General features: G+C 35.7%; 2 protein-coding genes and 2 long non-coding RNA genes across 6 annotated transcripts; 2 read left to right on the plus strand and 2 right to left on the minus strand.

Annotated features, from left to right (window-relative positions):
* Positions 1 to 17,167: 17,167 nt before the first annotated feature.
* Positions 17,168 to 17,800, minus strand: LOC141714265 (uncharacterized). The gene has a single exon (XM_074517796.1). The coding sequence runs from the start codon at positions 17,798 to 17,800 to the stop codon at positions 17,168 to 17,170; it is 633 nt and encodes a 210-aa protein (XP_074373897.1).
* Positions 17,801 to 27,199: 9,399 nt separating this feature from the next.
* On the plus strand, positions 27,200 to 29,342 carry LOC141712347 (uncharacterized). Of its 2 annotated transcripts, none has more exons than XR_012571582.1 (2): positions 27,200 to 27,607; positions 28,132 to 29,342. It is a non-coding gene; the product is annotated as an uncharacterized LOC141712347 (long non-coding RNA). The 2 variants fall into 2 exon arrangements; XR_012571583.1 differs by having other exon boundaries at positions 27,200 to 27,594.
* Positions 29,343 to 30,336: 994 nt separating this feature from the next.
* Positions 30,337 to 31,637, minus strand: LOC141710738 (uncharacterized). 2 transcript variants are annotated; one of them, XR_012571041.1, is made up of 2 exons: positions 30,784 to 31,637; positions 30,337 to 30,578 (listed from the first exon to the last, which is right to left on the minus strand). It is a non-coding gene; the product is annotated as an uncharacterized LOC141710738 (long non-coding RNA). The 2 variants fall into 2 exon arrangements; XR_012571042.1 differs by having other exon boundaries at positions 30,758 to 31,637.
* A 511-nt stretch (positions 31,638 to 32,148) lies between these two features.
* Positions 32,149 to 32,802, plus strand: LOC141714266 (protein FAR1-RELATED SEQUENCE 5-like). Its single transcript, XM_074517797.1, has one exon. It carries the CDS (start codon positions 32,149 to 32,151, stop codon positions 32,800 to 32,802), a length of 654 nt encoding a protein of 217 aa, XP_074373898.1.
* Positions 32,803 to 72,089: the final 39,287 nt, after the last annotated feature.

A 72,089-nucleotide genomic window follows, 5' to 3' on the forward strand; every position in this document is an offset into this window, starting at 1 on the left:
CCAAGTATTTCATTCTTCACGGAACTCCTTCTTTATGCATACCTCTTCTTATGTTTATCTCAATCTTCTTTCCTTTAATCAGCTACTTTCCTTATCTGATCGTCCTTCAGCACTTAAGTTCTGATATCTAACTTCTGATGATTATCTCCTGATAATATAAGTACTGATATCCTTAAGTCCTGACTTCCAGTATAAGTACTGATCAACAGTTAAGTACTGATTCGTCCTGTTAAGTAAGATCTGAAATCTAAACATAAATTATATTAGCCATGACATTATCAAATATATCTAACAATCTCCCCCAACTTGTAAATTAGCATAATATACAAGTTTAACAGATATTTGATGATGTCAAAAACATTAACTACAAATGCATGAGAATTAGACTAGATAACTACAACTTACAGTCCTTAAAGCTTTACCAATATTCAACTTCTGATAACAACTTCAGTCTGTACAAATATCAGAATTTAAGCAGTTGTAGATCTTCAACTTGGCTTCATCATCTGATCTCTCTGATGTCAGGAGTTGTTCTGAGATAGTTCTTCAACAAACATTTCTCAGCATATCTAAGTTCATCAATCATTCTCCTTTTGGCATCTTTAAGCTCTGCAGTATCTTCACCAGTTTGAAAGATTGTAGCTCTGAGATCATTGATCTTTGCTTTTCTCAACTCCTGATCTAGTCTTATGACATAGGCTTTGTCAGACTCCAGATTGAATTCAAGTCCCTTAATACCAAGATATGTTCTGATATGTGCAGTATTAGGCTTCATATCAACAATATCACCATTGTGATCTCTGTACTTTGGAACATATGTGCTGTCAGACTTAACAGAATAAAGCCTTTTCTGTCTCTGAATCTGTTCTTTTAAGTAGTTTGCAACAGTTCCTGTTATTCTGTCATCCACTTGAAGTAAGAAAAGTACATGCTCCAATTCTTCAAAATACTTCAATGGAATAGCATTTTGTCTTATATGATAAACCCTACCATCTGTCATGAAATACAACATGATGTATTCTTTCAAGTAGGTATGGTAAACCATCTGTACAGATTCCAGTTTATTCAATCTCTCAGGAGTTGCTCCAATACCTGGTTCACTCAAGGAAGTTGGATCATTGGTAGTGTTTTGTATTCTTCTTTCATCAGCACTTCCCAATCCAGTCTTATCTCTAGCTTCCTTTCCAGTAACTACTCTTACTTCAAAACCACTTGCAGTAGTCTTCAAAGGTCGACTCTATTTTGCTTTAGTGAATCCCGGTAGGTGTGTTTTTGGTCTATCTTCTGATATCAAGTTAACTTGAGCTATGTCAGAGGTTACTTGCTTCTTCTGAATATCAGAACTTACAATTTCTTGACTCTGAACAACTTGAGCCATGTCAGAGGTTGTATTAAGAACTTTTCTTGAAGTCAGAGCAAGATCATCCTTTTCATCAGTCTTCATCCTCAGGAGGCACATAAACCTTGATAGGTTCACCAACTTTTTCTTTACCCTTGAATCTTGGATCTATCTGCGGTTGCGATCTAGCCAATGTTGCTTCAGTAAGTGTCCTTTCTTTGATCACAATGCCTTTGAGTTTTGGAAGAGGCTTTTTACCAGAAGCTTCAGATTTAGATGTAACTTTCTCTGATTTAAGCCTGGCTTCTTCTTTCATTAAACTCTCCAAGTCCATTCCTGGATTTTCCTGAAGAAATAAATGTCTTGACATTTCCTCATCAAGATCTAAAAGTTCATCAGAACTTATCCTTTTACCAGTAGCAGAACTTATTCTCTTCCCAGTATCAGAACTTGTCCTGTGACTAGCTTGTCTTGATGTGAATCCTCTACCTTGACTATGACCTCTACCCATTCCAGAGTTTCCTTGATCATCTTTTTCATTATCCTTTCCTTTCAGTGTCTTGTCAGTCTTGCATTTGGACTTAATTACTTTCTCCCCCTTTTTGGCATCAGCAGGTAGTAGAAGAGAGATAAGCAATTCCACTGAGGAATGGATTTCAGTTAGGTGTGATTGCTGAGAAGCTTGATTTTTCAGAATTTCATCAATCTGAGCTTGTTGATGATCTTGAGTCTTCTCAATATAAGCAATCCTGTCAATGGTAGGTTGGAAGAACTTTTTCTTATCAATTTTCCAAACTTGTTCCTTTTTGATAAAGTTCTCCTGGATCTTGTGTAGCTCTGCATGAGTAGTTGAATGAAGACCTTGTAGATGTTTAGTACTCAATGCAGTGACTCTAAGCTGGGTTTTAAAATCATCAGAATTTAACATTTCATCAGCTTTAGTCAAGTGCTCAGCAAGATGCTTTTCAGTTGGAACACATGAAACTGAGTTCTATTCCTTAGTCCACTCCTGACCTGCAGGAGTTCCACTCCAAGGTACTGGTGCTTCTCCGGTAACAAACTTCTTAACCAGTTAAGACTTTAGAATAGTCTGTTGAGGAGCATGTCCTGAAGGACCTGCTGTATCAGCATCTGCAGTTGGAGCAGCATCACCAGTATCTCCAGCATTTGCAGCATCAGAACTTAAAGAATCAGTATTTTTTGATAAGACAACAGTGTGAGTAGCAATAGAGGCTACAGCATCCTCTAATTGCTGATCTTGTTCTAATTTCTGATCAACAGCCAAATCCTGATGCTGACCTAAAGTCTGATCATCATCATGATTCAGAGAAGATGGTGTTGATAACTCTGGAGTTTGAACAGCATCAGGAACATGTGTTGTAGAAGGATTAGTTGCTGATGGAGCTTCTAAGAAAAGTATTTCAGGCACAACCAGGTTCTAAATTTCAATTTCAGCACTTAGGCCTAGATCAACAGGAGAGACAGACTTTTGAACAGGAGACACAGATGATGTGTTGGCCTTTTCAGTAGCAGCTTCCTTAGATGGAGTTGATGGAGAAGAAGTGACTGGAGCAAATTCCTTGTCTTGTGAGATCAGAGATTCCTGATCCCCTTCCTTAGCTGCTTCCTCTTCATCATCTGAAACTAGCCTTTTTGCCCTCTGTTTCTGGTATCTCTTTGTTGATTTGGATTCCTTGGGAGTTTCAGGGACTATCATTCTTCTAAGCCTTTTGAGAAGCCTAGATCCCCCAATTTCAGAATCCTTCTGAGAAGTCTTTTTCTCAGCTTCACCTACAACAGGTTCTGAAGAAGGAACCTGTTCCTCAGTATCAGATTCATCTCTCAAGGAAATCCTCCTTCTCTTTTGAGGTGTTTGAGGAACAGTCTTTGTCCTCTTTGGCTTGGAGGATGAAGGATTCACAGTAGGTGCTGAGGCTGAGGGTTGATCAGTCTGTGAAGTGGAGAGATAGGATTTGAGATATGTCCTGAGGGTAGGTTGAGTAGAATGAGTGGGAGGTGCTGAGGATGATGGTTTTTGGGTGTTTATTGTTGGTTGGACATCAGAGTAAATAGATCTATAAGTACCAGGATCAACATTTACTAGGATCTGTTTTACAGACTGAGGAATCTGTAATGGTCTAACCACTGATTTCTTAGTGTCAGCATTTACCAGGTCATTAAAGTATCGTTTTGCAACTTTAAAAGGAGGGGTTGAGGAACTGACTAATTGAGGTTCATCAGTACAAAAAGTATAAATAAGTTGACAGAATCTAGCAAAATAGACAACATTCCTATCCTCTGTCATCCTATCCCCAATTGAACCAATTATACCAGTTGCAAAATCAAAATGAGTTTGATTGATAATAGCATACCCGATGTGCTGACTCAGAATTGGGATAGCATCAAAATTCGAACATTTGTTCCCAAAATCTTTGGTGATGCAGTCGAAGAAGAAGTTCCATTCTCTTCTGATATGAGCCCGTTTCAACTGCCCAAGTTTTGCCAAACTCCTTTCATACCCCAAATTTGCCATTAACTCCTGAAGAGCTGATTCTTCTGGAATTGAAAAGGTACAATCTTCTGGGAGATGTAGAGCTTTGCGTATTGTACCAGGAGTGACTTCATAAGATGAATCACCCACTTCGAAAACAATACTGGGAGTGCCATGTTTACCACCATCATCAAAGTGCCCAGTCCGCCAAAACGTCAGAACTTGTTGGCTCGAAAAGACTGAAGGCTGGGTCAGTGCATACCCAATCTCACTGTGTGCAAGAATATCTTGCACAAAATGCAATTCAGATGGAACTTCAGCATGATCAAGAATTACAGCATAGTTGTTTGGAACAAATTTAGCTCCATCAATGATTAAATCCTTAGGTGCCATGTGAAAAATTGAGATTTAAAAGTGCTTGTTAGGTGTTTGATAAAATATCTGTATGAAAAACCAACGTGAGAGAAAGAGAGAGTAAAAGCAAGTAGAGAGAAAAAGTATGAAGGAAATAAAAGATTAAAGAAATCCTTTCTCTGTCGTACTTATACTCTGAAAAATAAATGTTACCGTTGGACACCTGTCAGACATGCAGTAATAACGGATAGTTACTGGGCGCGAGAAAACAGTAATCATTACTTGCCCACTTGCCTGTTTTCAAGGAAAAACCGTTCCATTTACCCAGATATTCCATTAATCAAGGTGAAACCGTTTTAATTCAAAATTGAAACCGTTCCCACTGATTTAATTATTTTTCACTACATCATTAATATTTTGAAAAGAAATCAAGTGAAAATGACCAAGATAAATCATATGAGTAAGTACTGATAAAGGAAAGTCAGAACTTAAATTAAAATAGAATTTATATGGTCATCAGAATATCAATCAGGATTTATCAATGCATTACAAAATAACTTAGAGACAAAATCTTGAAATAAAGACAGATTTCATTAATATATCAAGAGAATACATTCATGAAATAGAAATTACATCATTACTTATACAAGATTTCCCTAATCTACTAAACCTAACATCAACAGCTTTAGTCCTAGCTAAGAAGCCTGACAAAGCTGATGATGAAGAAAAACAGGAAGAAGACAAGATTAAATCATTTCTTCTTCTTCCTACTCTCGACAAACAGAATGGCAAGTCGGATGATTCGCTCTTGCTGGCGGAGAGCTTCCAGCCTTTCCTCCTCCAATCGCTCTAGATGGCGATGGTAGTCCATATAGAAGAACAGGAGTTGGGTCAGTACCTCCTGTGGGACAGAGTCCCATATCTCCTCAGGAATGGCCGTGACGTGTCATTCCTGCTGCCAGTCGGCACAGCTTAGCTCCATATTGAAGTTTTGGTAGTTCAAAAACATGTTGTATCTGACCATTATGTTTTTGAAAGAAAAAGTATGAAGGTAAGTTTGTGAGAAAGAGTGTGATGGGAAGGATGATGTGAAGTGGCTGCTTATATAGGCAAGAGAATGCCAGGAGACGTAAAAGTATTTAATGCTGACAGGTAGAATTAAATCTACCTCGTTTCCCCAGACTTGGAAAAAGAATAACATTCATTGGAAAGAGAAAACATGGTTGAATGCACACAAGACACAAGTAAAAGTTGACTGTTTAAGTACGAGTACCATGAATCCTAACCATAGTGACTATTAATCTTCCACTTCACATGTTCTAGTTTGTACCGAGACTGTTATTAAATTTTATTCACAGATAAGTCAAGTAAAGAATTTAGACTGTAATATCAGAACTTAGACTTATTTCAGAACTTAACAGTCATCAGAACATAATTTCTTAACTCGAAAAAGGAATGCATATCTAAGTAAATCCTCATACAAGTGCTGAGTTATACTCTTCATAACTTAATCGTCAGAATATGCAATCAGAACTTGGCCTCAGAGTTAGTGCAAAATGACACAATGACTGTTTATCTAAAACAACATAGACCACCACAGTAATTTTCATCATTCAGATGGAGTGATTAGTGTGTGCATCAAGCTAAATAGCAGACAAAGAGTAAAGTCTGATTCACTTCAGTATATCTTAGAAATAAGGCATAACTAAAATTTTGCTAAAGAGCTGTCATTATCCCGAAACCTACTGATGAATGAGTTCATGCTTGAGTCCACCTCAACTGTTGTGTGCTAATTTTATGCATCTTTTTAAATTCTATTTTACAGTGGCTCCTCAGTGTAAGTGAGTCACGACTGCTTATCAGAATTTATGCTATTATCAGAGTATTTCTCCAGTAATCATAGAGTGTGAAAAGTCACCAAGAAAATATTTTGCTTTTCTAATGCATATTTACTTAATACCAGCAATGCACTTGGGTCTTCCCTTCCACATTTTTACTCTAGATCTCAAAGGAGTACCTGATTTTATTCTTTGAACCTTTTGATTTTTCTTTTTATAAGTGAGGTTTATCAGCACTTAGTACATTCAGCAGTTTTACTAGTATCAGAACTTAACAGATGAGTAGCATTATTCTAATTTGTGACTTAGTAATAAGATAAACAAAGTAAACTCAACTAAGCTCAATTATCAGAATTTGCTAGTGTCATAAGATTTCCACAGAAATAATTACTTCTTACATGGGATCATTTGTTTATTGAAGACTAGTAAGTCAGTATCTAGCACAGTTATCCTCATAGGATTGAATGGTTACTTAGACAGACATATCACTTATCAGAGTTTAGAAACATATATCAGACAACAGTCAGTACTTAAAAACATTTGTCAATTAATCACAGAATACACAAAGAGATTAAATTCTGTAAATACTAATCATAAAGTCTGATAATACAGAACAAGACTAAGCAGATTTAGAGAAAGAACCTGAAATCATTCCAAGTTCATTTACCAATCTTGTAAAAGTGGCTTCACACAGTGGTTTTGTGAAGATATCTGCTAGTTGTTGATCTGTTGGAACAAAGTGTAATTCCACTGTACCTTCATCCACATGTTCCCTTATGAAGTGGTACCTGATGCTGATGTGCTTTGTCATAGAGTGTTGAACTGGATTACCTGTCATAGCAATAACACTTTGATTATCACAGTAAATAGGGGTTTTGAAATATGTTAACCCATAATCCAGTAATTGATTCTTCATCCAAAGAATCTGTGCACAACAGCTTCCTGCAGCAATATACTCTGCTTCAGCAGTTGATGTGGAAATTGACTTTTGTTTCTTGCTGAACCAAGAAACCAATCTGCCTCCAAGGAATTGGCAGCTTCCACTTGTGCTTTTCCTGTCAATTTTGCAACCTGCAAAATCTGCATCTGAGTAACCTATTAGTTTAAAATCTGATTCTCTAGGATACCACAATCCCAGATCAGCTGTTCCTTTAAGATACTTAAAGATTCTTTTCACAGCTGTTAAGTGAGGTTCTCTTGGATCTGCTTGAAATCTTGCACAAAGACAGGTAGCATACATGATATCAGGCCTACTAGCAGTTAGATAGAGTAGAGAGCCAATCATACCTCTGTAGTCAGTAATATCTAATGATTTACCAATATCCTTATCCAGTTTTATTGCAGTGGCCATGGGAGTGGATGTACTTGAACAATCTTGCATTCCAAATTTCTTCAGCAAGTTTCTGGTGTACTTGGTTTGACAAATAAAAGTGCCTTCTTCATTCTGCTTGACTTGAAGGCCCAGAAAATAGCTAAGTTCCCCCATCATACTCATCTGATATCTTGACTGCATTAGTTTGGCAAACTTCTTGCAAAGTTTATCATTTGTAGACCTAAAAATGATATCATCAACATAAATCTGGACCAGAAGTAAGTCATTTCCATGGTTGAGGTAGAACAGTGTTTTATCTATTATTCCTTTGTTGAATCCACTTTCCAGAAAAAACTGAGCTAAAGTCTCATACCATGCTCTAGGAGCTTGCTTAAGTCCATAAAGTGCTGTATCAAGCCTGTAGACATAATCTGGATGTTTGAAATCTACAAAGCCTGGAGGTTGTTCAACATATACCTTCTTCTCCAATTCTCCATTGAGAAAAGCACTTTTCACATCCATTTGAAAGACAGTAAACTTTTTGTGAGCAGCATAAGCCAAAAATATCCTTATGGCTTCTAACCTAGCAACTGGTGCAAATGTTTCATCATAATCAATTCCCTCATGTTGAGAATATCCTTTTGCAACCAGCCTTGCCTTATTCCTTGTAATTATGCCATCAATGTCAGTTTTGTTTCAGAATACCCACTTTGTACCAACAACAGATCTATTCTTTGGTCTTGGCACTAGGGTCCAGACTTTATTTCTTTCAAATTCATTTAACTCTTCCTGCATTGCTTGCACCCAATCAGCATCTTAAAGAGCTTCTTCCACTTTCTTTGGCTCAGTCTGAGAGAGAAAAGAATTGTAGAGACATTCATTTGAAGTACCTGTTCTAGTTCTGACACCTGCATCAGGATTTCTAATTATCAAATCAGGTGTATGTGATTTTGTCCACTTCCTTGCAGAGGGAAGGTTTTCTCTAGAACTGGATGCTCCCCCATGATCCATGCTGTCTTCATTTTCATTTTCTGATGCTCCCCCTGAAACTATGCTCTCTGAGTTGGATTCTTCAGTATTTAGATTTTCAGCACTATCAGAACTTGGCTTATCAGAACTTGACGAATCAGAACTTGAAGAGCCAGATGTATGTTCTGATGTTTCTTGAGAAGTGGTAGGATCTTGAATATGCTCCTCCTGCATAGGTACTTCTTCCTTTGACGTAGTCACCACAGTTTCAATAACATCAGAGTTTAATCCATCAGAATTTACAGTATCAGGACTTAGACTGGCAGGATTTTCAGTATCAGAACTTGAGTCTTCATTTTCAAATCTCAGCTGATCATGGTCAATGAAATTTTCAAGACCAGTAATCTTCTTTTCATCAAAAGAGACATTGATAGATTCCATGACCACTTTTGTTCTCAAATTATAGACTCTGAAGGCTTTTGTGGAAAGTGGATATCCAACAAAGATTCCTTCATCAGCTTTTAAATCAAACTTGGATAGCTGTTCAGGATGAGTCTTGAGAACAAAACACTTGCATCCAAATACATGAAAGTATTTCAGATCTGGCTTCTTTTTCTTCACCATCTCATATGGTGTTTTTCCATGCTTGTTAATGAGTGTTACATTTTGAGTAAAACAAACAGTCTGCACAGCTTCAGCCCAGAAATAGGTTGGAAGCTTTGCTTCTTCAAGCATTGTACGTGCAGCTTCAATGAGAGTTCTATTCTTCCTTTCAACAACTCCATTTTGCTGTGGAGTTCCAAGAGCAGAAAATTCCTGCTTTATTCCATTGTTTTTGCAGAACTCTTCCATTATCAAATTCTTGAACTCAGTGCCATTATCACTCCTTAAAATTTTCACAGAATCTTTGACCATTTTATCCAAATGTTTGACATGATCAATCAAGATAGATGCAGTTTCACTTTTTCTGTGCAAGAAATACACCCATGTATATCTGGTGAACTCATCCACTATGACCAACACATACTTCTTCTTTGCAATAGACATGACATTTACTGGACCAAATAGATCAACATGTAGTAGATGATAAGGCTCAAGAATTGATGATTCAGTCTTGCTCTTGAATGAAGATTTTCTTTGTTTGGCCTTCTGACATGAATCACAAAGGCCATCAGGAGCAAATACTGACTTTGGCAGTCCTCTCACAAGATTTTTCTTGACCAGTTCATTTATATTGTTGAAATTTAAATGAGAGAGTTTCTTGTGCCAATTCCAGTTTTCTTCAATTGATGCTCTACTCATCAGACAGATTGCAGAACCATCAGTACTTGTTGAAAGCTTAGCTTCATAAATGTTACCACGCCTGCATCCTTTCAGAACAACTTTGCCTTTAGATTTACTCACAATTTCACAGTGTTCTTCAAAGAAATTAACATGATAACCTCTGTCACAGATTTGACTTATACTCAGTAGATTGTGTTTAAGTCCTGAGACCAGAGCTACTTCTTTAATTATGACATTTCCAAGATTGATATTGCCATATCCCAATGTTTTTCCAATGTTGCCATCTCCATAAGAAACACTTGGGCCAGCTTTCTCCATAAAGTCTGATAGCAGGGCCTTATTTCCAGTCATATGTCCTGAACATCCACTGTCCAGAACTAGAATATTTTTCCTGTTGCCCTGCAATCACAAAGACCACTAATTATTAGTTTTAAGGATCCAGACTTGCTTGGATCCTTTGGCCTTATTAAGTTTGTTAACATTTGCAGCGGATTTAGCATCAGAGTTTATGTTAACATTTTTCTTATCAGAACTTATACTTTCAGACTTTGAATCAGAATTTACACTAGAAGGAACAATGGAAACTTTCTTCAAAGAAGGTTTTATTTGATAATAATCATAGTACAAACTATGATATTCCTTACAAGTATAAATGGAATGCCATAAACTACCACAATGAAAACAAGGATTCTGTGGTTTGTATCTAACAGACTGACTCTTAACTCCTGATTTAGAAGGTAAGGAGTTAATATTTTTATTCTTCCTGCAAAAAGAAGCCAGATGGTTAGAACTTCCACAGTTATGACATGTTTTCCTAGGAGCATTAGGAACAGGTTTATAATCATTGCTTTTATTCACACCTTCCTTTCCATTCCTATTTTTCCTAGGTGATTTTACCTTGTTTGCATTCTTAACATCTTTCAGCTTATGCTTAAACTGCTTCTTTGTCATTAAGCCTATGTTCACTTCAGCTGTCTTTTCCTGTTTTAGTTTGTCAGAAGTTAATTCCTCTTTAACTTCTGATTTCTCATTTTCAGACTTTACAGTTACAAACTTAACAGGTTTTAACTTTGGCTTTTGCTTAACAACAGGCTTAATTTCTTCAGTTCCTTTATCATTCTTATCTTCTCCATAACCTAAGCCCTCTTTCCAGTTTCCACTACTTAGCAAATTTTGAGTTGTTTTGCCAGAGTTAGTCCAAGTCCTGATAATCTCTCTTTCCTTTTCTAACTCAATTTTTAGAGATTCATTCATTTTTAACACTTCATCCCTAACATAAAAAGCATCATCTCTATCCTTTTGAGTTTGATGGAACATGACTAACTCTTTTTCTAAGAAATCATTTCTTTTCTTAAAAGCAAGATTTTCAGAAGTTAATCTTTCACATGTTAAAGTTTGATCTCTATAACTAACAAACATGGTTTTAAGATATCTTCTCAACTCATTAATATCATCAGTATGAAAAGCATAAGTAGTCTGAGGTACCTTTATTTCAGCAGCTTCAGAACTGCTCTCAGCACTTTCTTTATCAGCATTTGCCATCAATGCATAGTTCTCCTCACTTTCAGAGTCTGAGGTGTCTGTCCAGCTTTTCTGCTAGCCTTGCCTTTGTCACCCTTTGCCTTCTTGCAATCAGGAGATATGTGGCCTTTCTCACCACAGTTATAGCATTTAACATTGGTATAATCTCCTCTGTCAGACTTTCCTTCTCTGCCTTCAGATCTTCTGAAATTCTTCTTATCAGAACTTATGCCTTTCCTGGAAAACTTCTTTCCCTTCCTGAACTTCCTGTATGCAATCTTTGTGATACATTTCACCATAAGAGCACACAACTTCATCATCTCCTCATCAGCATCAGTCTCAGGCAAGCTTTCAGAATCTGAGTCATCATTACTTTCAGAACTTGATGACTTAGTTTCAGACTTTATGAAAAGAGCTTTACCCTTGTCTTTCCTTGAGGAAGCTGCTTTGGGGGATTCTTCTTCATCCTTAAGAGCAACTGTCCTTGACTTTCCTCCTTTCCTCTTACTTCTTTGTTCCATCTCAAGTTCATGAGTCTTGAGCATTCCATAGATTTCATCAAGAGTTGTTTCATCAAGATTGTAGTTGTCTCTTATTGTCGTTGCTTTCAAATCCCAGCATTCAGGAAGAGCTAACAGGAATTTAAGGTTTGAATCTTCAAGATCATACTCTTTATCAACCAATGACAAATCATTCAAAAGTTTGATAAATCTATCATATAAATCATTCAATGACTCATTAGTCTTTGAGTCAAAATGTTCATACTCTTGAGTGAGTATTGTCTTCATGTTCTTCTTAATTGTGTCCGTTCCCTGACACCTTGTTTCCAGAGCATCCCATATCTCCTTAGCAGTCTTGCAGTTGATTACCCTGTTTGACATTATATTATCAATGGCACTATGCAGTAAGTGTCGTACCTTAGCATCCTTAGCAATTGATGCTATATCTTCAGCAGTATAATCACTCTTCTCCTTTGGTACGGTCTTTGTTGCTTCACCTGCAACTGCAACAGCGAGCTTGGTTGGTTTGTGAGGCCCTTCCTTGATTCTATCAAGGTATTCTGGATCTGTTGCTTCCAGGAACATGGTCATCCTTACCTTCCATATGGGATATTCAGATGGTCTCAGTATGGGAACTCTGATAGTCTCATACCGACTTTGAATTTGTGTCTTTGGAGGTTCTTCAGTTTTGGTAGGCTTAGTTGGAGTTTCTGTGTCAGACATGATTGTGTTTGGATCTTTAACTGTATGTGTGTTAACATATTAGCTCTGATACCACTTGTTAGGTCACACACACTGTAGAGGGGGTGAATACAGTGTATAATATAATTAAATCGAACTTTAATATATTAAGTAACAGAAAACAAACTTTATTGAAACAAAAAACTCTGTTACAGTGTGGAACTGTTATCTCTCAGTGATGAACAAATATCACGAGAGCTGCTAGGGTTACAATAAATAATCTTCTCGAATATGATAACACTTATAGTGTAAACCCTATGTCTGTGTTTATATACTACACAGTTACAAGATAATCGCTAATTGATATGGAATATAATTCTGCTTCCTAAAATATATCAATCAGATATCTTTTCTTCCAAGTATTCCATTCTTCACGGAACTCCTTCTTCATGCATATCTCTTCTTATGTTTATCTCGATCTTCTTTCCTTTAATCAGCTACTTTCCTTATCTGATCGTCCTTCAGCACTTAAGTTCTGATATCTAACTTCTGATGATTATCTCCTGATAATATAAGTACTGATATCCTTAAGTCCTGACTTCCAGTATAAGTACTGATCAATTCGTCCTGTTAAGTAAGATCTGAAATCTAAACATAAATTATATTAGCCATGACATTATCAAATATATCTAACAGAGGCTGCGCCGTAGGGGTTTTGGAGGCGGCCTTCAAGTGTGGCTTGAGGGTGCCACCGTTGAAGCTGATCAAGCACCTTTTCTTCCAGACGGGCATCGCCCTCGGAAAGATGGACCCGAACGGGTTCATCCATATTAACTGTTTCCAGAACAGGTGTCTTCACGCTAGGATCGCACCCAGCACTCGCCTATTCTGGTGCCATTATGATTTTCGGAAGAATCCGAAGAGTCCTGGTTTTTACACCATCGCCCGTCGGGCAGGGCGACCTGATTGGACGGCGACCAATTCGAATAATAAATCCACTCACACTCATTGGTGTTATGTGAGTGGTCCAAGATTGGCGGCTATGTCGGTTTGGCGAGATGTGAATCCCGCGCTGCTTCTCATGCCGAGCTTGACCTTGGAGGAGAAGGAAAATTACACGGCATTGGTGGACGTCAATGTGAAGAAGCTGGGTCCTGGAGAGTTTCGGGACAAGGACTGGCTCTTCAGCTTGTGGGGGTGGGGTAACAAAACTTCTTCCTTTATTTTTTCTTTAGTTTTGTCCCAGCACTGGTATATTTGCTTTTTCTTGTTATTCATTCGATTATATATGCTTGGACTGACTTGTTTCCCCTTCATATTTCAGTGTCTTCAAGGGAGGCTTTGATCGAGAGGAAAAAGGCCAGGGCGGCCGAGAAGAAGGCGGCGGAGGAGGCGGCGAAGAAGGTCGCCGATCAGAGGGCTACGCCAGATCCTTCGGAGGGCACAGGCGAGAGGGCTCAGACCGAGAAAGCTCCGTCGCCCCGCCAATCTCATGCGGCTTCTGAGGCCGAGGAGGGGGACGATCTGGAGTACATAGGAGAGGAAAACCCTTCCAAGAGGACCCGGAGCAAGGAGGGGATTGTGCGCTCTTATCTTCCAGGGTGGGGCGTGCTCACGTCCGACCACACTGTGTATCCAGCCCGGCAATCCACGAAGGAGGTGGCTTCGGACCTATGCCATGGCCTCCAGCTTCCGGTCGATCTTCCGACCTTTGTTTCGGCCTCTGCTACCGAGGCCTGTACGGAGCTTCTGTCCTTCCTGTCCCTGGTACGTTTTTTAATCTTTCTGTTTTTTTGTCCATCTTTTTCCTTTCGGCACCTTTTAGTAATATTTTTGTCGTCCTTTTGCAGGCTGCCCCTTGGACCACAGCCATGGAGGATAAGGTTAAGGATATGGAGACTCGGATGGCCGAGGTGAAGGAGTTGGAGAGGAGGGCCACGGCGGCCGAGGAGGAACTCGTAAGGGTGAAAGCCCAGAACGAGGTCGAGGCCACTGCGCTGAAGGAGGACAGATCTCGGCCGAATACTGAACTGGAGAGGGCGAACCGGAGGATCTCCCACCGGAACGTCCAGCTGAAGAGGTCCCGAAAGGAGCTTCGGAAGAAGCAGAAACCGCTGGACCTGACGGAGGAGCGCTGCTTCCAGTTCGGCGCTGACTATGTCTTGGAGAAGGCCCATGGTCTGAACTGGGATTATAAGCAGTTGCTGGACGGCAGCCTGGAGGATCCTATCGGCCGACCAGCAGTCGAATCCCTCCTGTCTCCTCCGGCGAAGACGAAGAGCTCTCGGATGAAGACCCTCAAGCCTAAACCTTCAGCACTGAGGTGCTTGACATGACTGAAGATGATCTTGTTGCGAAGTTTGTCATTGGTGTTTCCATGGTCGTACCCAACTCTTGCAGCGGCATTCTTCGTTCGTCTTCTTGTATTTCTATTTTTTATAATCGGTACTCTTTGTTATTGGTATTTGTAATTGGTACTCTTGCCTTCGGGCTTTTGTAATTTAACTAACCTTCGGGGTTTTATATTTTAATGCATCTTTTGTTTTTCATCAGCATTGTCCAACTGTATTTAATTGGTATATCTTTGGCTTCATCCGCCTTAATAATTAAATCGAATCGTCTCTTCGGCGTTATTGATGCCTTAACGAAAATGAATTGTATCTTTGGCTTCGTTCGCCTTAACAATCTTTAACAAAATGAATTGTATCTTTGGCTTCTTTCACCCTAATAATTTTAATAATTTGAATAAAATGAATCGTATCTTCGGCTTATTCATTCGCCTTAACGAACTTATCGAATTGTATCTTTGGCTTTGTCTGCCTTAACAAATTCAACAATTTTAATATGAAAAATGAATCGTATCTTCGGCTTATTCATTCGCCTTAACGATCTTAATGAATTGTATCTTCGGCTTTCTGCCTCAACAATTTTAACAATTTTAATATGAAAAATGAATCGTATCTTTGGCTTATTCATTCGCCTTAACGATCGTAATGAATTGCTGCCTTACTACCCCCTACGGCCCCAAGGGTTAAAGGTCGAAGGTGAGTTCAGGCAGTTAATCCTTTAACTGAATTCAGGCGAAGGAACAGGGGTGCTGATCTTTCAGCGATTGCCCCTAGATCAGCAGGTCATGGTTCGTTCGTCCAAGTGGAGGTCTTCTTCAGGATCGCCCCTAAACCTGGTTTTGGGTTTAGTTTTTACCTGATTGAGGCCGAAGGACCATGTTCTTCTTTTGATCGCCCCGAGACAGGGGTTCCTTAGGCCTTTTTAATAATGATTAAGGGAAGACGAATGATAGGGCGTTATTCCAGGATTGCCCCTTAAGGCTCTTAATTCGCGTTTACCAATTTCAAATTGTCATAATAGTGTAGTGATGTTCGAGTTTTGGGCGATTGCCCCTCATGTCGTTCAATTAACAAATTAGACAAGGGCGTCGGCTGAGGGGTTTATCTTCTTCGGGATCGCCCTCAGATAATACTCGGGCGGTCGCAACACGTATAAATAAAGAAATTTGACACGAAATGCATCTTTATTTAGTCAAATTGTTTACATTCTTCACATATAATTCAAATACAAACTTTTAAGAAATTTCTTACTGATAAAATTTTTGAAGGCGACTGGCGTGCCAAGTGTTTTTGATTGCTTCGCCTGACAATGTTTCGAGCTTATAGGTTCCAGGACGAACGACCTCGATCACCTTATAGGGCCCTTCCCAGTTAGGCTGGAGCTTTCCTTGTTTGGCCGGCATGGATGCGGCCAACTCTCTTAGGACTAGGTCTCCTACTCCGAAGGACCTTTTCTTCACATTGGAGTCGTAGTGTTGTGCCGCTTGTAGTAAATACCTCATGTTCCTTTGATGTGCGGCTTCTCTCTCTTCCTCCAGTAAGTCTACATTCGCCTTCAACCCGAAGCTATTAGTTTCCACATTATAGGTCTCAGTTCGGTACGATTCCAAGCTCACTTCAACAGGAACTAGGGCCTCGGTTCCATAGGCCATTCTAAAAGGAGTTTCTCCCGTTGATGTCCCGGGGGTGGTTCGGTAGGCCCATAATATCCAAGGGAGTTCTTCCGCCCATCTTCCTTTTGCCTCGCCCAACCTCTTTTTTATTCCTCGGAATATCACTTTGCTTGCTGCCTCGATTGCCCCATTTCCTTGCGGGTGGGCGACTGATCTAAATTTCTGTTCGATTCTGAAATGGTGCAGAAACTTTCGGAATTTGTTTCCAATAAACTGAGTTCCATTATTTGAGATGCATGTTTTTGGAATGCCAAATCGGGGAATGACCTGTTCTAAGAAGAACTTTTTTGCGGCTTCTTCGGTTATGGTTGAAAGAGGACGGGCTTCGACCCATTTGGTCATGTATTCGATGGCGATTATGCAGTATTTCGCTTGCTTCGTGCTTAGTACAGAGGTCATTTCTTCTGGGGGCTGTTTTGGGACGGTGGCGAACAGCTGGCACTATACACACCTTTTTGCATAGTCACTGGCGTCGGCCCTCGGAGTGGGCTAGAAGAATCCCTGTCGGAGAATTTTAAAGGCGAGCGACCGACCAGCCAGGTGCTCGCCGCAAATTCCTTCGTACACTGCCTCCAAAGCCTGTTACCGTTCTTCGTTGTTCAAACAGCGCAGAAGGGGTTGACTGACTGATCGGCGATACATCCGCCCATTAATTATTGTGTAGTTCGATGCTCTGTATTTAATTTTCAGCGTATCCTTTCGGTCGGGTGGTAGAATGCCTTTTTCCAAAAAGTTCCTGAGGGGGGTCATCCAGTCGCTCCCCTGGTGAATTTCTAGACATTCTTTCTTCTCGATCGAAGGCGTCTTGGCTTCAGTGAGGTAAATAAAACCAGTTAAGTTCTGTGTCTCGGCCGAAACTAGCCTGAAAGGGCATCTGCCCTAGAATTGTTCTCTCTGCCAATTTGACTTAGTTCAAAGGTTTCAAATGATAAAGAAACATCACGTACCTTGGCAGCATAGGCTTTCGTTCGGGGATCCCTTTGTTCATACTCCCCCGTGAAGTATTTCACGACCAACATGGAGTCGCTGAAGGCCCTTAGATGTTTCGCCTCAAGGCTTCGGGCCAGCTTCATGCCTGCGAGGAGGGCCTCATATTCGGCCTCATTATTTGTCAAAGGGAAGTCAAACCTTATGGATTGGCATATCTCAAATCCTTCGGGGCTGGAGAGGATCAAGTCGGCCCCACACTTTTTTCCGGCTACCGACCCATCTACAAAAAGCTTCCACTTTCCTGGGATCCGGATTAGTTGTTCATCAGTTGAAAGATCCTTCGGGCCCGAGAATGTGCATTCAACCATGAAGTCGGCCAAAGCCTGGGCCTTAATTGGCGTTCGGGGAACGTACTCGAGATCTAATTCCCCGAGTTCGAAGGACCATGCTACGACTCTTCCAGAGGCTTCGGGCCTAGTCAAAATCTTCTTCAGAGGCTGGCTGGTGACAACTTGGACCGTCCGGCCTTGGAAATAATGTCGCAATTTTCGGGAGGCCATAACCAACCCATATGTGAATTTCTTGGCGTTGGGGTACCTTGTCTCCCATCCTTGAGGACATGGGACACGTAGAAGACGGGATGTTGATTACCTTCATAGTTTTTCACAAGGCCCCTAGAGTTCTGTCGGACATAGCTAGATAAAGATGAAGAGTTTCCTTCGGATCGGGCCTCATCAAGAGTGGTGCCTTCGTCAAATATTCTTTTACTTCTTCGAACGCCTTTTGGCATTCGGCCCCCCACTCAAAATTCTTTGACCCTTTGAGCACGGCGAAGAAGGGAAGTGCTTTCTCGGCTAACCGGGAAATAAAACGCTGAAGGGCGGCGAGCCGGCCTGTCAATTTCTGTATATCTCTGATGCATTTGGGAGGTTCCATATTGATTACTGCTTCGATCTTCTCTGGGTTCGCCTCTATTCCCCGGGCGCTGACCATGTACCCAAGAAACTTTCCACTAGAGACTCCGAAGGTACATTTGTTCGGATTGATCCTCATGTTATTCTTTCGGAGCGTTTTGAAGCATTCCTTTAAGTCTTCGGCATGATCTCGGAATAGTGATTTTACTATCATATCATCCACGTATGCTTCCATGTTTCTTTCGATCTGCTCTTTAAAGACCTTGTTCACCATTCGCTGGAATGTGGCTCCAGCGTTCTTCAGTCCGAAGGGCATTTTAATATAAGCATAAGTCCCCTTCGGAGTTATGAACGCTGTCTTAGGCACATCCCTATCATTCTAGCAATCTGATGATAACCAGAAAAAGCGTCCAAAAAACTAAGTACCTCATATCCTGCCGTTGCGTCTATCAGTTGGTCGATGTTAGGCAAGGGGTAGTGATCATTCGGACATGCCTTATTGAGATCCGTGTAATCCATGCACAACCTCCATTTCCCATTCGACTTCTTCACAACCACCACATTGGCTAGCCAGTCGGGATACTCGATCTCCTCGATAACTGGCTTCTAACAATTTTTCCACTTCGGCTTCTATTACCTTCTGTCGTTCGACTGCAAATGTCCGCTTCTTTTATTTTACCGGCTTGGCCTCGGGCTGCACATTCAAGCAGTGCGTTGCCGTCTTGGGATCCAATCCGGGCATATCTTCCGGCCCCCAGGAGAACACATCATGGTATTGACGAATAACAGCTATTACTTTTGCCTTTAGATCCGCCCCCATGTTTTTTCCAATCCGAACCATCTTTCCCGAATGGCCCGCGTACAATTCCACTTCTTCGATCTCTGTTGCGGGTTCGGCAATTGGGCTCGAGAGATCGGCCCCAAATTTTTCTAGCTCGATGTTCTATGTTTCCCGGCTTCCGCTGGGTTCGGATTCTGCCCGCTTCCTCTTCCCGGTTCCATCTGGCCCTTCATATTCCTGATCCTTCTCAAGGTCTTCGAGCATTATGATTCGGGCGGTTTTCTGATCGCGCCTCATTTCTCCTACCCCTTTTTCAGTTGGGAACTTGAGTTTGAGGTGGGGTATAGACTCCACTGCTTCAAAGGTTGACAAGTAGGGCCTGCCAAATATTGCATTGTACGGGCTTTCAATCCGAACCACGTAGAACTTCACCAGCTTCTCGACGGTATACGACAACTTGCCTAGGAGGACCGGAAGAGTAAATGTTCCTTCGAACTGAATAGGATATCCTCCGATGGCGTAAAGGGGGGCCTCGTTACATGGCTCTAGTTGCTCTCCCGCCAAGTTCATCTTGCAGTAGGTTTTGTGGAACAGTATATTGGCCGAGCTGCCCGTATCCACCATCACTTTTCATATCTTGTTCTGCCCGATGATGGGATTGATGATTAGAGGGTCCTCGTGCGGGCGAATGACATCCTCGTAATCTTCAGTGCTGAAGGTCATGGGCATGTGGGGCTTTGCCTGTCCGAATTGATACATATTGTACACATATCGGCATAGCTCTTCTTCGCTGTCTTGCTATCCTTATCCAGGATGCTTCCCCCGGATATAGTTTTTACTTCGCCCTTTAGCCTGTCCCTTCGCTCTGGCTCATCGGCCTCTACTTCCTCCTCTTGGTTCTCCTTCGGCCCCAACCTATCTCTCAGATCTCGGACGAACTGATTAAGCTCGCCATTTTTGATCATGCGCTCAATGAGCTTTTTGAGGTGATAACATTCATCAGTGTTATGCCCCTTATCCCTGTGATAGTCGCAATACTTATCGGGGGTTTTCTTGTGGTTTGGGAGCTTCATCTTGGCGGGGCGAACAAACTCTGGCTTGCCCTTTATCTCATGGAGAATCTTGGAGATCGGCGCATTCAAAGGAGTGAACACGGCCGAATCTCTATCTCGACATCGTTCGGCCCCACGATCTGTTTTTTTCCTTCCTTCTTTCCTTCTATCCCTCCGGTCAGATCCTGATCTTGAGCTCTCATATATGTCGTCCCTTCTTGATTCTTTATATCCTCCAATACTTTCCATCTTTCGGCGAATATTCTCGCCTCTTACATATATCATTTAGGGATTTTGGGGGAAAATCGTAAAGAGATGAGCGAAGCTTTTTACCTTTATAGGGGTCTAGCCCCGCCGTTAGGAAGCCCATTGCTTTGATTTTATCCAGATTAGTGATCATCCCCGCTTCTTCCTTGAACCGAGCGAGATAATCTCCCAGCTCTTCATTCGCCCTCTGCCGACAGTGGACCAAGGCTTCGGTATCCTTCGCCTTTCGGCATAGGTGCGAGTAGTACTTTAAGAATTTCCTCTTTAACTGCTCGTAAGACCCGATGGACCGAGGTTTCAGGGATTTGTACCACATCGAAGCAGAGCCTTTGAGATAAGTCTTGAACATTTTGCACAACATGATATCGTTGTGGCCCATCCCAACCATCAGGAGTTCATACTTTTCACAGTGGTCCTCGGGGTCTCCCTTCGCGTTGAACTCATTCATCTTGGGGAATTGTCTCTCTTCGCCCGGAGGGGGTCGGTATAGCTCAATCTCTTGTGTTACAACAGGTTCTCGACCGGGCCTCCTATCATCGAACATGGCCTTCTCTAAGCGATTGAGCCTGAGGCGGGATCCATCGGGCTCCTCATCTGAATCAGAAGAGTAAGGTTGCTTAGCCCTCTTCCTTCGGGGATGCGAATCAGAGTCAGACTCATCTTCTTTGTCATACGCCCTACGTTCCCTTCTATCTTTATTCGCTCTGCCGGTCTCGTCGGCCCGCATCGCTTCCCTCAAGGTTCGTTCTTGCAGTTCAATTTCCTCCCTTTGCAGTTGCAGGGCCTTCAACCGGACCACATCAGCTTCTCTTTTCTTGGCTCGCGCTTCCGCTTCCATGTCAACTTGATCAACTTTAGCCTTACCCTTCTCCGCGGCCTTTTCTGCCCGGATCTTTAGGAGTAAGGCCTGTTCTTCAGGGGTTAGCGTAATAACCCCGTCCTCGTCGATTAGGGAGGACGGTTGTCTTTTGTCGGTGAAACCAGGCGGCGATGAATGTTCATGAATTGTTTCTGTCATAGTCTCGTTCTCAACTTGTAACTCTCGTATTTCCCACAGACTGCGCCAAATGTTACGCCCAGATCCTTTCGGTCGCTTGAACAGGCTTCAGCTGGATTGAAGGTGGCTTCGGCCGTACCTGAAAGTGAAGAGAATGCGAGGGTTTGTACCCCCGATTCACCTCCGGTGTGAGAATCAGAATCTGGCTATAAGAATAGGGTAATAATACAAGAAAAGCAGAGTGTTTACGAGATAATGTGTCTGTTTTGTCTTACTTCACAAGGGTTTTTATACACAATTCTGCCTTGAATGCCCAGCCGTTACAAATCATTAAGGAGGGAGTGAAAAGGGGGCGGTATGTCCCTTGTTCTGTCCAACGGTCTGCGAGTAGTGGGCCTTGGCCTGGGCTTTCGTGGGCCTTCGCTTCGCGGGCCTGGAGGTCCTTCGGCCCAGTAGCTTAACCGCATGTTGGGCCTTCGTTCAATGGGTCCTACTGGGCCTATAACCAACAGATAGAGAAGAAAACTCAGGAGGCTTGTTGGAGTGCAAATAAAAAAATGGATGTTAAATAACTAAGAGACTATATAATAATATATTTTACGAGGAGAATGATAAGCAACTCTTGCTCTAATTACATTATCTGTCACATACATTCACATATAAGAATTATATAAAAATCATTGCTATGACATTATTTATACTTATAGAAAATTTCAGTCAAACATCCGAAAACCTATATATTTTATTATTTCAAAATAATATAATGTATTGATAATTATTTGAAAAAGAAGACTAATTCCACTAAAAACAATAACGTACCCATTCAAGAAATTTTAATTAATTACTCCCCCTCTCACTCATTTCTTTATTACCTTTTTCATTATTTACACATATTTTAAGATATATATAAATATAATTTTGTAATTATTTTTAAAATTATTTTTAAAAAAAAAATTTAAAACTATATTTTTATTAAAAAAAAATACTTTTCAGAAGACGAGAATACTTGTCAAACTCGGTCCACAAGTAAACAATCAAAGGCACACATGAGTATTATTTTAGACGATGAGCTTGGGCAAGAAACATGCAGGATTGCAGAGGCTTCAATTTCATCACAATTGTTTGGATTTATAGAGACACAAGATAATAAGAACACTGAGACGCGTCTCCGGATAGAATACTAGAAGATGGACCCACCAGACGGCTTTCGTCTCTTTTATTGCCACATCATGTTGACTATATTCCACGTTTTATATATTCGTAAATGCACCGCATGTAATCCCAACCAGTTACAAGTGGGATGGACAAGTGATGTTTGAGGCGGGGTCACTTGAATTCTACTTCCGCCCGACATCCATTTTTAAATAGTTTTCATAAACTAAATTTTTTTAGACTAGTTATTGTTAGGAAATACGTCTATAAAACTATAAACTTTTTTTCACCTATTTTTAAGAATTTTGACTATTCACTTATAAATATTATTTTTGATTTTTTTTTTACAAATAAAAATATTAATGTCATATTTTTATTCAAAAAAAATAATTTAAAAATAATATTTATAAATACACGGTCAAACTTTCTAAAATTACTTGAAAAAATGTCAATAGAGTGAACTGAGAGAGTACAAGGTAAAGTCGGGGGGAAATTTGAGGGTGGGGACTTTAGTGAAAAAAACTCACTCAAAAAAAGAAGAAAAAAAGCTAAACTGGGGACAATATTATTTGATTTGAACAGGACAGTAATAATAAAAAGATGTTATTCATTTCTCAAAATTTTAATTCAATTTTATATTTTCCTCTACTAATATTAATATGTATCGTCATTTTATACTTGGTTTGGTTTTCAATATTTCACATATCTTCATTTCTCCTAGACTTCATTCTTACCGATAATATTAAGAAATTACCGGGACGGAAAGTACTAATTTGTATGCAATAGACTATGCTAATGATTATCAACAACAGCTCATCGCATGAAAATCAGATGTCAATAAACAATACGGGTTGCGACTTGCATCAAGAGATACGAAGAGCAACTCCCGTCAACGGAGATAGCAAGTAGAATGCTGTGCTAAATCTTATTCTATATTTTTTATATTATAAAATAAAAATTAAAATTCATAATACAGATACTAAGAGGATCCATTCAATTAAGATTTCAAAGAAATTTTTTTCATTCACGAAAACGAGAATATTTAACTCGGGTTTTACAAAATATATCAGAATCTTAGAGTATTCAATTAAGATTTTAAATCATACTATAAAATCTAGTGATATTTGATCAGGATTTTAAATTATATCTAAAAATTCTATGATATTTGATTGAAATTGTTTAAAATTCATTAAAATCTGACGATATTCAAATACAAATTTCTGACATTAGTTATCATGGGACACATTTATGAGATAGTTAACCATTTGACCATTAAGGGGTCATTTGGCAAATCTGAATCATTTATATCTGAATTATTAATATTTCTGAATGATCTGAATTAATCAAAAATCTGAATATCAATTGATTAAGATCATTTGGTATATATTTATTTTTATGATTTCTGAATGATTAAATTTTGTGATTAAATGAGTCTGAAAAAATTACAAGATTTTAAAATTTATATAATATTGAATGTTAAAAGTGCTAAGTATTTAAAATGCTAGATGCACTAAATATTTTAAAAAATAATGTGTTTTAATTAAAAATGTAATTCAGACAAACACATGTATAAATTAAAAAAAGTACTAATACACTTTAGTAAAAGTAATTGGTTAGTTATTAATAAATATAATATTTTATTAAATAAAATTGCTCGTGATTTTTTTATAAAAAAAAGTGTTTTAGTTGGGTTAAATAAAAAGGGCAATGTGTTTAACTTGAAAAAATTTATTGATTTATATATTTATTAAGTTAGGATAATTAAGTAAAAATAAAATTTAAATAATAGTAGTTAAGTAAATTAAGCAGGTATCGTACTATCGATCCACTCTCAAAATTTTAAGGTTTCATTGATTATAATATAATATAGTGTAGCTAGATGTTAAATTTGGATACATGGGAATATTATTAAAAAATTATTAACTTAATAAAATAACTTGTTTATCATAATATTTGTTTTAATGTTAGTGCAAAATGATATAATTATGAATGTCATAATAATTATAGTTAATAAAATAATATTAAAAATGAAAGAGAAAATAGGTTTTTGCAAAAAATAAGGAAAAAAATAATATAAAAGCTTGATAAAAAGTGTGGACAGTATCATATGAATCATTCGGATAAAGTTATCTACATGAATGATTAGGTGATTTATGAATCGCTCATGTGTTAAATGTTTTCAGACAAATGACCTGAATGAAAGATGCGGTCAGATCAGTGTTCATTCAGTAACATTCAGGGCCAAACAAATGGGGCCTAAGTATCGAAAAAACACCTGACTGAACAAGTATAGGAGGGGGCGGGGGGCGAGGGCGATCTGATTAAATATTTAATACAAAGAAATGATGAAAATAACATTCCATCTTTTAGAATATGAGAGACTCCGGCTAAAAAATACTCCTTCTGCCCCTCCCAATTGTTATCGTTTATGGGAGAGTGTTCGACACACATTTTAAAATGAAGAAAAAAATATAGTTCTTTAACTTTTTTTTAAAATTTTATTTTTCTGAATAAAAGTTTAAACATTTTATTTTTATTCAGAAAAATAATTTTTTTAAAAAAGTTATAGAACTATATTTTTTATTAATCTTAAAATGTGTGCTGGACACTCTTTCAGAAGCGATAACAATCGGGAGAGACACTCTTACAAGTCACAGATTTAGTGTTATAGAGAAGTCATTCGAGAACTCCAAATGACTTATCGAGAAGTCGGAAAAGCTACTAGAGAACTCAGTGAGATATCGACAAGTCAAGAAGACATGAAGGTTGGAGATATCGACAAGTCATTTCTTCACTATAGAACTCAGAGTTATCGACAAGTCTACATTCATTAGAGAACTCTGAGTTATCAATAAGTCTAAGTCTACTAGAGAACTCAGATATATGGATAAGTCAAAATTCACTACAGAACTCTAAGTTGTCGATAAGACAAAGTGAAGACCTGATGCTGAGAGATCTCGACAAGCTAAAGTTTCATTCGAGAACTCAGAGACCTATATAAGTCAAATTCACTAGACCATTAGAGATCTCGATAAGTTATTATACTTATCGAGATGTCAAGATCTCTATCTGCCTAATTGGAGATCTCGAGTAAAACTCTCAAAGTACAAAATCACAGACCAGTTCAATATTCAAGATTAACAATCAACAAACAATCCAAACAGCTGGATTGACAAGTCTACAAAAAGTAGCTTGAAGAATGTGCAAGATCAATGGTGAAGATTAACTGACAGAGGGAGATTAAAATTATCACAGGATGCTAAACATATGCTAAGCCAGAAATGGAAGATCTATTTTTCTATAAATAGAAATGAAAAGTGACAGTTTAGAAAAACTAATAGCATGTCTTATTGTACACTGTGTAAACCAGCAGTTAACTGAATTATGAATTTAACACTGGTCCTTAAGTCAGAGGTAACAATTTAGATTAAATTTTTTGTAACACTCTCAAGGGGAAGCTAAGCTCTTTATCAACAAAGAGCCTAAAATTTTTGTAGCAAAACAGTCTTAATTTTAATATAAAATTAATTGAGTTTTGAAGATCTGTGTTCTTTATTTTCTGCAAGTTTCATTTCTGCATGAACACGTTTCACTACACGATATAATTTATTTTAATCAACCATAAACATTCAAGAAAAGCCCAAAACCAGTAAAACACATTCACCCCCTCCTCTGTGTCTTATTCATTTCCTAACAGAGAGCCATCAAAGATTATTATGGACCGTTTACAACCTAAAACTGTATACAACTTGTTGGATCAGACAATTTACCTCTTCTACAAATGATGTAGACTGAATGGTATTTATCTCATATTTTCCTTTTAAAATACAAAAACATGATGGTGTTGAGATTTTAAATTAATTGAATTATTTTTTTTGACCAATATAGTTGAGATCATCGGATTTTTCTCCAGTGGTTGATATGGTACTAAATAATAATTTCTCATTTTCCAAAAATAGTTCTCAACGATCTAATTATATAGATGTCAAAGTCTACATATTTGGATATTTCAAATATTTCATAAAGAATAAACATTATTTGATTTGTGATTTTAACAGTTAAATAGTGATATGATTGGGACTTTAAAATAGCGTTTCTTCGCCGATTGTCATTTCAGTTTTATTAAAACATCTTGATAATCCAACTGTATAGATGTTAAAATTTATATATTTTGATTATTTCAAAAAAATTAGTATTCAATTTTTTTTTTAAAAAAATTGATCGACGATCTAACCAAACGGATATTAAAATTTACACTTTTTAGTGGTATTTTGAAATTTTAATAAACAATATAGTTTGAGATTATAATAGTCAACTATTGAGTTGACTAATACGTCTCTGAAGACTTAATTATAATTTAACCCTTAAAGTATAATTGATGTACAATTTAATTTGTTAAGGTAGAAGGGTTTAAACTCGGTTAAAAGATAGGAGTTTAAATCCTTTATTTGTAAGCATTTTATATTTTAATTTGATTGGTATAAAATTTAGAAATGATTCTAAAATAAATCATAACTTTCTTGTTGATTAACCGCATACATAATTAACTAACTTGTTGGTGGGGTAGACTCAGGTATCTCATTTATATTAAGTAGCAATCAATGTAAGCCGAGTCACTTTATTTAATGGTTGTGAAGTCAAGCCGATATGACCGGCCTAAACTGAGAAAACCGCTTCTTATATATATAGGTATGTGTCTCGCACAGACTTTTATGCTAGTTAATATAAAAGGAAGGATATTTAAATTTTATAAATTCAATACAAATACATATGGTGAACATTTTAAAATGAAAATAAAACATTTGAAAATAAATAATAATATCTAAAAATATAAAGGAGTAGCACGTTAAACGAAGTGAAATTTAATGGCTCTCAATTTCTCCCCAAACCAAAAATTATATTTTTTTCAGTTCCCCCCTTTCCCCCAAACTCATCCGCACATCTTCTACCTCTTCTCCTCTTTTCTATTGTTAGAAGCTCTCCTCTGCATTTATAAATTTTCTTCAAAATATATTACGAGCTCTCATTTGCATCATCTATTACAAGCTATGCTCTTCTTCAACTGTTAATTAAATCCATATCTTCTTCTCTCTAATTAGATACTCTAGACTCGCTTTAAATTTTTTTAATTTTACTGTAAAAATGCAGTGCTTCAAATTTTGGGGCTTTTTGTTTAGGGCTCTCTGTTCAGGTAAATCACACAGGTATTTGGAATTCGATTAGTAATTTTAAGGATTTTGTATTTGATTGAGTCTGGATTTTCCTTCGAATGAGTTGAGTTTTGTCCAAGCTGGTTTTTCTATTTATAAGAGGTGCTTACAAGTTTTAGTTGCTATTAGGTTTTTGTAAATAGTTATCAAAATGGTTATCCAAGTATATGCATTTCTCTTATTATTCAGGTTTGAAATCTGAGACGGGTTTACAATTTGAGACGTATTGTCTAGTTTTAGCATCTTAATAAGTAGATAATTCTTGTGTATATCCTAAATTTTCGTGTGAGGGTGAGCGTGGGTGTGGTGTGAAAATTACTATTGTCCGAGTTTGAATGGAAACATGAGGTAATTTTAAAGTAACTTTGATGTGTTTTCTTGTGTGGATTATTTAAGAAGCCTACTATGTTTTCCAATAGTTGTTTTGATTTACAGTTACATTCAGTATATGTTTGTGGCCTTTCTATTATTTGATCTAATTTTAAGCGGGTTTATGTATACTTCTACTTCCTCTGCAGATTGTCCGCCTAAATGACAAAAGTTGTAACAAGCAAGAACTCCCAATCTTTACCAAGAGAAATCATCACCAGAGGTAGTATCTTATGAAAGCAAAACACTGACAACCTCTTCATGGAAGTGAGCCAGGTGATACCATGTGCATTTATTTATATTTCTATATTATCTTAATTTCAAATTTAAATTAAGAAATCCAATATCAATATCACTTTGGTTAAATATATTTAATATATCCCTTTATATTGATCATCATGTTTTCGGAACCATTTGAGCATCATTCTACTTCTTTGTGTTCTCGTATCAGTTGAATCTTGTTTACTTATTTTTTTTGAGGGGGGATGGACGTGAGATTTTCATATAATTGGTAAGTTATAATCTTGAGATTAATCTTTATAAGAGTTGTGTCATATAGGTGTTCAACCATGTAATTGGTAATTTACTTTATAAAATAAGTTCTGTGAAGATATGAGTCATATACATATGATCATGTGTTTGTGCAATTGATGTCATGAAAATTGACATGTGTCTTAATTTTGAAGAAATCAAACTGTGATTTCTGGCATTGTTTTGCGAACTTGGTAATCTGTATTAAATTTTCATTTTACCTTAAATTCAGTCCATCTTTTAGCTGATACATATGGCGTTGGAACTAGATTATATTATCTTCTATTTATTATATTGTCTTCTATGTATTTCATTTGATTTGGTTTTATTGTATGTGTTAAGAGTTCCTGGGAGCAAATTACAACTAAAATGTAGGCTTTCCACCTAGCAATGGACGACCTTCCGTGAGCAGAAGCTTCGCATCAATGCTCCATAAAGGTTTTATGAATCATGGATGAGAAACTTGAGGCAATTGGATAAAACTGAAAGCTATTTTACCGAGTCCAACGAGTAATTCGTGAAAGCCACCCCTAACTTGGATTCAGATAACGAGAATGTTAACGAGTAATTAGTTCAGTATGTTTGGTGTTTTTAGTATGTTCAGGTTGCACTTGACTATATTTTATTGTAGGACACTAATATAATGCTACAAGGACACTAACCTATGGTCATATAATGACCAGTTCAAGCCTCAGTACTAATTGAAGGCTGTTTTTGGATATTTTATCTGGTCATACTACTTGATAATTTAGCTCTTACCCTATTTTGGATTGGATTGGTTTGTAAGGAAATGTTGTTTATATGAAAAAAATGACTCTGTTACGTTTTATTGTATTTGCATTTGAATAGATATTGAAAATCTGTCAATCTCAAAAAATGAAAATATTGCACAATATTTGAGCAGGTAATACCATCCTTTTAATCTGAAAGAAACTTTTAAAACTAACCATAATTCCGTTGGGACACCAGTTCTTTGTTAGTAAATTTAACAACCGAATAGTCTGTTAGTATTAAAAATTGAAAGTTCCGATAGTTTTCTGTTACTAAATTTAGCAATAAATTTTTCGTTAGGAATTTGTTGTGCATGTGGTGTGTTATAAATTTGATACTATTCTGTTGTTAACTTGGTAACATAACATTCAATTCGGTTAGCAATCAATTTGGTTAGCAAGGTACTTCCCAACGACATTTCCTCTAATCGTTGGGTTCGGTTGACATTCGGTTGGGAACCCATTTTGCCGACGGATTTACTTAACTTGCCAACGAAATATGCTGTTAGCAATAACAGAATTTCTTGTAGTGAAAACCTGTTAGCAAAAAATATAGACAATATCTGTAGCCAACACTATTGGAGTTTCGTTGTCTATAGTTTAACCAATCATTATAACCAACCCCATTGGAGATTATTCTCTTAAAATGTGAGAGTCCTTAAGGTGAGATTGTGACAAAATTTGGGTATTAGTCCCAAAACACAGAAGCGGTGGTCAGGTTAAAGCTTTTTACACATATCATTAATGAAAGTCTCTTATTGTGTTAAGTTGGAGAGATGAGAAAGAAATCTGTTAAGGCGTCTCACAACTGACACCTGTAGGGGCTATAAATTAGCTTACAAGTGTGAAGGAGGTACACACCCTGCGAGCCAATTTATGTAGTTGAGATAATCCCAATAGCAACTAACAGAAGTTTCATCTCATATTCCGCTGCAAAATGGCCAATATGCTGCTATCTTACTTGTAAACCCAGACACCCAATTAGTTTTACTTTAAACCCTGTGGGATGTTTCTGACGTAAATGATTTGTAAAACAATGAGAAAGAAGAGAGGTAAAGGAAAGACATGAGTGATATACTAGTATAGTACACAACTACACACTCTAAAATCAGGTGATGACTTGATGATCAAAACAATTTTAAACAAGAGACTCAATTTAAGTGTTAGAGAGACAGATAGATGACAATTACTTACCCTTTGGAATACATAATGCATAAATTAAAGTACCAGTGAGGCTGCATGAATAGCGCAAAAGTTGTACGTTCAAGATCAGTAGCATCTGCCCCCTTTGGTGCCTGAAAATGAATACTAAAGGATTACCTCTGTTACAAATTATAAGAATTACAGGTGGCCATAAGGAGGAAAGATGCTTTGGCCAAATCAATTGACCAACAAAGTAGGTCAAATAGGTCAATCAATAATAATATCTGGAAAATAAATATGAGTAAGAGACTATGAGAAAAAGAATATCTACATTAACTATAGCCCCAGGATGTCTACCTGCCAGCCACTAAATGCTAGTGTTCATACTTGATAATAGACTTGTACTATACAAAGTGACAAGCATCTAAAGTAACATCACAATTGCATCTCTACAAGGCATATTATCAAGAGGTGCCAACGGAAATATGTATATACGTAATTTGAATATCATAATATGTCACAAAGCAAGATGAAAACAAAAGGCTCGAGAACTAAAATCTTTCCCCCAAAATACAGAAAAGAGGTTAGTGTCCTTTGTATAGTTCTGTAGAATTCAGTTCTTGAAAACATTGACGGGATACAAATTTGGAATTAGTATTCATACTGCTACTGCAATGAATTAAGGTACAGAAACAAGCTTGTATGGTTGACTATAAAGAAACTATAGTGCAGCTCAAACTTGATCAATTTAAAAAGGGTGCTGATATCAGCACCCCCTTAGTTGATTGTTGAACACCTTGTAATTGTGTTTTGTCTAAAATGACCTTCACTTTTAATTCTTTTACCCATTATAGCATTGCAAAATAATACTAAGTAACAATATCTTATTTTTCTAGCATTTGTTGTTAGAATTAATAGCGGAAACAAATGGAGAGCATTCCCGTAAAAAACCCAAACCCTGCAATTGTAAGAACACCATAATCTGAAAACATGGAAAGAGAACTACTAGAGCTTAATGAAGTGATCGATTTAATTAAATCAAATAGCGTTGAGCATAATACATAAATATTTCATCCCAACAACTCTACCCAATCTATTTCAAGGTAGTTCACGTTCCTTATTCATCATTATCTTATTATTGTTTCTTGGATAGGATACATGATTACTAAAACGGATGATATGAAGCACATTTTTGAAATCTAAGGATATGTTTAACCTTATACCTTAACTGTTTGACAAAAGTCCAAAAGAGAATTTTAGTATTTCTTTTGATTAACCTGTCATTTTGTCATTTATTCTTAAATACCAGTGATCTAACTGACTTCTTAACCTTTTTTTTTGTATTTGAAAATATATTTAACATGTTGCGAATTTGTGACAGGTCAAGAAGATAACAGACAACATTTTAGTTTCAATAGGTTGTTGCCTGTAACATCAGCTCAATATTCAGACCGCGATAAACTTTTATCCAGCATCCGTGAAGTAGCTTCAACACTTGAATTCGCAACCATAATGAAAAAATTAAAAAAATATCGTTATGTTAGAATTGGTTGTGATCGAGGAGGGGACTATCGCATCAATAAATTGCCAATAAAGAAACGAGATACTACAGTTAGAAGAACAACATGAACTCGATTGATTCAATGCCCATTTGAAATTTGGGGAAGAAAGAAAAGCAACGGATTCTGGGAGGTTGAAATCAAAAACCCGACTTCTAATGACATGTCAGGGCATCCATCTCATCGTCGATTTTCAAGGGAAGAGTTTGCTCGCATTCGCGAGATGACGATGTCTCCTCGACAAATACTAACTTCTCTTCGACAAAGCAACATAAATCTCCAGGCTATTTCAAGAAGCATATACAATGTGATGACTAAAATTCGAAAAGAGAGCTTGCAAGGACGTTCGATGATTCAAGCATTATTTGAAGAACTAGGACAAGGTGAGTTTCTTTATGATGTAAAACATGACCATGAGGGTCACCTGACTCATTTGTTTATTGCACACCCTTCGTCGATCATGCTTACAAAAAATTATTCTTCCATTTTTCTCATGGATTGCACTTATAAAACAAATAAGTATAAGATGTCTCTTCTCAATATCGTTGGAGTAACAAGTTTTAACACTACATTCTTGTATGCTGTTATATTTTTACAAAAGGAAGAAGTTGGAGATTATGTGTGGGCACTAGAATGTTTTGTAAAAATCTTAGGACTCCAACGACAACCCTTGACAATTGTTATTGATAGGGAGTTGGCACTAATGAATGCAATTAAAGTGGTCTTTCCAGATTGTTCTCATCTTTTATGTTTATGGCACATTGAAAAGAATATAATAGCAAAGTGCAAGAAAAATTTCGATAAAAAAGAAGAGTGAGAAGAATTTATTATAGATTGGACAAACGTGATGAAATCGCTTGATGAAGTGTCATTTTTCAGTTCTTGGGGCCTGCTTAAGGAAAAGTATAGCCACAAAGCAATTGTTATTTCCTATGTTGAGAATAATTGGTTTCCGTTTAAAGAAAATTTGTCTATGCATGGACGAACAAAGTTATGCATTTTGGAAATCATGTTACTTCAAGAGTAGAAGGTGCTCATTCTAAACTTAAGAGATATCTTCAAGTCTCTACGGGTGATTTTCGTGGGATAAAAGATAAGATTTATCTTCTCATAGAAAATGAATTTCAAGAAATAAAAACAAAACTTTCAGCTGAGAAGATACGTGTACCACACAAATTTCAGATTTTTTTACTCAAGGAAATTGCTGGTCATGTCTCCATTTTTGCACTTGGAGAACTTTTAAAACAGTCTGAGTTGGCGAAATCTGATGCCTTATTGACATGTAAAGGTAACTTCACAAACTTCATGGGTCTTCCTTGTTCTCACAATATTAGAGAAAGAGTACAGCCTATACAACTTACTGATGTCCATCCTCAGTGGAGACTTGACATAAGGTCATTTACGAGCCGCGATGGTGAGAAAGATCAGATAGAAGGTTTGCTTAAGAAAGTTTATGGTAATTATCAAAAATTATCTCTAACCCAGAAGAATGTCATTCATGAACAAATTTCAAGAATTATTGATCTTTTAGTCCCATTAGTTAATGAACCTAGGATTTTAACTCACAAAGGAAGACCATTGGGCTTATTGAAAAGAAGAAATGAGAGTTCTACCACTCGTGATCCTACGTTATTCAAAATTATGGAAAAAACTCAGAATATGCGTAAAAAATATAATAAGTAAACATTTAATATTAATTAATATAATAGGTTTACTTAGTATATTTTATCTTATCTTAATGTAATCTTTTCTATCACAATACTTCTTAATTAGTGTGTTATGTTATATTTTAATGTAGATTAAAGAATTACTCTCTGGTGATGGTGATGGTGTATGATGTTTTGGTGATGATGCCCAATATTGCAGATAATAGACTATGGAAAAAGTATTTGCGAGATTTATGACTAAAATGAGGGTGCTGATATATGCACACCCTTAATTGATTGTTGCACATCCTGTATAATTTTAAGACAACAATACCCTTAAACAATACATCAGCTTTTTCTTTTAGCATTCATTCTTGACCAACATTATAGCTGAAGACAATAAGAAAGCAATGTACACTGCAAATAAAACACAGACCCATTAAATCTTGAATGAGCAATTCATTTACAAGCTCAAATGTCCGAGCTTATAAACTTATACAAAAAATTAATTCAACAAAATTAGATAAATACTAAACAAAATATTATCACTGAGTTATAATTACATCATTATCAGTGACCAGTTGATCAACGAAAATCTGAGGAAATACTAAACAATGACCTTATAATCATTTTAGGGTGTTGATATATGCACACCCTTAGTTGATTGTTGCACACCCTGTAATTGTGTTTTGTCTAAAATGACCTTCACTTTTAATTCTTTTACCCATCATAGCATTGCAAAATAATACTCAGTAACAGTATCTTATTTTTCTAGCATTTGTTGTTAGAATTAATAGCGGGCACAAATGGAGAGCATTCCCGGAAAAAACCCAAACCCTGCAATTGTAAGAACACCACAATCTGAAAACATGGAAAGAGAACTACTAGAGCTTAATGAAGTGATCGATTTGATTAAATCAAATAACATTGAGCATATTACAAAAATATTTCATCCCAACAACTCTACCCAATCTATTTTTGTCTTAAAATTATACAGGGTGTGCAATAATCAATTAAGGGTGTGCATATATCAGCACCCTTTAAAAAAAGCTTGAGAAGGTCTTAAATGTTGGACATTCACGTTATCATGAAAAAAATCTAACTGAAGCACACAAGATTAGCAAAAACTCTTATATATGGACTAGGAACCTTTTCCCGCGCGCTACGCGTGCTAGCCAAAAAAATATTAATTTTATTATTTTTATGATTAACATTAAATAAATTAATTTACCATTTCTTTTTATGATTTGAATATTTTACTTTTCGCTGTAAATCATGGTGTCGAGTTTAGGTAAAAGCCTATCAAATAATATTTCCACGAATAGTTGCGATATGATGTTTGTTTATTTTTTTGTTGCTAATATATAAGAGAAAAAACAAAAATTTCAAATTAGACAATAACGTAAATTAATTAATATGGTTTAATTTTATGAATATATATATATATATATATACCAAATTGTGACCAAATTGAAATATAATTGACCCATCTCATATTCTTTTATCAGGTTTCAACACCAAAAAGTTTCAATTATTATCTTTACTACAACTACGGATTAACCATCACTTGAATAAAAAATTGAGGTATTATTGTTATTCACCGGGTCCATTTTGTTACTTACTCCTCTATATGCACCCTTACATTATTGATTTTTTTTGTATATCTTTAGGTTTGTTGAACATTAGTAATGAGCTTGATTAAGTAATAGTTTGAATCTGATTTTATTCATCCATGCGTATTCTTGATATCATAAAATCAAATAGCTATTAAGAAAACATATAATGATTTAACATTTATAGATGAAAACGAAGTGTATTTAAAACTTGGGGATTGAGTCCGAGTTGAAAGAATATTTAGTACCAAATATTACAATCATGAATTTGAGAAATCCATAGAATAATTAAATGCAGAACAAACATGTTGTAATCCAACTTGTACTTATAATATGCATACAATATCTGTATTGTGACATATATATTTGATAAATACAATTTGGAAGAAAAAATTTAAGTGCTACATCTCATAGAGGTACATATTTGTTGTTTTATTAATTTACATGCAAAGTTTTTATCAAATAAACTGCAACAACCGAGTACGATCTGACAACATTCTATGATCTTGTTGCCGAAGATTTGGAGAAGAAAAAAACAGAAAAGGGGTAAGATGAAGATGTAAACAACATATTTTACAATTGAAGTACTAATGTAACATTTTCATCTGTCCCAAACTTCCTTACAGTACTAAAGCCTTCTTTTTCATTGTTATGTGTAGATGAAAATTGAATGCTTAGATTTTACACGATTCATCATTTTTCAGGATCCTTATTAAGATGATAGTAATATTATGGTACACCTATATGTACATCTAATAAATCCCTATATGATAAACAAATGTATAAAAAATCCCATAATATAATGCCTGAGAAATATGATCTCGTACTATGTCAAATGAGATGAAAATCGAATGCTTAGATGTTACACGATTCATCATTTTTCTCGATCCTTATTAAGATGATAGTAATATTATGGTACGCCTATATGTACATCTAATAAATCCCTATATGATAAACAAAAGTATAAAAAATCCCATAATATAATGCCGGAGAAATATGATCTCGTACTATGTCAAATGAACTTTCTTAAGTATTGTTAAAATAAAATATTTAAGTTATATATATATATAAATATATAAATATATAGAAAATTTCTATGGAGACCACTATTTAATCAGAAAACTCGGAGACCACTTATGTTATACAATTAAAACACTATAAAATATATTATTTTGTGAATTATGTTCTACGAATATCCCAAATTTATTTAAAGTATATATATATATATATATCTTAATATGTATATTTGAAGTACTAAAATATGTATATTTAACAAAAAAATATGAATTAAAAAATAATGCAAAATTTTGTAGTTCACAATTTCGGTCATTAAATTTTATAAAAATCAGATCATGTCAATTTTTTACTTATATTTTTTTCTAAATAATTTTAAAATTTGACTAAAATCAAAATCATATATTTATTGATAATAACTCGTCGTCGTCTTCGACGACGCCACCTATTTTGTCACTAAAAAGGTATAAAGAGGATATACAATAAATTTGATATTTGAATAAAATCAAAATAATATATTCATTGAATATTTATCGGTTTCGTTTTCGACGATACCTCATATTCTATAACTAAAATGTATAATCTACTATATACAATAATTTTGAAATTGGAATAAAATCAAAATAAAATATTCATTAACAGTTTCTCGGTGTCGTCTTCGACGACGCCTCTTATTCTGCAACTAAAGAGATATAAAAATGATATAAAATAATTTTGAAATTGGAATAAAACTAAAATAAAATATAAATTTACAGTTTCTCAACTTTCTTTTCAACGCCGCCTCATTTTATATCACTAAATATTTTTAGTGTAGTGATAGGTACCCAAAATTGATTTCAAAAATGAGTTCCAAAATAATGTGCCATTGGTGATGTGGCAATTTATAAAATTATATATTAATTGATTGTTTCTCTTCTTCATATTCGACAATGCTTCGAATTCTATAACTAAAAAGTATAATAAACAATATACAATAATACTGAAATTACAATAAAATAAAATTAAGATATAAGACGCCTCTTATTATGCAACTAAAAAGGTATAAAATACAAATTTTATTTTTTAATTTTAAAGTTATTAAATTAAAAATGTAGCATGTTGAATTCTTTTTATGTATATTTAACAAAAAAATATGAATTAAAAAAAATGTGAAATTAATGATGCACAATTTCGGTCGTTATATTTTACAAAAGTCATATAAATCAATTGTTTACTTAAATATATATTTATTTCTCAATATGTGTATTTAAAGTAGAAAAAATGCATATTTTATGAAAAAATATGAATCGAAAAAGGATGTGAAATTAATGATATATAGTTTCATTTATTATATTTTATTGGCGGTTTCTCTATATCGTCTTCGACAATCAAAAATTTTGTAATTTTTATTTTTTTACAAAAAATTGATAAGAAAATATTTTCCATTTAGTTTAGTGATTTTAATTTTAATTTTACGGTAAAAGTTATGATGTCATATATACAGAAATAACTTAAAATAATAAAGATACAAATGTTGCGATACGTGGCCGACCAAAACTATTGTTAGAAATATATTATAAATATATTAATCAAATTAAAAGCCAAAAACATGTATAAATCCCAAATTTGCGAACAAAATGCCTATGCAAAACAATAGATACATGGTTTTTTCATCAAATAATTTGACTTTTATTTCCACTATAACTACTACAAAATAACCATCACTTCAACCATGGAGGTAAGATATATTGATTTCGATTATTACATAATATAAAAATATGATCAGATTTAATTTTTACTTATATTTCTTTCTTATTATTTTGAAATTTGAATAAAATCAAAATAAGATTCTTAGTGACGGTTTCTCGATTTCGAGTTCTGTTATTCCTAGTGGACTAACAATGAGATTTACAGAAGGGGGGTTGAATGTAAATCTCAAAACTTTTTCAAGTTTTGAGCAGTTTATGAAAGTTGTGTGTTCAAGAAGAACAAGTGTGTGAATTGCTTTAAGCTAATACAGACAGATATATATTCAAGCACAAATGTAAAGAACACAACAGACCTTAAAAACTTTTCTGGTGGATTTGTTGTTCCACCAGAGATGGTATTTTTAGAAAATCTGTGATTAAACAATGTTGATCACAGCTGCATCCTAGTACAAACTAGATGAATTTTCTCTCAATATTTTTCTAAACAGCTCTGGAAAATCTCTCATCTAATTACTAGCTTCTACTTGGTTTTATATATTACCAAGTGTACAAGTGAAGAACAATATAAAATACAGTAATAAAATAAGATCTTCACTTGCTTCTTTTCCTGTTCACTCCAGTACTTTGTTGACTATTGCATCTTTGTACTAGAGAAGAACGGCTGCTTTTTCTGTTATTCCTGAAATTCGGCTACCACATCTCAGTTGTCTCTATCAACCCATGTGCCTCTGTTTGTAGGTACAACTACCCCTTATCAACGGCTAATCATCAGAACATCCGTTGAAGCTTTCATCCGTTGATGCACTCATCCGTTGAAGGATGTTATCCGTTGAAGCTTTCATCCGTTGATGCACTCATCCGTTGAAGGATGTTATCCGTTGATGACTTTATCCGTTGAAGCTTTAGAGACATCCGTTGAAGCTTAGCTTCTTATCCGTTGAAGGTCTTTAAGTCATCCGTTGATACCACTTCACTTATACAAAATTACAAGGCATGAAGTATTTACAATTGGCCTTCCTATCTGCATATCATCTAGTAGTCAACATGACTCATAGTTTCTCTCAACTTCCAAGAATTACATTTTAAATACAGAGACTGAAATATGCTACAACACTAGACTTATTTCTAAGTAAAGCTACACCATCAACGGATAGCCAAAGTGGTCTTATCCGTTGAGGCTACAGACACTAAATTTCTACTTAAGTATTTTGTTAAACATATCATCAAACTAATGCACATACATTCCTAACAATCTCCCCCTATTTATGTCTATAAGAATTGTAGGCATAAATTCAGGGTTAACTTGATGATAACAAAACACTTAACAGATATATGAATTGAAACTAAGTAGAAATTTAAAAATGCTGCAAAAGTGTATGTACTAGGAGATAATTGAAGATTTACAGTGTTTCCAAGGACACTCCTTTAGTCTGAGCAAATCATCTTTTTCTTCTTTGTTCCCTGGTTTTCTTTCCTAGCCTTTTGTCATTTTCCTCAATTTGGAGTTGGAGTTGTCTGAAGAATTCAGCTTCATCTTCAACACTGACATCCAACTTAGATTGCATTTCTTTGAGAGTTTCATTGCTGGCAATCTTGAGTTGGTCTTCAAGTCTGAAAAATCTTCTGACTCCTTTATCATCTCTAAATTCCATCAACCAATGAGGTGATTTGAGAATTTTCATTTCCCTTTCTTGAATGAGTAAAGTCCTGGGTAAAGCATTGGGCTCCCTCCAAGTTTTCCTTATATTGGCTATCTTGTTGAGAATTTCAGTCTTGGCAGTTCTGGTAAAGCCAGAATCCTTTTGTATAGCTGAATAGACTCTAATCAAGGTAGAGTAGCCTTCATCCAGAATCCTGTGGAGAGGCCATGTTCTTTCCCCAGCTCCTTTATATCTGAACACTAATCTCTCTGGTAACTGTCTGTAGGCAGCTATTTCCCTTACATCCTCCAGCTCATCCAGATAGAGTTCAATGTCTGAAATTTCTTTTATGTCACAGATGTGAACATAATCATCTTTAGAAATGGGTGACTTAGGCTTAGGTTTTTGTTTTTGAGTGAATTTCTTAGAGGTTAAGGGAGGTGTAGATTTTAGTTTTCTTTTCTGTTTCTTTGGTAGTGGAAGAGTGATTAGAAAGGTAGGCAATTTGATAGTGTCCCAATCAATAGGTTCCTCTTTTGGAATGATTGGTTCACCATGGATGTTTATTGTGGGATCAGCAACAAGGGGTTCAGGTATGGAAGGTAGTGGTTTAGATATAGATTTGGTTATTTCAGTGTTATCTCCACTCCTTTTATGTGCCTTGGCCTTTCTTCTGTTTCCCTTCTGCCATTCCTCTCTTTCTTCCACACTCTCACCAAATATACTCCCTAAAACCTCATCTAGGTTTGTAGTCTTGTCTTCACCCCTGACTTCAATCCCTTTTTCTTTTTCAACTAGACTTGACTTTAGCTGTTGTTCAAGCTTTGCTTGTGCTCTTTTGTCAGCCTTTAATTGCTTGTCTTCTTCCTTCTTGGCTATTGAGAATTTGGGATGTCCTTGCATCACACATATGCTCTTTCCCTCTCTAATGATAATAGCTCTATTTCTCCTTACAGCCTCATCCATGGTCTTTTTGAGATAAGCAATACTTCTGCCTAAAATCTTGTTCTCATCAGCTTTTGGAGGAGGAAAGTCCACTTCTTTTAAAGGATTCTTTGTTGAGTCCTTATTGGATCTTTCATTGGGCTTGAGAATTATAGCTTGTAGTTCTTTGGAAGAAGCTTCTCCATCCTTATGACTCCCTACTGGCATGAGCTCCATGTTGATTGGTTCAATTTTTGTGCTGTATTTCACAGATGTTGATTTGTCTTGTGTAGAACCAAACAACAGTTGCGACCTTTCATCAATTCTCCTCCTTTGCTCTTTCACTTGAATTTCAGCTGCTGCTAGCTGAATCAAATCAATTCCATCAGGCTTGCCCTTGATTTGAATGATTGGAGAAGTAGTGATGGCAGGAACTAGCACTTTAGATATGTTGACTTTTGTAGATGGCTCTCCTTCCCCTTCCCTTTTACTCTCCCCCTTTTTGTTATCATCAAGGAGAGGGGTCAAGCCTTGTGCTTTTGCCAGCTGCATTAGGAGACTGGTTTGAGATTGTTGATTGTGAAGAATGGTGGCCACAGAATTTTCAATAACTTGAACTCTGTCTTCTAACTTGGCCAACCGTTTTTCAGTAACAGATTCTTTCTTCAATCTCAAAACCAAGTCCTGCAATGTACCATAGGGCATGACTGAATCCAATTTTTCTGAAGTATAGGTTTTCAAGTCAGCAATATCCTTCCTGAGATCATCCATACTCAGATTCTGCTTCACTTGCTGCAGCTTCATGAGATGCAGTGAGTCCAGGTGAGCTTGAAGGATAGCCTTGATACTTGCATGTGAAGTATTCTGAATGGCCTGTTGAATAGTGTTGATTTGTTTGACTAAAGAGACATTGAATTCCCCTGATCTGTACTCCTTAGTCAAGGCCCATTCAGGTAGATTTGGAATTGAACTAGGGCCTTCATCTCCCCCTAAGTTCATGCTTCCATCAAAAGAAATAGAGTCATCATCATCAGAATTTGCTCCAAATTCCTCAGATGGCTCACCAGCTGTAGAAGGCATTTTGTTAATGGCAGCTTTATCCCTTTGAAGAGATTCTGTTGTGTGCACTAGATGTAGTGACCTTTCTGCTTTCTCATTGCCCTGAGCAGCCAACAGTTGATAGGCTGTCACAGGATGAGTAAAAGTGTCAGCATCCAAGGAAATGTTATCAATTACAGCTTTGTAATGTTGCTGAAATTGTCTTTCCTTTTCAGCATCATCCACAATCATTGACTCATTAGCAATGGCTGGTTCCACCCTTGTATCTACTGTACCTGCTTTTCTCTCTTTTTCTCTATGTTCTTGCATCAGGGGCTCCCCCTGGCTCACACAACTCACTCCCTCACCTTCACCTACTAAGGTGGTACTCCACTCACTTACTTTTGCCATGCTGGAAGAAATAGCATGCATTTTTGAGCTCTCAATCTCTCCTTTTGCCTGGGAGCAACCCAGCCTCTCACTCAAATTGTCACTCCCTTCCCTCAATCCTAAGAGTGATTGCACAATATTCATGTCTTCTACACTTGGGATTAATTCAGTTATTTGTGTAGAGACTGTCAACGGATGTGGAATATCCGTTGAAGGTGAAACTGATGTTATCAACGGATAACTGCTGTTAAGCTTATCCGTTGAAGAACAACCACTTGTCAACGGATGAGTGATATCCGTTGAAGAAGGAAAAGAAGTTGAAATTGAAAGTGATATAACTGTTGAATCTGTGTAGATTGATTTGAGATGTGGTGACACAGATCCTTCAATTATATCTGAAAGAATTTGCGGGTGATCCAACAAATCATCCAAGAGATGATGATCACCTGTATTTGAGTGGGGCTTCTCCCTGAGTTGTAAAGAGGGAGAATCAGGAATTGATGGGAATAACATATCCACATCCAGAGATGGTGATGAAGTGTTTGGTGATTGATGTGTGTTTATTGTGAGAGAATGGGGCTGTGACTCCACATTTATTGGAGTCACATCAAACTGAGTTTGAGAAGGCATAGATACAGATGGATGTATCTGTGCAGTGTGTGCACCCTGTGTAGAAGATTGGGTTCTAGCCTTCTTTCTTCTAATAAAGGCTTTTGTTGGTGAGTGTTTGGCTTTAGTGTCCCTCCCTCGTTTGTTCTGTGTTCCTGGTTTGGAACTATTTTCAATAGTAACATCCTTTTGGGAGGATGCTACTAGGGATGTGCTAGATACCTTTTCAACCACCACAGCTTTTTGAGAAACTGTGGCTTGGCTAGCTTGGGAAGCACTCAACTTTCCTTCCTTATCCTGGGGGTTTCTTTGATGTTCACCCCTCCCCTCACCACTCACACCCTGTTCACTCACCTCAGGGTTAATAGTTGGTGTTACAACTGTTGTCTTTTGAGAAACAACAGAGGTGGATTTCTTTGTCTTTGATTTTGAAAGTTTAGTTTTGGTGACCTTGGTAGAAATCTGTTGGGGCATTACAGATTTCATGGCCACACTAGAAGATAAAGAAATAGAGGGGTTGGAAGAAGTAGGAGTTGTAGAAGCAATTACCTCACCTACCTGAGGTGCATTCATGATTGGTAAATATACCAATGACACACTGCTGTTAAGATCCATTCTCATCAAGTCTGCAAGAACTCTTTTCTCTTGTGCCCAGCACTTGAGTTTATTATTCTCATTGATTATGACTAAACCTTCAGCAACATGGTTAGCCAATAACATAAAGAATCTAGCATAATAGATGTTATTAGGTCTATTAGCTTTGTTACCTAATCTTGTACCTAATTCTAGCATCACATAGTTGCTAAAGTTAAAATACCTATCAGAAACAAGCATATAGAGCATATTAACCAGAGATGAAGTTATGGCATCAAAATTACTAATTTTCCCAGAGAAAACCTTTATAAAGGCATCCCCAAGGAAACTCCATTCTTTCCTAAGGCCTTTTCTTCTAATACTCCCTAAATTAGCAGAGTTAAGAGAATAACCTATGGAATCTAACATGCTGGATACATCACTATCAGTGTGTGGTGTCATGGCATTGTTCTCAGGCAATTTAAAACATGCTTGTAAATCATCACAGTTAATACAGTGAGTTTTACCTTTGAGAGTGAAGGAGATAGTCATATCCATGGAGTTGAACTCAGCAGTTGTCCAAATCTCCTCAACTACTTCACAGAAAATTGTTGGGGCTTCCAGCATTGCATAGCTAAGTTTACAGTTTTTGATGAAGTCCATCATTTTGTGATAGTCTGAGTGGGCTTCATTCTTTTCTACCAAAGCTATGAAATTGTTCTTTTCATAGATGAACCCAGATTGAGACATAATCTTCACGACTGGTGCCATTGTTGTGAGTAGAAATTGCAGAGAATAACTTGAAGTTTTTGCAGAGAGAAAATGGTAAATGCTTGAAATTTTAAGAAAGCGTAAAGTAAAAATGAACAATCAGAAGGACTTATATGCTTTCTCAAATTAAAAAAAACAAAAATATAAAATAAAGATTTATCAATAAATATGCGTTAGTGAATTTCAGCCGTTTTAAGAATAAACTGTAAGTATTCTAAAAACTACCTTTAAAACCAATACATACAGATGTATGTATGAGTATCAACGGTTAAGAAAATAGAATCAACGGCTGTTAAACACCTGAATTGATTGATGTGACATTTCAACGGATAAGGCAAATTGTCATCCGTTGAAAGGTACTTCAGTTTTATCCGTTGACGGATAAAAATTCCAGAAATGTATTTGTCTTTCAACGGATAATGATTATCCGTTGATAGAGCAATTTTGACTTTCAACGGATAGGGAACATCCGTTGATGGAATAAACTATGTTAAAAGTCAAATTTGTTCTTAGCAACTAATATATTTCAGGCTTCAAATCAAATTGCAATAAAGACATGAATTTTAAGAGTAATTAAGCATACCTAGCTCACCTACCAATCTTGTGAATGTTGATTCATCAAGTGGCTTGGTAAATATGTCAGCAATTTGTTGTTCACTTGGAACAAAATGTAGTTCCACTGTACCATTCATGACATGCTCCCTAATGAAGTGGTACTTGATATCAATGTGCTTGGTCCTTGAGTGCTGCACAGGATTCTCTGTTATGGCTATGGCACTTGTGTTGTCACAAAAGATAGGAATTCTATCAACATGAAGTCCATAGTCAAGGAGTTGGTTCCTCATCCATAACACTTGAGAACAACAACTTCCAGCAGCAATGTATTCAGCCTCAGCTGTAGAAGTAGAGACTGAATTTTGCTTTTTGCCAAACCATGATACAAGCTTGTTTCCCAGGAATTGGCAGGAGCCTGTTGTACTTTTCCTATCTATTTGCAACCTGCATAGTCTGCATCTGAATAACCAATTAGATCAAAGCCAGATTCTCTAGGATACCAAATACCTAAATTTGGTGTACCCTTGAGATATCTGAAAATCCTTTTGATAGCAATTAAGTGAGACTCCCTAGGATCAGCTTGGAATCTAGCACATAGACATGTAGCAAACATTATATCTGGTCTGCTAGCAGTTAAATATAAAAGTGAACCAACCATGCCTCTATAACTTGTAATATCCACAGACCTTTCAGTCTTATTTGATTCAAGTTTGGTGGCAGTGGCCATGGGAGTTTTTGCAGATGAACATTCCATTAAGTCAAACTTCTTTAAAAGATCATAAATATATTTAGTTTGACTAATGAAAATCCCATCACTAACTTGTTTAACTTGTAAACCAAGAAAATAGGTTAGTTCTCCCATTAAGCTCATTTCATAATTACTTTGCATTAACTTAGCAAACTTTTTGCAAAGTTTATCATCTATGAAGCCAAATATTATGTCATCTACATAAATTTGAACAAGTATACTAGAGCCATTAACATCCCTAAAGAAGAGAGTTTTATCAACAGTACCTCTAGTGAAGTGATTCTCCAAAAGAAATTTTGATAAGGTTTCATACCAGGCTCTAGGTGCTTGCTTCAGTCCATAGAGTGCTTTCAACAGATAATACACATAGTCTGGAAAATTTGGATCTTCAAATCCTGGAGGTTGACTCACATAGACTTCTTCCTCTAATTTTCCATTTAGAAATGCACTCTTGACATCCATTTGATAGACTTTGAAATTGGCATGGGCTGCATGGGCTAGAAATATTCTGATGGCTTCAAGTCTTGCAACAGGAGCATATGTTTCATCAAAATCTATTCCCTCTTGCTGAGAATAGCCTTTAGCAACCAGTCTGGCTTTATTCCTTATGATGATGCCATTTTCATCCATCTTGTTTCTGAATACCCACTTTGTGTCAATAGGACTCTTGTTCTTTAGTTTGGGTACCAGCTTCCATACTTGGTTTCTCTCAAATTGGTTCAGCTCTTCCTGCATAGCTAATATCCAATCTGGATCCAATAGAGCTTCTTCCACTTTCTTAGGTTCCTCCTGAGACAGAAAACTACTATACAGACATTCATCTTGAGTGGCTTTTCTTGTTTGCACTTTAGATGATGCATCACCAATGATCAGTTCAAAGGGATGATTCTTGGTCCATTTCCTTTGTGGTGGAAGATGTGCTCTAGATGAGGTGGCCTCAGTATTGTCATGATGTGAGACAGAGTGTTGACTAGTTGAAACTCCCCCTGAGTTGTTGGTCCTTTGCAGGGAACTTGGAGTTCTATCAACTGATGATGTAAATCGATTATCCGTTGATGAACTATGATCAACGGATGCTTCATTTTGTACTTCAACGGATGATGCACTATGTCTTTCAACGGATACTGCATTGCCTCTATCAACGGATGCAGTATTTTGTGCATTATCCAAGGGCATGTTTTGAATCCCTTTTGAAGTGTCATCTCCATCAGTCTCCTCTTCACTATCATCACAATATATCTCAATGTTGTCAAATTTGAGTCTCTCATTATGTCCCTCATCTGTTAGTCCATCAATCTTTTTATCATCAAACACAACATGCACAGATTCCATAACAATGTTGGTTCTTAGATTGTAGACCCTATAAGATTTTCCAGCTGAGTAACCAACAAATATCCCTTCATCAGCCTTTGCATCGAACTTCCCTTTATGGTCAGATTGATTCCTCAGTATAAAGCATTTACATCCAAAGACATGAAGAAAGTTTAGAGTTGGTTTTCTTCTCTTGAACAACTGATAAGGAGTCATGCCTTTAGCTTGATTGATCAAAGAAATATTCTGAGTGAAGCAGGCACAATTAACAGCTTCAGCCCAGAAATATGTTGGTAACTTTGATTCTTCAAGCATTGTTCTGGCAGCTTCAATTAAAGATCTGTTCTTTCTTTCAACAACCCCATTTTGCTGAGGTGTTCTTGGAGCTAAGAACTCATGCATGATTCCATTTTCTTCACAGAACAGCCTTAATGTCAAATTCTTGAATTCAGTTCCATTGTCACTCCTGATATTTCTAACCTTCAAGTCAGGATGATTGTTGACTTGCCTGATGTGATTGATAATGATTTCACTTGCTTCATCCTTTGATCCAAGAAAATAGACCCATGAGAACTTTGAGAAATCATCTACAATCACTAAGCAATATCCTTTTCTTGCAATAGACAATACATTGACTGGTCCAAACAAATCCATATGTAGCAGCTGTAATGGTTCATCAATTGTTGTTTCAAGCTTCTTTTTGAATGATGCTTTCCTTTGTTTGCCTTTCTGACAAGCATCACATAAACCATCCCTTGAGAATTCAACTAGAGGGATTCCTCTAACTAAGTCCTTTTTGACTAGATCATTCATTGTCTTGAAATTCAAGTGAGATAGCTTCTTGTGCCATAGCCAACTTTCAACTGTGCTTGCTTTGCTGAAGAGACAAGTAATGGATTCTGCATCTGTAGAGTTGAAGTCAGCTATGTACACATTTCCTTTTCTAACTCCAGTTAGAACCACTTTGTTGTCTTTCTTACTAGTGACAACACAGGCTTCAGAATTGAAGGAAACTGTATTCCCTCTATCACATAGTTGACTGATGCTCAGTAAATTGTGCTTGAGACCATCAACTAATGCAACTTCATTAATGATGACATTCCTTGTTGAAATCAAGCCATATCCCATAGTAAACCCTTTGCTGTCATCTCCAAAGGTTATGCTAGGGCCAGCTCTCTCCTTGAACTCTGTGAGCAGGGAGAAATCTCCTGTCATGTGTCTTGAACAACCACTGTCCAAGTACCATAGATTTCTTCCATTTCCCTGCACACCATAAAATCAATCAATTTGATTTTGGTACCCAAGTTTCCTTGGGTCCATTCTTGTTAGCCTTTCTCCTAGACTTCATTCCTCCTGCATCTTTAGACTTAGGTAAGTTTGAGTCAACCTTGGTCTTAGATGTAGTTGGTTGAGGTGTAGGGTTAGTCACAGAATCATTTAGCACATTTGTAAAATTATTAGGCATTGATTGTGCAAACATGTTATTCCATATGGGCATATTGTATGGCATTTGAGGCATACTAAATGCAGCAAGATAAGGATTGTTAAAATATGGCATGTTTACAAAATGTGCATAAGGATTTTGTTGAGACATAACAGGCATAGCATGCAGAGGTGATGCAGACATATTAGGCATAGAAGAGGGTACATTTATGGGAGTCTTCTTAATGGATTTACAACTAGCAGATAGATGATTAACACTACTACAATGCACACAGCTTTTTCTAGGAGCATACCTATCAGGTGTGTAATTGTTGTGTTTATTAACTCCTACCTTCCCATTTCTGTTGGATTTTCTTTTAGATTCCTTTTTATCCTCAACCATCTTGAGCCTATTATTTAACTGTTCTAAGGTCATGTGCCCTACATTCACCTTACTGACATCTTTGGATGTGCTTGCTTCTTCTTTGACAAAGTTCTTTGAAGTTGAACCAAACTTTTTGTTGAGTTTCTTTAGATTCTCTCTTTTAGAAACATCTGCCTGTTTTGATTGAGGAACCTTCAACGGATGCTCCTTTTCTTCCTTCAACGGATAACTTTCATCATCCGTTGATTCCACATCCATTGACAGCCCATCAATTAATTCCAGTTTCTTTTTATTTTTATCCCAGGCAGTTTCACAGAATGATTCAATTCCTTGGACCTTAGCAATTTGAGCACTTACATCCCTAGATGTCTTCCAGGCTTTAATCACCTCTTGCTCTTTCTCTAATTGATTGGAAAGTATTTCTACTTTCTTAACAGATTCAGCTAGTTCATTTTCAACAGATATACAATACAACTGTGTTTTCTCTAGGTCAATCATCTTATCTTCTAACAAAGCATTTCTATTACTTAAAAACAGATTGTTCTCTCTAATCCTACTATTTTCTTTAGCAAGAGATTTAAGAGACACACGCAAATGATACAATTCGGTAGACATGTCATTAAAAGCATCATTGCACTCTTCTTTAGTAAGCTGTGTTAAGTCAGTAGTGATTACCTGATTGCTTGATGAACTAACTTCATTTTCTTCAGAATCAGCCATGAGAGCAAGGTTGACATACTCCACATCTTTATCCTCTTCATCTCCATTAGCTGCCCAGTCCCTTTCTTGAGTAATGAAAGCCCTCTCCTTTTGCTTGAGTAGATCAAAATATTTCTTTTTGTAATCTACTTGTTCAAATTTCTTCTTTTCAGAAGTTGGCTTTCTGCACTCACCTGCAAAGTGTCCACTTATACCAAAATTGAAACACTTGAACTTGGATTTGTCCACAGTGTTTTTGTGAGGTTTAGTGGCTCTAGTGTTTTTCTTGAATTTCATCTTTGCAAATCTTCTGGACAGAAATGCAAGATGCTCATCAATACCATCTGAGTCATCTTGGCTGGAGTTGTCTTCATTTTCAGCAACTTGCTCTTTCCCCTTGCTTGATTCCTGATTTCTTATACCATCTTTGGAGTTTGATGTAGATCTCGCAGTTTCTTGTCTGCATTTCCTCTCATCTTCAGCTACCAATGCAACTGAACTTCCTTTCTTTCTCCCCTTCTCCAATACCTCATCCTGTTCCAGCTCTAGTTCATAAGTCTTCAAGATTCCATACAATCTTTCAAGAGTGAAGTCCTTATAATCTTGAGAGTTTCTTAAGGAGACAGTCATGGGTTTCCATTCCTTTGGCAAGGATCTTAAAAATTTAAGATTTGAATCCTTCACCTGGTACACTCTTCCATACAGCTTCAGTCCATTCAACAGCTTTTGGAACCTATTGAATGTTTCATTTAAAGATTCATTTTCTTCAAAATGAAAGTATTCATACTGTTGAATGAGAAGCTGCATTTTGTTTTCTTTCACTTGTTCTGTACCTTCACACAGTAGTTGAACTGTGTCCCAAACCTCTTTGGCAGTTGTGCAATTTATCACATTATCAAACATATCCATGTTAAGACCATTAAACAAAATGTTCATAGCCTTCTTATCCTTGTGGACTTCTTCTGTGTCTTCCATTGTCCATTCTGCTCTAGGTTTTGGAATGGATTGACCAACAGCAACTGTGGCTGTAGCAACTGTTGCTACTTTATGGGGAATATGAGGACCATTCTCAATGCAGTTTACATAACCTTCATCTTGGGAGAGTAGATGAAGGTGCATTTTCACCTTCCAATGGTGATAACTGTCTTTGTCAAGAACTGGGATCTTTACTCCAATATCCTTCTTACTCATCTTTGTTAGATTCCAAGATCTTTAAACTCTTTGTATGTCAAGAGCCTGCTCTGATACCAATTGTTATTCCTAGTGGACTAACAATGAGATTTACAGAAGGGGGGTTGAATGTAAATCTCAAAACTTTTTCAAGTTTTGAGCAGTTTATGAAAGTTGTGTGTTCAAGAAGAACAAGTGTGTGAATTGCTTTAAGCTAATACAGACAGATATATATTCAAGCACAAATGTAAAGAACACAACAGACCTTAAAAACTTTTCTGGTGGATTTGTTGTTCCACCAGAGATGGTATTTTTAGAAAATCTGTGATTAAACAATGTTGATCACAGCTGCATCCTAGTACAAACTAGATGAATTTTCTCTCAATATTTTTCTAAACAGCTCTGGAAAATCTCTCATCTAATTACTAGCTTCTACTTGGTTTATATATTACCAAGTGTACAAGTGAAGAACAATATAAAATACAGTAATAAAATAAGATCTTCACTTGCTTATTTTCCTGTTCACTCCAGTACTTTGTTGACTATTGCATCTTTGTACTAGAGAAGAACGATTGCTTTTTCTGTTGTTCCTGAAATTCGGCTACCACATCTCAGTTGTCTCTATCAACCCATGTGCCTCTGTTTGTAGGTACAACTACCCCTTATCAACGGCTAATCATCAGAACATCCGTTGAAGCTTTCATCCGTTGATGCACTCATCCGTTGAAGGATGTTATCCGTTGAAACTTTCATCCGTTGATGCACTCATCCGTTGAAGGATGTTATCCGTTGATGACTTTATCCGTTGAAGCTTTAGAGACATCCGTTGAAGCTTAGCTTCTTATCCGTTGAAGGTCTTTAAGTCATCCGTTGATACCACTTCACTTATACAAAATTACAAGGCATGAAGTATTTACAATTGGCCTTCCTATCTGCATATCATCTAGTAGTCAACATGACTCATAGTTTCTCTCAACTTCCAAGAATTACATTTTAAATACAGAGACTGAAATATGCTACAACACTAGACTTATTTCTAAGTAAAGCTACACCATCAACGGATAGCCAAAGTGGTCTTATCCGTTGAGGCTACAGACACTAAATTTCTACTTAAGTATTTTGTTAAACATATCATCAAACTAATGCACATACATTCCTAACAAGTTCGACGATACCTCATGTTCTGCAACTAAAATGAGATAATAGTGGATATACAATAATTTTGAAATTGAAATAAAATTACAATAGAAAATTTATTTAGTGAGAGTTTCTTGACTTAGTCTTCGATTACGCCTCGTGTTCTGCAACCAAAAATATTTAATAAATGATATACAATAATTTTGAAAAAAACGTTTAATAAAAAGGCATGAATTAAAAAAGAATGTTTCGATTATTATATTTAATAAAACTCTAAGCACATTAAATGTTCGATTATATTTCTTTATCAATAATTTTGACATTAGATTAAAATTAAAATAATTATTTTATTGACGGTTTCTCGGCGTCGTCGAAGACGCCTCGTGTTTTGCAACTAAAACGTATAAAAGAGTATATGCAATAATTTTGAAATCTGAATAAAATTAAAATAAGACATTTGCTTACGGTCTCTCGGCTTACTCTTTAATGTAGGCTCATGTCGTGCAACTAAAAAAAGTACAATGGATATACAATAATTTTGGAAGAAAGGATGTACAATTTTGATATACAATAAAAAAATATGAATTGAAAAAAAGAATGTGAAATTTATGGTGCACAATTTCGATTATTACATTTCATAGAAATCGGAAAATAACAATTTATTGCTTAAATTTCTTATTAATAATTTCAAAATCGGAATAAGATAAAATGAAATTTTATATTGACATTTTCTATGCTACGCCTCGTGTTTCGCAATTAAAAAGATATAATATATGATATACAATAATTCTGAAACTACAAAAATTAAAAATAAAATACTTTTTTTATTTCCTTATTTAACTAAATATTCTTTGTAATTAAAAAATACATTATCTTTTCTATTTTTCCTTTTTTCAAAAGTATCGTGGAAAAACAAATTATAAAATAATATAGAAAAATTATAATTACTAATTACTAATAATATTTTCAGTTAAAACACATTTAATTTTCTATTTTTCAAAAAAAAACTCCCTCCTTTTTTTTGCTAAATAAAAACTCTCTGCTTTTCTTAAACTAACATAATTTTAATGCATAAAATAAAGTAGTAACATTAAAATTACGCATAATTAACCTAATCTTTTGCATTATACTTTTTTTTTATTTATAATCAAATTAATTTCGTTTCTAATGACATAACAAACATACACACAAACACATATATATATATATACATAAATTATTATTAAATCATATGTTTTAAAATTTTTAAACAATAATTTTTTAAAAAATGTAACAATGTTCCGGTATAACTTAAATTTGCATAAAAAGTACTTTATAAAAACTTTTAAACTGAAACTTTATTCAATCCCTTATAATTAGAGAAATTATATAGTGCTCCTGATAAACTCCAAACCCAATATTTCTATAATAAAAATAATTAGTCAAAATACGGAGTACACAGGTAAATGCTACTCTATAAAATTTATGTAAATAATAATTAATTAACTTATGCAAATAAAATATATATAGTTTCCCTTCTTAAACATGGTAATATTCGTAATTGTAAAATTAATATTTCTCACTATAGTTTTAATTGATTTTTTTTAAAATACTATTATTCTTAAATAACACATTTAGAATTCTTAAAATTTTATTTCTTGTAATTATATATTCTACTATTATTTATGACAAAAATTTTGAAATGTAAAATTCAAAAATATTACATAAGCAATATCTATATATATATATATATTAGATATTCTTCTTTGTGATTTGATTCAATTTCTCAATATTTTTATTCACACAATTAAAGTACAGAAAAAATGTTATTCTAAATAATAAATAATTTCTTAAAATGGTGATGCGTGGAATTTTAGAACTGCTAATTTAAATTATTTATGTATTTAAATTGTCGAATAATTCTTTCAAAAAACTAAATTATGATCATATTTTTATGTAGTATAAAAATTAAATTGTGCGATCATATGACATTTTTTTAGCAATCCTAATTTTCTTTATTAATACCAAACTTGAATTCATTTGATTTAATTAATTACATTTTTAATGAAATATGAAAAAATCATAATAAAATTTGGTCCCTAATATTGAAAAATTATCAATTAGCATGATTTAATATAATTATAAATTTTTTAATACATTGTATTGTATTTATATTGAATGGATTAGTTTAAGAAAAATAGTAGCCGAATATATTATTTATCAAATATAAAATATCAATATGGGTACAATTCAATATTATTTTTTGATTAAATTATTACAATATGTTAATGTTAAGAAAATTATGTAATATATAAATTTTTGAAAAAGTATTTGAATAAAAATGTATTATTATGTGTTTATTGAGTATAAATATTTAATCACATAACAATTATGTATCTTTCTAAATGATCTTCCTAATATCTATTAAATATTAAAATTTATATTCATTTAATGTAGTTAATTATAGTATGAATGAAATGAAATCTAAAAAATATTAGAAAAAGGATAATTTTAGGTTGATTCCCAATATAGTGTATAGAATATTTAATTAAATATAGTTTGATTAGTCGAGACTTGAATATAATTATCTGGCAATAGGTCATTCATTATTTAAATATTTATATCATTTATATATAGCGAGATAAATTTAACTAAATGAACTTAGTTGAAAATGATTTATAAATTAATTTATCTTTAAATTCTTTTCATATATATTTATATAATGAAGGAGCAATTGCCAAAAAAAAAATCATCAAAATTAAAGAAATTGTTTTGTACCTGCAGACCATACAAAAGACACTTTTTTTTTCTTTTTAAATATGACTCTCTATTCATTGTCTTGAAATATATTTTAGAAGATTTGCTAACATTTTTTCTACTAAATTATTTGTTTTCTACCTTATTGTGAGAAAATATATTCAACCAACTTCATCTCTAAAACTTCTTTCTCCATAGTCTTGTATCACATAATTGACATTATATTTACCTATTTCGTTAGACATAGTGTACCAGATAGATTATGCATAAAAAATTTATTCAGGATGTTGTTTCAAATCTTTGGTGCATTTGTCAAATGATAATTTGATCAATCAACTCTTATAAATCCATGGCCTTTCTTACTCTATAACTTTTGAAACAAATTTATTAAGTGAATCTTGTCATTTGCAAGTGCTTGTAAAAAGTAAGCTATACCATCAGGAAATTTAATATATAGAGACAAAACGTATAAAGATTAATGTACACAGTTTGACAATATTATATATCAATCGACAATCATCCTCAAATTTTGTATCAACAGAGGATCCATCCAACAAAGTATAAAGTAAATTTATAAACCTATAAAAAAAATGAATTTTGAGTAATGTTTAATGACTAACACAATATTTTTTAAAGATACAGTACTCAAAGAATATAATCAGTTAGCATACAAATGATTTAAACCCCTCGATACAGCAAAAAGGTACTTGTAAAAAATATAGGAATTAGATGAGGGCTAAACTCCCATTTATTTTCCTCACGTAAAACAAAAAGGTTCTTGTATCCAACAACTTTGCCACCTGTGAATGTTGAGCTTTCTTGATACGTGATGTGGTATCCCTCGATCTATTTTGACCTAGCTGAAAATACAGAGTCAACATGAACACATACAAACATACCCAGCATTACCCGAAACTATGAAATAAACCTTGCTCGTCCATGTTGCAATAAGCTGAGAAAAAAAGACCAGTGTCCACAAAGATGAAACAGTTGTTAGTATTCCATATACCAGCATTTTACAATATTGACAAATTTAGTAGAAGTATTTTAAGATTTATAATTATACCCATAAAATATATGGACATATATTGGAGAAAAAATTAAGGTGAAAGTATATATGTAGAATACCTTAGCAAATGATATATGTAGAATAACTTGAATATCTCTGCAAGTGTACTGTAGTTTTTGTTCCTTTTGTTGTATGTTCTCTAACCATAGAAAACACGTTATAATCTGAGTAAAGCATTCCACGTTATTGCTTCCAGCGCCACTCCTTCGCTGACCATCAAACTTCAAACCTCTATAACTTCACACTGATATTATGTATCTACCATGACTTTGCGAGCTCCATCGTAGAGAAATTGAAACCTGCACCAATACCTTTCTTATACTTTGCATTGGTTATGTGTTGTGCCTTAACTTTAGTGCCGGTAGTGTTATATAATGTGCTGGTCCGTCTTGATGTTAATGTGGAAGTTATATTTAATAAGCTTATGTACATCATTCTACATAAAAATATTTATAGACATGATCGTAGTTATGTTCAGTTAGAATCCATATGATCTAGAAAAAAAATCATGTTAAGACCCATGCAAAATGAATTACCTTAAACCATTAGTACCACCTGAGTTATAGAATGCTTCAAACCAGCACCTCATGATAATACTTTTTAATCCAAGTACCCTAATCTAAGCCTACATTAGAATACGATAAAAAAATCAGGCCAGTCATGTAAGAATTTAGATCATCAGGAAGTTCATTTGGTCTTGGTTACAAAACCTCATACTTCTGAATTAAAATAAATAAACCCATATACAACCTACTAAGTCTCCCCTCGATTCCTCTAAAGTTTCTAATTTCTAAATTCCTTACCAACAAATGAAAAATAATTAAGAAAAGATTTTACCTTTAAAATTAATAAGATCAACATATGTAATCAATAAGATTAACATAACTAAGTTATTATTGTTAAAGACATGAAACATTAAATTTTATAACAAAATTTATTATATTTTAGTTTTTCTACGAAAACACCGATAATTATGATCCAATGATGACTGCACACCATCATTAATTATACAGGTAAGCTGAGAAAGTGCATTAAGTCTACATTTATCACTTGATCTTAATTTAAGTGTTAATATATGAGTTGACCAACATAAGAGTCTCTGGAGTTTGCACACTAATAGCTAGATTGTTCTTTGATTCAGCAATTTTAACGCTCTCTGTGGAAACCCCTTTCGATAAGGTTCATCAGACATATTTTCTTTTACTTTTAATTCCTCTAAAAGGTAAAACTCCTTTAAAAGGGCTATACATTTCCATATATAATAATGAAAAGAAAATATTATGAACATGATATGACCTATTAGAAATAGTAAGACTGAAAATTTTATCTGCCTAAGCTGCAATTTTATTGGCAAGAATATACTTTTGCAGAAGTAGTTCTTTCGAGCAACAACTATTGCTCTGCCCACATCTTATTTATCACCTTTAGTAATGTGAGCAATTACATCTCCTGTTCTAGGGTCCAAATCTTAAAATGTATTCCATGTAACAATGCTCATGTTCATGCATGAATTGCATCTATCCGACATGTCAAATAGTGAAAGAAATTATTACTTGCGAAACATCTCATGTAATATTGCTTTGTCCTTTCTATGTACCTGGGTGATTGTAGACAAACTTTATAATTTTCAACTGATACAACATCAACAAATTGTCCATCACCCATCTTGGAAGTTGTCGATATAACGGTGCACGTGCAATACAAACCTAAGTAGGAAGAGGCTGAAGGTGTTAGGTTGTTCTCATTTTCACATGCACATATTCTAACATCAAAATATATTTTACATATTATCTTCAAAATCAAATAAAAACAGAAACTAAGAAAACGTGTGTTACTTAACATAGTTGATAGTACAAAAGGACATTTACCTGGATCTGAGGGATTCTGCATTTATTAGAGGAGTTAGACCACATAGAATTAGGCATCATATACTTTGTTTCTATATTCAGCATATATAATAAAAATTTCTTTGATAATCATTATGAAATTGAATAATTTTAAGGTTTTAATAAAAATATCATGACAAAGCTACATTGCATTCAATAATCAACTTTCTTAAAATTTAAATATTATGAAAAAAATATGACAAAATAGAGTTAACGTATTGTAACATTCAAATAATACACGCAATATGCGGGTATATAACCTGGTTGGTTGCAACAATATAAATTTTCTCTTCAAGTCTCACATCAATTTTCTCGAGCTCTTGCAATCCCCTTTGTCCATATAAGGGGAGATGCCTCTTCAAAATGTCCATTCTACATAATAATAATAATAATAATAAAATATCACGTAGTCATGAATCTAAAAATTAAAGATATATGACTTCGAAAACTTTAATCCCTCTTAAATAATAAGAATATAGAGTCAAAAGGCATTAAAAAATACCAGAAAAAAATACATAGAAAATCATGAAGTGAGGGGCCTTTTCAAGATTCTTCACCAGGCCAAGTTTTGTAATGTACCGGATTAAGAAATTACTGATCTGGAACCTCCATTTCAACATGAAACATGTCCACAATAGTGCTTTAGAAACTGCTAGTGACATGTCCTCTAGAAGGGTGAGATTAATTCGGTTTTTAAAAGAAGAATCTACAAAAAATGAAGTAGTTACCTGAAGTTTGCATTGTGTGTCCTCCACCATTGCAGATAATTGTACCACTAGTTTGATATTCTTAATGAGTCTAAAATCAAAACATATTAAAAAAATTTGCTGCATACTTTGCTGAGCCAATCCTGGCACTGCTGATTCGTTGATCTAGCATTGCTATGCGACAATCCTACAGAACCTGAAATAAAAGAAGTAGAATAATTTTGTTGCATACTTTGATGAGCCATTGCTATTCATACATCAAAATTCACCGTCCAAAATACATAGCCTAGATATGTCAACATAATATGATAAATACAATAACATATATAAACATTGTCCAACCCGCTGAACTCTAATAACAATGAAAGAAAATAAATACATATGGAAAATGTTTAATCTGAACTTTAATAAAAAATTAAATTCTTGCAAGGTTGTAAAATACTTCCTCAAAAAAACATTTGATGTTATATTCTCACTTGATCAATTTTTGTTGATGTATTGAGCTAACTATTTTTGAGTACCTGGTCATCGATATATCTATAAAGCATTAGAATATTAGGGTGACGTGATGGGAAGGTGAGAAAACTTGATTCTTTTTTTTATAAGAAAAATCTACAAAAAATGAAGTAGTGACCTGAAGTTCGCATTGTGTGTCCTCCACCGCTGCAGATAATTATACCACTGGTTTGAATTTCATGATGAGTATAAAATCAAATCATAATAAAAGAATTTTGATGCATACTTTGCTGAGCCAATCCTAGCAATGTTGATTTGGTGATTTAGCACTGCTATGCGAAAATCCCACAGAACCTGAAATAAAAGAATTTTGCTGCATACTTTGCTGAGCCATGGTCATTCATACATTAAAATTCACTGTCCAAAATACATAGCCTATATATTTCAACATAAAATGATAAATACAATAACATATACAAATATCATCCAACCTGATGAACTCTAATAAAAATGAAAGGAAATAAACACAGATGCTAAATGTTTAATCTGGACCCTAATAAAAAATTAAATTCTTGGAAGGTTGTAAAAAACCTCCTAAAAAAAATTACTGTTATATTCTTGCTTGATCAATTTTTGTTAATGTATTGAGCTAACTATTTTTGAGTACCTGATCATAGATATATCCATAAAGCCTTAGAATATTAGGGTGCCGTGATAGTTTTGGATACCTTCTTTGTGGCGTAGCTGATGCTCCATCAGGGCCAACTCATTGTGCATATACTTTCCAATCACCATACAATCATCAAAAAACTGAAATTTAGTTTTTTATAAAACAAAATGACAACACATGGTGGGAAAGTAGATGGAGATCATGTATATGAATCCAAATGCTTATACGAAAATAACATAAGTTCAAGAATCTAAAGATTGAAAAAAGGACTGTCCCTCATTTCCCTCAGTAGTAAGGGTGAGCAAAAAAAGCCAAACCGACCGAACCAGACCGGACCAAATCGACCAAACCATTTTTACGGTTTTTTCGGCGGTTCGACTTGGTCTAGGTTTGGTATGAATAAAAACCGTTATTTTACGGTTCGACCTGGTTTTCATCTCCAAACCGGACCGTTAAAGTCGAACCGGACCGTTTCAATATATATTAATATATTTATTATAATAATATACCATTTTTATGTATATATATATATTAAATTACTTAAGTTTATTTTATACTTTTTATATATATATTTTATAATTAATATCTTCAAATTTGTATTTTACATGTAAGATTTGTATTCTAAATTTTAAAAAAATAATAAATTTTATATTTATATATTTAGTTAGGTTTCAAACTGTTTACGACCGAACCGGACCGTTAACTTGCGGTCTGGTCTGGTCTGGTCCGAAATTTCAAACGGTCTGGTCCGGTCTGATATTCTATAAAATCGTTATATATGGTCCGGTCCGATTTGATCGTAAAAAACCGACCAAACCAACTGTTGCACAGCCCTACTCAGTAGATACACATGCCCGAACTTTCTTCTTCCAAAAGACTTCCCAATGTCAAAGTCAATAAGCGTCAACCGTTTCTTCTTCGCAGATGCAACCTCAGTGGATGCTTACAAAATCACATTATCAAAAACAACAATTGAGGTCCACAACAAAATAAACAAATCATTCAGTTTCATCAAACTTTAACTTTTAGCTAAAACCTACGAATATGAAAATATAGTTGTTCCTAAAATCAAATTATGAAAATGAGACAACATCGTAAGATAACATTTACATATACACAATTAATAATCAAAAAATTAAACTCAACCTAATTTCGATAAACTCTAATAATCACATGCTTACGAAAAACACGAAAAATCATCTTTGATTAGACTAATAATCCATAATAACATTGGGAACAAATTAGTTGAAACAATAAAAAAACCAAGTAACTATCTCTAGATAGATGAAAAATACAAACATACATAAGATAAATTAATTTACACTTCCTCATCCTTCATTTTAAAACCATTCTTCAAGAAAACAACAAAAATAATAAAACAGAGTTATTTAGAATCACAATCAAACAGTTGGAGTGCAAAACCTAAGTTTTTACATACTCGAAACATTAATGAAAACATATGCATACTTTTGAATCATTAATGAGATACAATGATTACCCGCTTTTCAGAGGCAGCCATCGGTAATCATCTGCAAAAATACATTTCAAAATTCTAAGGATCATAGAAATAAAGAATCAAATACATGGATAAACATATATATATATATATGTATATGTGTGTGTGTGTACATATTACAGATTCACAGAGATATGTATGGATAATGATATCGTGATTGTAGACGTAGTCGACGGAGTATGGAATGAATGAGAAGATCATAGGAGGTTGGAGTTATGCAGCAGTTTTGAGAGAGAACAATTCAAAAAAATTCAAATATACTATTCAGTTGCTACAATCAGGGAGTGGGTTAGGTGTATATTATGTTAGTTTCTAAATAGTTATAATGGATTTAAATGTGAAAGATCCATGGATATGTGTATAATATAAAGTTTTATGTGTAAAAAAATAAAATGGATCATGGGTCATGGATAAATTTATGGGTAAATCTTATATGGGCAATAGTAGCCTTTAAGATTATATAGAATATAGATAACCTTATAGTCAAGATGATGCATTTGTCACTTTGGTTTATTGTATTTGTGGAGTATTGGTAAGACTACGATTTAAGTTGTATATATTATTCACTATGAAACTAAAGTAAGAAATTACATCTGGGCTTCAGTTGAGGATTGACTTTAATCATACTCAATTCTAAGAAATATTAAGCTTAATACAAATTTAATAGTACCCATAAGCAATAAGAGAATATATTACTACTACTTCTCCCTTTGTAACTCAAAAATGTGTGTATTACTCCCTGTGTCCCCCTCGATTCTTATGTTGGGGACGGAGGGCTCGGCAAACATTTTAATGCTCTTAAAAAATATAGTTTCATAAATTATTTTAAACATTTTTTTTCTAAATAAAAGTTTAATGTTTAAACTTTTATATTTTTTTTAAAGAATGAGTTATGAAGCTATACTTTATATACACCTTAAAATGTGTGTCAAACATTATATAAAAACTATAAAGAAATGAGAGAGAAGGTGAGAGTACTTTTTCCCGTAAATAAAGGAAGACAAGTTTTATTCAATTAATTTGTAATATACATGCAGAAGTCAACTACGTTCAAGATAAATAAAAAAGAGTACCCTGACACAATGTGGTGTTGCACATAGCTGGCCTCTTGACAGGATTTCAGTTGTTTCACCAATTTGGTATGCTATTTCATTTTTTCCATACAACACCTGGTACAATATCAAAGCAGTTAGTTGTTTGTTTGTATCACTGTGTGTTCATGAAGTGAAATTGTATTCGCCAAGATCCAAATTCCTAGGTCATGTAGTTCTGGGTCCTTAAAAGAAAATATAAGTGTAACAGTTGTGGAAGTGTAATAAACTCCAAAAGTTTCCTGAAATGGAGGGAAATGCTTGGAAAGAAAAAGAGGGAAATATATTAGGATAACTAATGAATAGCTACCAAAAGTTTACTCCCTCCATCCCACTAGATTCTTTACATACTTTTACCTCGTGCTTCCTCGTACTTGGCACGCACTTTAATGCTACTACAAAATATAGTTCTATAATTTTTTTTTTAGAATTTTCTCTTTTTTTGTATAAAAGTTTAAACATTATATTTTTATTTAAAAGAAAAAATATTTAAAATTATTTAGCGAACCATGTTTTACGAGAGCCTTAAAATGCGTGTCGATCCCCCGTCCCTCAATGTAAACAACCCACCGGGATGGAGGGAGTACTATTTAGGCATGTCAAGGAACCAGTTACTCTAAAACCTCAAGGTGTTAGAGAATGACCCTTTCCAGGATCTTATATTATTCTAACACTTCCCCTCACTCGAAAGCCCATTTATGGGTCGAAATAGAGAATGACCCTTTTCAGGATCTTATATTATTTTAACACTTCCTCTCACTCGAAAGCGCATTTATGGGTCGAAGAGTGGATCACGGGCGCCCATATTTGGGCATAAATTTGCCTTTCGTGTCCCTCATAAATTGTGAGAAATATTGGGGGTGGTAGGGATCGAACCTGAGTCCTCGAAATAGAGAATGACCATTTTCAGGATCTTATATTATTCTAACACTTCCCCTCACTCGAAAGCCCATTTATGGGTCGAAGAGTGGATCACGGGCGCCCATCTCTGGGGTATAAATTTGCATTTCGTGTCCCTCATAAATTGTGAGAAATATTGGGGGTGGCAGAGATCGAACCTGAGTCCTCTGCCAGCCTGAGCTCTGATACCATGTCAAGGAACCAATTACTCTAAAATCTCAAGGTGTTAAAGAATGACCCTTTTCAGGATCTTATATTATTCTAAGACTCCCCCTCACTCGAAAGCCCATTTATGGGTCGAAGAGTGGATCATGGGCGCCCATCTTTGGGGCATAAATTTGCTTTTTGTGTCCCTCGTAAATTGCGAGAAGCAGGGATCGAACCTGAGTCCTCTGCCAGCCTGAGCTCTGATAGTCTGATACCATGTCAAGGAACCAATTACTCTAAAATCTCAAGGTGTTAGAGAATGACCCTTTTCAGGATCTTATATTATTCTAACAAGGCAATACCCAGCTCAAGGTGTTAAAGAATGACCCTTTTCAGGATCTTATATTATTCTAATAAGGCAATACCCAGTTTAAACAATATCTCCTTTCAGCTTCTTCTTTTTTCAAGTACTTGCACTTGAACTAAAACCAACGTAATCAATCTTCCTGCAGTTGGTTTTGTCATAATTGCTTGATATGTCATATCAAGTTATCATAAATTTTATGATTAAAATGAACGTATATCAAATGCTGAAGTCCGTTAACTTGTTATGTGAAATATGTATATTATGAAAGTCATGAATATTGATTAGCTAGAAACGGTAAATAAGCAGTTTTAAAATATCAGTTATTGACATATACAATTTTTGGGTAAACCTTGTGCAAATGCAAGGAGGAGAATGTATACTTTCACTATTTGGCCATTTCTTGTTTTTATATATAGCCCTGCAGAACTATGAGGGCAGGTTACTTGTACATCATCTCTCATAAACATGTCAGAAATAAGACCTGCATGTTGAATTCAAGCAAAATTAGACATCAAATGAAATAAGGGTTAAATATCAAATTGGTCACTGAAGTGAAAGTGATATGCCATCAATAAGAAAGTAAAAGTCGGTTAGCTGATGTGGCATCAATAGTACCATTAGTGAGCTGTCATTGAGCTGTTATTCCTGTGACAGAACTTCCAGTATACGAGCAAGTTTTAGAATAGTATATAGCAAGAATGATATTCATTTCTCTCTTGTAACTTCAACTTATATATCAATATACTTACATATATTTTATATCATCATCTACATCTTTACAATTCTGAGATGGTATCAGAGCTTAAGCTCGATCTCGTAAAATGTGTGTGCGCACAAATTCATGACTAGACGATCGTATTCCGCTGTTGCTGCTTCAAAGACGATTCGTACGGATCCAATTACAATGGCGAGTACATCCTCAATCTCGATTTCTGCAAATTCATCAGTAATCGATATCAATCATCCATTTTACATTCAAAACGGTGATAATCCAGGTATGGCAATAGTTACTCAACTACTTACTGAGCAAAATTATCAGCAATGGAGTCGTGCTGTTACGTTAGCGTTATCTGCCAAACTGAAATTTGGTCTAATTGATGGTTCAATTGTTATACCTACTGTAAACACTAATATGTATGCTCTGTGGAAGCGTTGTAATGACATGGTAGTGTCGTGGTTGTTGAACTCTATTTCAACAGAAATTCGTAGTAGTGTTGTGTATTTGACAACTGCTAAATCAATCTGGGATGATCTTGCGATTCGTTTTGCTCAGAGTAACTTGCCTAGGGTTTTTCAATTGAAAAAGGACTTAATGTTCTTGACTCAAGGTTCAATGTCTGTTACAGCGTATTATACCAAGTTTAGAACCTTAATTGATGAAATGGATGACCTATCACCTCTGCCTCGTTGCTCTTGTGTTACTAGCACTTGTACTTGTGAAATTGCTACTAAATTAGAAGTGTATAATCAAGTGCACAAGTTAAGTCAGTTTTTAATGGGACTTAGTGACCACTTTACTGTTGTGAGAGGTCAATTGCTTATGATGAAACAATTACCCAGTCTTAGTCAAGCATACTCATTGCTCTTACAAGAAGAAAGTCAACGAGATTGTGCCCATTCGGTTACTCCCACTGACTCAGTGGCTATGAGTGTCAAGTTTTCTAACAATAAAGGAAGAAATCACACACAGACAACTGGATCAAGAAAGGCATTCACTAGTTCAGATATTCAGGTTCAGTGTGAGTTCGGTCATCTCAGTGGACATACTAGAGAAATGCTTTTGCTTACACGGATATCCTGAATGGCATCGTTTATATGGGCAACTGAAACCTAAGCCAAGAATGCAATCTCATACTGGCAAAAAGGCTGCTCAGGCTTCAACAAATGTACCTGGTTATATGCATCTTGATGCTACTCCTGCTTTATCAGAACATGGCACTTCTGCTTTCAGTGACACTCAGTGTCAACAAATTGAAAAAATGATACAAGCAAGCCTAAAGTCTTATACACCTTGGCAGAGCAATCATGTGTCAAATACTCCATTTGCTGCTACATCATCTCGCATTCAAGGTAACTATTTTTATTCTGCTTCTTCAGTTCATGTTTTGCAAATGATACCTGATTCTGCACAATGTGATTGGATCTTAGACTCTGGTGCGACTGATCATATTATATGTCAGTTGTACTTACTGGTGAATCCTATACCTTTACAAGCCAACTTATATTTACCAGATGGAACAATAGTGCCTATCACTCACTATGGGTCATTACAACTTACACCTTCAGTTATTCTGCATCAAGTCCTATGTGTTCCAAGCTTTAAATGCAACTTAATTTCTATTCCCAAATTAACAGCACATTCTCACTGTACTGTTAGTTTTTCTTCTGCTAAATGTCTAATGCAGGACCCTCGTCAGAAGAGGATGACAGAGATTGGTGAGCTTGCTGATGGTCTATATAAGTTCTATACTCATTTACTTGGTTGTGCTCCCTCTTCTCATCATCTACATAATACTGTTCAACTGTGGCATGACAGATTGGGTTATCCATCTGCTATTGTTCTTACTCATTTACAGTTTCTACCTAAATGTGATAGTTCTCATTTCAGTACTTGTGATGTCTGTCATAAAGCTAAGCATCGTCGATTGACATTTCCTATTAGCACATCTGTTAGTAGTGCTTTGTTTGATCTAGTACATTGTGATGTTTGGGGTCCCTACAAGACCTATACTCATGGCAAATGTAATATGTTTTTGACTATTGTTGAGGATTATTCTAAGTTTACATGGGTTTTTCTGCTTGTTGACAAAACTCAAGTTCCTGGTGTGTTAAAGAACTTTATTTCCTATGTTCAGACACAATTTGGTTGTAATATTAAAACAATTCGTTCAGATAATGGTATAGAATTCACCAACAAAGATTTACGGATGTATCTACAGACTTTGGGTATTAATCATCAGAGTTTTTGCCCATATACCCCTCAGCAATATGGGGTTGCTGAGCGAAAACATCAACATCTTTTGAATGTTGCCAGGTCTCTTAAAATTCAGGCTTCTCTTCCATCAACATTCTGGGGTGACTGCATTCTCACTGCAACTCATCTGATCAATCTCACTTCTTCCAAACTGTTACAATTTAAGTCTCCATATGAGGTATTATTTCACAAGTCCCCTGACTATTCTGATCTTAAAATTTTTGGGTGCTTATGTTATGTTACTAAAGTGGGTGTCTCTAAAGATAAACTGGATGCTAGAGCTACTGCCTGTGTTTTTCTTGGGTATCCTTTTGGTTAAAAAAGATATAGAGTAATGGATATTCTCACCAAGAAAACTACTATTTCTAGAGATATATTTTTTGTTGAGGACCAGTTTCCTTTTTCTAAGATAAATAATGATTACAAGTTTATATCTCCTTCTCCTAATTTGATTCATGATACTGACTCACCTGTAGTTGATATTGCCCCTCCTTCTCCTGTAGCTGATACAGTAGTTGATATTGTCACTCCTAATTCTGAGTCTACAACTCATATATCTTCTGACCATAATTCTATTATTAATATTCCTAATCCTGTTTCATCAGTTCGTCCTAGTAGACATAAAACTATTCCCTCTAAGTTTCTTGAATACACTGGTCTTCCTTCTATGCTCTCCAATTATCCATCTGCCAAACATTTGACTTGCCCACTACATCAGTTCATGTCATATCATGTCTTCAAACCACATTATGCTATATTTCTCACTAAAACTGCCTCTATTGCCACTCCATATACCGTTGGTCAAGCAGTTACTTATCCCGTCTGGTGTCAAGCTATGAAGGATGAAATTTTAGCATTAAAATCCAATAATACCTGGAAGATAGTCCCTATGCCTACTAATACCAACATTGTTGACTGTAAGTGGCTTTACAAGATTAAGTATAAAGCTAATGGTGACGTTGAACGATACAAGGCTCGTTTGGTTGCCAAAGGATTTACTCAAACCGAAGGTCTTGACTATTTTGAAACATTTGCGCCGGTTGCCAAAATGACAACTGTGAGAATTTTGTTAGCACTTGCTGCTGCTTTTGATTGGACATTGCATCAAATGGATGTCACCAATGCATTTTTGCACGGTGATCTTCATGAGGATGTTTTATGCGTTTGCCACCTGGTCTTGAGCGTTTTACTAGTACAATTTTTCCTCATACATCAGGTCCATGGGTCTGTAAATTGATCAAATCACTTTATGGTCTTCGTCAGTCTCCTCAAATGTGGTATCTCAAACTTGCTAATGCTCTTGCTGCTTTTGGTTTAGTGCAATGTGCCACTGATCATAGTTTATTTACTCTTCATAAGGAAGGACAGTTTGTGGCTGTGTTAGTATATGTAGACGATCTTATGATCACCGGTTCATCTACCTCTCTTATTACCCAGGTTCAAGCATTTCTAAAATCAAAGTTTAATATCAAGGATTTGGGTCATATGAAGTATTTTTTGGGTTTGGAAATTTCTCGTTCACCTGCCGGTATTTACTTGTCATCAACACAAATATTGTATGGATATTTTACAAGACACTGGTATGCTAGCTTCTAAGCCATCTTTGGTACCTATTGAACAAAACCATAATTTACAGAAATCTACTTCTGTTCCACTTGTTGGGTCTGATATCAAACTTTTTCGTCGTATGGTTGGACGTCTTATCTACCTAACCATTACTCGACCAGATATTTGCTATGCTGTTCACAGTCTTGCTCAATTTATTACATCTCCTCTACATGCTCATCTTGATGCAGCCTATCGTATTGTTCGATATCTTAAGACCTCTCCAGGACAAGGTCTGTTATTTCCTGCTAATAACAACTTGAAACTCCAGGCCTACTGTGATGCTGACTAGGGTGGTTGTCTTGACACACGATGTTCTCTCACTGGATATTGTATTATGTTAGGTTCAGCGTTAGTTTCCTGGAAATGCAAGAAGCAAGTAACTGTATCTAAGTCTTCCAGTGAATCTGAATACAGGGCCTTGGGTGACACAACCTGTGAGTTACTATGGCTAAATTCTATTCTTACCACTCTGGGTCACTCCTCGTGTGATCATATTCCTTTGCATTGTGACAACAAATCAGCCCTTTATATTGCATCTAATCCTGTGTTCCACGAACGGACGAAACACATTGAAATCGATTGTCATTTTGTTCGTCAAAAACTTCAGCAAGGGTTCATTCAAACATTTCACATTGCTTCAGCCGAGCAACCGGCTGATCTCCTTACTAAAGCTCTTCCATCTGGTCAGCTTACCTATTTGTTGTCCAAGTTGGGTGTTTCCAATTTGTTCTCTCCCAACTTGAGGGGGATGTTACAGTAGAAGAAAGTAAAAGTCGGTCAGCTGATATGGCATCAATAGTACCATTAGTGAGCTGTCATTGAGCTGTTATTCCTGTGATAGAACTTTCAGTATACGAGCAAGTTTTAGAATAGTATATAACAAGAATGATATTCATTTCTCTCTTGTAACTTCAACTTACATATCAATATACTTACATATATTTTATATCATCATCTACATCTTTACAATTCTGAGATAACCTATAAATATAAGGAAAGTAAGTTTATCTCAAGATACAAAATATTAGTTTAAGTTATAATTGTTTAATGGAAGGAAAAACCGAAGAAGTTGGCTGCTAAGTTCTAGGAGCAAAAATAACAGAATCTGAGTCTCAATTGATCGCAGGTAAGAATAGAATTAAGCACTGGAACCATAAGAAGTTACATATCGGGTACTTCAACATTTTCAGTCTTTCCTACAAAAACTTTGCAATTTTGGGTTACATTGTTGTAAAAAATCGAGTTCTCAATTCTTTAGAAATGCATAATAGGTGTGTGTGGGCGTGCGTGTGTATAAATGAGCTGGTATGCTACAGGTGTTACATCTGCCTAATGTGTGATACAGAATAAGTAAAAAATTAGGTTGAACTCTCAGAGACAATAGAAAGCTTGAGAGGGGGCCCAAGTATATATCTCTATGATATGTTTTTTTATCAGATACTTGTAATCTGTTATCTACTTGTGGCCTTTTATGAAGACAAAGTGATACATTCTATTTCTGATTATCTAAACAGAAGAAATTGATCTAGAATACCATAAAGAGAAACTTTAAAACTTCTTTATTTCTTCTCTTTTTTGGTTAGTTTCATATACAGAAAAGGATAAAACTGGAAAAGGGAAAGTCATAAAATCAGTAACCACCTCTTAGAAATTCATTTAAAATTTTACAAGGAATGTGTCATGTGTCACTTAAATAAATGTTACAAAGATTCAGGTTGTCAGAGTAATATTACTCACCCGTGAGCGAACCATGATCAGTATGCCATCTGATAACTCCGGGGAGCGGGGTGGCTCCGTTCGACGCCGTTCCTGGATCTTCTGGGTGTTAATGAGGTGTAGCTGCTGGTTGGGTATCTGCAAAACAACACCGAAAGGGGGGTTTGACTCCCACGGCGCCTCTGGTGTAAGAATAAGGATAGGGTTTTGGACAAGATGAAGATGTATGTATGTAATCAGCAACCAATCAGAAAGGTTGCTGTGTGTGTATATGGATGTGTGAGAAAGTGAGTGTGCAAGAGTGTGAATGTTTTTTCTAACCCCTAAACCCTTCATCCTTGGGGGTATATATAGCCCAAAGTTAGGGTTTAGAGGTTGTTACCTCTAGATTCAGGGCCGTTGGTTCTTGGGGGCGGAGGACGCCTGACTTGGGTGGATTGCTTACACGTGTCCAGGGGAGGACCACCTTCAGGGTGTCCTAACGGCCCTCTGACACGCACCGTGCTTGTCTGGTGTGTTGGTTGTTGATAGCTGTCATCGTCACGTGCCCATGTACCCTTCCTTGGCGGGTTGTAGAATGTGCATATGCTTGCAGAGACCCCCCTTGATGGTGATCTTGGCCCAGATCCCGATCCAGGTAGGCAGGTGATTTAGGTCATGGGCTAGATCCTGGTAGGAAGGTGATCCAGGTCCGGGGTTAGAACCGGGTTGGCAGATGACCCGGGTCATGGTTTGGCCCGGGCCTGTTCTCTCCACTTGGTTGTCCTGGGAGAGGGGGTTGGATCCTAGCCGGGTCGCTTATACCCTATCATTTGCCCCCACTCCCTTATGTAGATTTTCTGGATGAGGGAGTAGAGTATTGTCACATAGCTGTTGCTCTAGGAGAAAAATTTCTGCCCCCTGGTTGCCCCCCAATCCGGATCTGGTATTGTAGATTCCAATTCGGATTAAGGTAGAAGAATTGGAGCTTTGGAAAAATTTCTGCGCCTGGTTGACCCCCAATCCGGATCTGGTGTGATAGATACCAATCCGGATTAAGATAGAAGAATTGGAGCTTTGGGAAAATTTCTGTGCCTGGTTGACCCCCAATCCGGATCTGGTGTGGTAGATACCAATCCGGATTAAGGTAGAAGAATTTAAGCTTTGGGAAAATTTCTGCCCCTGGTTGCCCCCCCAATCCGGATCTGGTGTGGTAGATACCAATCCGGATTGAGGTAGAAGAATTGAAGCTTTGGAAAAATTTCTGCCCCTGGTTGCCCCCCAGTCCGGATCCGGTGTAGTGGATATCAATCCGGATTAAGGTAGAAGAATTTTGCTGCTTAAGAAAAAATTTTTGCCCCCTGGTTGCCCCCAATCCGGATCTGGTGTAGTAGATTCCAATCCGGATTAAGGTAGAAGAATTTGGCTGCTGTGGAAAAATTTCTTCCCCCTGGTTGCCCCCAATCCGGATCTGGTGTAGTAGGTGCCAATCCGGATCAAGGCATTTTGAAGTTGTTGCCTTAGAGAAAATTTTGTTCCTCGTAGATCACTAATCCGGGTTCGCTAGGATCTGGGTAATGGTCGGAGATCCGGGTTGAGAGATCTGGATTCTGAAAGAATTGGGAATTTGTAACATTTTTCGGCTTTTCCCCCCAATAATTTGAAATTTTGACAGTTATTTCCTTAAAAATCGGCCCCTAATGATGATGGGGTTTAAATGTGCATTTATATTTGTGTAAACACACATTTATATTCATATATATATATATATTGTAACTGCTGCCAGACCAAGTAAGACCCTGCCATGTGGCAGGGGTGGTTCTCCTCCCCACCTTCTATAAAAGCCGGCTCCTTGTCCATTTTATTTTTTATTCATATCAAAGAACTTCAACAGTTTTTCTCTTTTTTTCTTTTTTTCTAAGGTTTGGAGTGGTTGCTGCTTGATTCTCCACCGCCGTTCTGCCTTTATTTGCCCTAGTCTTCGACCAATCTGTAAACCCTTTCTTCTTACCTTTTCTTTTTCGATTTCTTGCACTTTATTTTCGAGTTTTTGCATGCTCCGATTAGTGTCTCTATCTTCGAATCCATGGTACCAATTAATGTTTTAGTCTTTCTTGTGGTGGGTATGGATGTTTGTGTGTAGATCTGTGTATTTTTGCTTGTTTTTGTTATATTTTTGTGCGAAAATTGGGTTTTTGGGTTCGGTTTTCCTGGGTTTTTTGTTGGTGTTCTTGATGTTCTTGGTTTAAATAAATGTATATATGTGCAAAAAGTCTATATTTTGCCTTTTGATTCCCAAGCTTGTTGTTTGTGGGTTTGGGTTTTAGCTTTGATCCGGATAGTGGGTAGAAGACCCAGGTTCTTGTTATTTAGTTTGGTAGAATTATATGACTTGGGGTTTTTCAAGCTGTTTTTGGTTGCTATGGATCTGGATCTGGGTGCTTGCCACTTGGACCCGGGTCTATGATTTTCAATTTTTTTGGCTTATAGTTAACATGATCCGGATCGTTGATGTTTTTCCGGGTTGGACTTGCATTGGTGGTCCGGATCTTTAGGTTATGGTAAAATTAACATAACGTACTTGATCCGGACCGCTTAGCAAAACAAAATAAAATCTGTAGGGCCCAGGCTAACTGACCTTCATTTTAATAAGTATATGGTCCGGACCAAGGAGCGGGCTAGGAGAGTTTTTAATTGCTACCCATCTTTTTCTGAAGACGATAGTGAACCAGATTCTTCTGGAAAAGGACAGATCCGGGGCGGGATGGTGAAGAAGGGGTACGGGTCTGTAGGAACAATCTCTAGTTTCTGGTTTAAGCGGCTTCCGGAAAACTCTGTTATCTTTACACCTGAAGGCCGTTGGTCCGATATTAAATACCATTTTGTCAGGAAACCTACCGGGTTCGAAGATATCATTTACTGTGCCCGGGTTAGATATGAGAGGCATGA

Source organism: Apium graveolens, chromosome 3 (assembly GCF_009905375.1).
Source record: "Apium graveolens cultivar Ventura chromosome 3, ASM990537v1, whole genome shotgun sequence".
Classification (NCBI taxonomy): domain Eukaryota; kingdom Viridiplantae; phylum Streptophyta; class Magnoliopsida; order Apiales; family Apiaceae; genus Apium; species Apium graveolens.

What these genes read in the sequence shown, in the direction of transcription:
- LOC141714266 (XM_074517797.1), top strand. Translation starts at nt 32,149, where the DNA reads ATGTCAGGGCATCCATCTCATCGTCGATTTTCAAGGGAAGAGTTTGCT.
- LOC141714265 (XM_074517796.1), bottom strand. Translation starts at nt 17,800, where the DNA reads ATGGCCTCCCGAAAATTGCGACATTATTTCCAAGGCCGGACGGTCCAA.